The sequence below is a fragment of the Petromyzon marinus genome, chromosome 66 (genome assembly GCF_048934315.1).
Source record: "Petromyzon marinus isolate PM22_M1 ecotype Great Lakes invasive population chromosome 66, UKy_Petmar_22M1.pri1.0, whole genome shotgun sequence".
Classification (NCBI taxonomy): domain Eukaryota; kingdom Metazoa; phylum Chordata; class Hyperoartia; order Petromyzontiformes; family Petromyzontidae; genus Petromyzon; species Petromyzon marinus.
The window spans coordinates 9,220,416-9,291,441 of NC_133732.1; the positions used below are offsets into that span (position 1 = coordinate 9,220,416).

A 71,026-nucleotide genomic window follows, 5' to 3' on the forward strand; every position below is an offset into this window, starting at 1 on the left:
CACACAACACACACACAACACACACACAACACAAACACACAACACACACACACACAACACAAACACACAACACACACGATCAAACAACAGCAGCTGTTGCCGTGGTGGTTGGTGGTGGGGTGGTGGTGGTTGTGGTGGTGGTGATTGGTGGTGGTTGGTTGTGGTTGGTGGTGGTGGTTGTGGTGGTGGTTGGTGGTGGGGTGGGTGGGTGGTGGTAGTGGTTGTGGTGGTGGTGGTGATTTTTCTGGGGCTTCCTGCCACGTCAATTGCAAGAGGCTCATTAGAGGCCTCTCAGGGCTCGGATATTTCCATCCGTCCCACCGGTTCCACTCCCTCCTCTGATTCTCAACTTGAATGTCTCTCCCTTCCCACACCCTTTCGGGGCCGTCCTGTTCCGATGGCGCGAACAAACAGTTTATAACACCCCCATCCACAAATATATAACACACCCATCCACAAATATATAACACACCCCCCTCCACACAAATATATAACACACCCATCCAGAAATATATAACACACCCATCCACAAATATATAACACACCCCCATCCACAAATATATAACACACCCTGTCCACACAAATATATAACACACCCATCCACAAATATATAACACACCCCCATCCACAAATATATAACACACCCCCATCCACAAATATATAACACACCCCCATCCACAAATATATAACACACCCCCATCCACAAATATATAACACACCCTGTCCACACAAATATATAACACACCAATCCACAAATATATAACACACCCCCATCCACAAATATATAACACACCCCCATCCACAAATATATAACACACCCTGTCCACACAAATATATAACACACCCATCCACAAATATATAACACACCCCCATCCACAAATATATAACACACCCCCATCCACAAATATATAACACACCCTGTCCACACAAATATATAACACACCCATCCACAAATATATAACACACCCCCATCCACAAATATATAACACACCCCCATCCACAAATATATAACACACCCTGTCCACACAAATATATAACACCCCCATCCAGAAATATATAACACCCCCATCCACAAATATATAACACACCCATCCACAAATATATAACACACCCCGTCCACACAAATATATAACCCATGTCACCACCTGGGTCTGTCCCGTGACTTCCTGCTGCACGTAGCCTGGCACAGCAGTACAACCCATGCCACCACCTGGGGTCTGTCCCGTGGCCTCCTGCCAGCGGACTTTCGACGCCTCACGTGGTGGCATCAACGTGCACCTAGCCTGGCACGACGAGGCGGAGTTCGGTTGGGGGGAGGGGGTTTGAGACGGAATCGTTCCGAGCGCGCTGGGCGCGTTCATGAATGTGGAACTTAGCGAACCACATCGACTGATCATCCAGCCCGGGTCCTGTGCGCCAAACTCGGCGGCGATTTTATCTGAGCCTTAGCCCTGCGTCTCCTCCCCTAGGTCGGCTCAGCCTCAAATGACGAGTAGCTCGGTGTGGTGCGTCAAAAACAACACATCGCCAGTCGGGGGAGACAAAGGCGGCCCGGGCGGGGTTGTTTGGCCATCCACCCCCCTCGTGTGCCGTGCCGGCCTTCATAGGCGCTGCTGCTACTCGCTCACATCACTTGCCCCGACAGTCTGTCACAGGCTACACGGGGGATCTTTGTCTTTGTGTGTTCACAGGCGCTGCTGCTACTCGCTCACAGCACTTGCCCCGACAGTCTGTCACAGGCTACATGGGGGACCTTTGTCTTTGTGTGTTCATAGCCGCTGCTGCTACTCGCTAACAGCACTTGCCCCAGCAGTTTGTCACAGGCTACACGGGGGATCTTTGTCTTTATCTCTATGTAAGCATTGCTGGGAGCGGTGGTGCAGTGGTTAGCGTTGCGCTGCGATTCCCGCTCACGACCAACATCAGTGACGATTCTCTGAACAGGTCCTGGGTCTCCTCCCCTAGGTCAACTCAGCTCCAAATGATTACCTGGTGCGGTGCGTAAACACATCGCCAGTGGGGGAGACAAAGGTGGCCCGGGCGTAGTGCTGGGACACCCACCCCCTCGTGTGCACGCTCCGGTCTCGCGACCAGCACTTGCCCTAAAAGTCAGGGAAGGCTGTACGGGGTATTTATATATTTGTCTAAATCCGTGTCTCTGTGTCTCTCTGTCTCTGTCTCTCCGTCTCTCAGTGTCTCTGTCTCTCCGTGTCTCTGTCTCTCTGTCTCTCTGTGTCTCTGTCTCTCTGTGTCTCTGTGTCTCTGTCGCTCTGTGTCTCTGTCTCTCTGTGTCTCTGTGTCTCTGTCTCTCTGTCTCTCCGTGTCTCTGTGTCTCTCTGTCTCTGTCTCTCTGTCTCTCTGTGTCTCTGTGTCTCTGTCTCTCCGTGTCTCTGTGTCTCTCTGTCTCTGTCTCTCTGTGTCTCTGTGTCTCTGTGTCTCTGTCTCTCTGTGTCTCTGTCTCTTCGTGTCTCTGTGTCTCTCTGTCTGTGTCTCTGTCTCTCTGTCTGTGTCTCTGTGTCTCCGTGTCTCTGTGTCTCTGTCTCTCTGTGTCTCGTGTCCCTGTCTCTCCGTGTCTCTGTGTCTCTGTCTCTCTGTGTCTCTGTCTCTCCGTGTCTCTGTCTCTGTCTCTCTGTGTCTCTGTCTCTCCGTGTCTCTGTGTCTCTGTCTCGCTGTGTCTCTGTCTCTCCGTGTCTCTGTGTCTCTGTCTCTCTGTGTCTCTCTGTCTCTCCGTGTCTCTGTCTCTCTGTCTCTCTGTGTCTCTGTCTCCGTGTCTCTCCGTGTCTCCGTGTCTCCGTATCTCTGTGTCTCTGTCCTTCTCGTCTTTCTCCACGTGCGTCTCTCCGCCACCACTCACCACCACCACTCACTACCAACACTCACCATCACTCACCACCACCACTCACCACCACAACCACTCACCATCACTCACCACCACTTACTACCAACACTCACCATCACTCACCACCACCACCACTCACCACCACTACTCACTACCAACACTCACCATCACTCACCACCACCACTCACCACCACAACCACTCACCATCACTCACCACCACTCACCACCACTAACCACCACAACCACTCACCACCACTCACCACCACCACTCACCACCAACACCACTCACCATCACTCACCACCACCACTCACCACTCACCACCACCACTCACTACCAACACTCACCATCATTCACCACTCACCACCACAACCACTCACCATCACTCACCACCACTCACTATCACTCACCACCACTCACTATCACTCACCACCACCACTCACTACCAACACTCACCACCACAAGCACTCACCACCATTCACCACCAACAATCACCATCACTCACCACCACCACTCACCACCACTCACCACCAACAATCACCATCACTCACCACCACCACCACTCACCACCACTCACCATTACTCACCACTACCACTCACCACCACCACTCACCACCAACACTCACCACCACCACTCACCACCACTCACCACCACCACTCACCACCACTCACCACCAACCATCACCCCACCATTCCTCACCAACACACGTCTCAATCACCCAGGCCCTTAACCATATAAAGCAACGGGCAATTGCCTGGTGGATAAGACGCATCACAGACGCACACACAACTATATATATAGACTCGGGCAGATAAGACTCAAACACAAGCACCTGCTGTAGGCGCGTAGCAAAAGGCATTCACCACGCTGCTTTGCAGATTTGTCGGAAGGTTCAATAACCCGCAGACAATGGCGGAGCCAAGATTTCCAGGTAGTGGGGGGGGGAGTTCTTGCTCTTTGATTCTTTAGATAAAGTGACGTAGGTATAAAAGTAAATAAATAAAAATCTAGCAAAAAAATAGATATTTTTATTTTATACAAAAAATAATATAGCAAAAAAAGTGTATTTATTTATTTTATATATAAAAAATAATATCGCAAAAATATATATTTTATTTTATATAAAACAAAAAAATAATATAGCAAAAAAATACGTAATTTTTATTTTATATGAAACAAAAATAACATAGCAAAAATATATATATTTTTTTATTTGATTAATAACAAAAAATAATCTAGCAAAAAATATACATGTTATTTTTTATTTTATATGGGTGGTGTGGGTGGGGTGCGTGTGGTGAGTCGGGTGGGTGGGGTGGGTTGGTGGGGTGGGTGGGGTGCGTGGGTGGTGTGGGTGGATGGGGTGGGGTGGGGTGCGTAGGGTGGGTGGGTGGGGTGGGTGGGGTGCGTGGGTGGTGTGGGTGGATGGGGTGTGTGGGGTGAGTGGGGTAGGTGGGGTGGAGTGCGTGGGTGGTGTGGGTGGATGAGGTGGGTGGGGTGCGTGGGTGGTGTGGGTGGATGGGGTGGGGTGGGTGGGGTGCGTGGGTGGTGTGGGTGGATGGGGTGGGTGGGGGGTGTGGGTGGATGGTTGGGGTGGGGTGGTGTGGGTGGATGGGGTGGGTGGGTGGTGTGGGTGGATGGGGTGGGTGGGTGGTGTGGGTGGATGGGGTGGGTGGGTGCTGTGGGTGGTGTGGGTGTGTGTGTGGGGTGGGTGGTGTGAGTGGATGGGGTGGGTGTGTGGTGTGGGTGAATGGGGTGGGTGGGTGGTGTGGGTGGATGGGGTGTGTGTGTGGTGTGGGTGGTGTGGGTGGATGGGGTTGGTGAGGTGGGTAGATGGGGTGTGTGTGTGGTGTGGGTGGTGTGGGTGGATGGGGTGTGTGGGGTGAGTGGGGTAGGTGGGGTGGAGTGCGTGGGTGGTGTGGGTGGATGGGGTGGGTGGGGTGCGTGGGTGGTGTGGGTGGATGGGGTGGGGTGGGTGGGGTGCGTGGGTGGTGTGGGTGGATGGGGTGGGTGGGTGGTGTGGGTGGATGGTTGGGGTGGGGTGGTGTGGGTGGATGGGGTGGGTGGGTGGTGTGGGTGGATGGGGTGGGTGGGTGGTGTGGGTGGATGGGGTGGGTGGGTGCTGTGGGTGGTGTGGGTGTGTGTGTGGGGTGGGTGGTGTGAGTGGATGGGGTGGGTGTGTGGTGTGGGTGAATGGGGTGGGTGGGTGGTGTGGGTGGATGGGGTGTGTGTGGTGTGGGTGGTGTGGGTGGATGGGGTTGGTGAGGTGGGTAGATGGGGTGTGTGTGTGGTGTGGGTGGTGTGGGTGGATGGGGTGGGTGGGTGGGGTGGGTGGTGTGTGGTGTGGGTGGTGTGGGGGATGGTGTGTGTGTGTGGTGTTGGTGGTGTGGGTGTGTGTGTGGTGTGGGTGCTGTGGGTGGATGGGGTGTGTGGGTGGTGTGGGTGAATGGTGTGTGTGGGTGCGTGTGTGGTGTGGGTGGTGTGGGTGGATGGTGTGTGTGTGTGTGTGCGTGCCGCATGGTAAATGACACCGTGTTGGTGCCCCCCAAAGCGAGGGGCCCGGAGCGATCCCCCCGATTAGCCGTGACCCCCTTAGTGAGGTCACAGGGCGCGTGCGGGAGCGTTGCGTGGAATGCCGTGGTAGACAACTCACAGCTCACGTTAAACAAAGGAATAAGTAATATTTTAAACAACTTTTTTTAAACACGCTTTAATGAAATGTACCGTACTAGTAATGGAAGAACTCCACGACTCCAGGAAGTGGCCCCGAAGCTTGCCACAACGTAAGGGACCGGTGGTGATTTACAGCCAACGTGGACAATTCGACCCAAGCCGAAACATAACATGTAAAAAAAAATAACGTTTAAAAATATATACTTGTATTTGTTTTGATAGAATATAGTTATTGTCATCAGTATGACGTAAGTATACCAAGTTAGCAGGCGGTACCACATTGGGAAGTGGGTAAAAAAGTTAAGTTACAAGATTTGAGGATACAACAACAGAGTGAGTTAAATAAAACGTGAAATAATAAAAACCACGAACACATTTGTTTTAGTTGACCAGGTGTAGGGCCCCACTGGGCCGCTGTGTAGTCCAAGGCCGTAATTATAATATATATTTAATATATTGCTATAAAATAGATTTCTATTTATATGATTGTGGTTATGGTTGTATTTTATCAATCCCTAATCTCTGCCGTTACATATGTAGTGTTTATAATGACGAATAAACTTCTTACGAGGCACACTCTGTTTATTGTAATACTTCTCTTACACAGTCCTTAACACACAGAGGGGGTGTACGGTCCCCTCACCCGATACCCTAAGGAGGTACAGCCTCCGGACTTAGCGGGACCTACACACAGCTCTCTTGATACCTAAGGAGGTACAGCATCCGGACTTAGCGTGACCTACACACAGCTCTCTTGATACCTAAGGAGCTACAGCCTCCGGACTTAGCGTGACCTACACACAGGTCTCTTGATACCTAAGGAGCTACAACCTCCAGACTTATCGTGACCTACACACAGGTCCCTTGCTAACCTAAGGAGGTACAGCCTCCTATCTTGGCGGGACTTACTCACACGTCTACCGCTATCCTAGAGTCCTCCGGCTGGGACCTAGGGGAGGCTATCTGACCCACCGCTGACCCGGCGGGTCTTGACCACTGGGTACACCGAGCCTTAGCCCTCAGAAGGGCTGGAAGGCTGGTCCAGGGTCCTGACTATCTTCAGCCCGGACTTCGGTCTTCGTGTAGGGAGAGAACTCCCCGTGCTCTGCGCAGTCACCCTTCTTATACCCGTTCGTGGCCAGGTGTAACCAATCACACATTTCCACGTGGAACTGTCTGATTGGTTCTTACCAAACTGTGGCTATGATCCACTTCACCTCGTCTGACCCCAACCGTTATGTACCCAGAGGTAACGCTGCACTGCCCCTTTGATACCTGGTGGCAATGCAGGTTACCGAACAGTGAGTAGTTAACACATCTAAACATCCAATGAAACAAAAAATGTTTTTAAAAGTTCAAACAGAGTAATGTAAATACAATAAAACTATTAGACATTATTGTAAAAAATAAATAAAAAGTCCATCCTATGTGTTAGTGATTTTTTTTATATTTTAGGCAGGAAATTAGTTTTCAAATTTATATTTTAGTTTCTGGGTTGGGACCCCCAGACACCCTGGAAGATTTGGTCCCCCCCCCACCCCCCCAATGTTGACTCCATGGCTACGGCCTTGGTGTAGTCGCTCTTTGTCAGAAGCAAACCCTGGCGATCGCCGATGATAGCCGCTCAACCAAGTGGATCGCCATCGTCATCAGCGTCGTCGTCGAGTGGAAATTCATAGCAGCGGCCAAATAACTCGATTCTAAATGTGGGAGGGAAAACCCGGAGGACCCGGAGAAAAAATTCACGCGACCACGGAGAGAGAGAGACGCAAACTCCAAATCTACAGCAGCAGCAGGCGTCGTCAGGGTCGGGATGGAACCCACGACCTCCTGCACACCAGGCGAGGTAGTTAACATCTCATAGCCACCGTGATGATGATGAGAGAGAGACGCAGACTCCAAATATACAGCAGCAGGCATCGTCAGGGTCGGGATGGAACCCACGACCTCCTGCACACCAGGCGAGGTAGTTAACATCTCATAGCCACCGTGATGATGATGATGAGAGAGAGAGACGCAGACTCTAAATCTACAGCAGCAGGCGTCGTCAGGGTCGGGATGGAACCCACGACCTCCTGCACACCAGGCGAGGTAGTTAACATCTCCTAGCCACCGTGATGATGATGAGAGAGAGAGAGACGCAGACTCCAAATCTACAGCAGCAGACATCGTCAGAGTCGGGATGGAACCCACGACCTCCTGCACACCAGGCGAGGTAGTTAACATCTCATAGCCACCGTGATGATGATGATGATGAGAGAGAGAGACGCAGACTCCAAATATACAGCAGCAGGCATTTTCAGGGTCGGGATGGAACCCACGACCTCCTGCACACCAGGCGAGGTAGTTAACATCTCCTAGCCACCGTGATGATGATGAGAGAGAGAGAGACGCAGACTCCAAATCTACAGCAGCAGGCATCGTCAGGGTCGGGATGGAACCCACGACCTCCTGCACACCAGGCGAGGTAGTTAACATCTCATAGTCACCGTGATGATGATCTATGCAGCAGCTCAGTAAGGGCCTTACCTGCTAACAATTAAAATAGTTCACAGTTTTGTTGAGTTACTCGCCACCAACGGCACTTGCCCCTCCAACAGGCTGCTGGAGGCTATGCGGGGCATCTTAGTCTTTGTGTGGGTGTGCCTGCCCGTGCGATAAAATTAGCAGTTCGTGATGAGATCTGTTATCGGCTCTGCAGCTGTGTAAGGCTATTAGAGATTGGTCGCCAGGGGTTAAACACACACTGAGCAGTGACACCAGGGTGAGCAGGCGTTGGCGTGTGGATGGAGCATGGGAGCATGGTGCATGAGTGTGTGTGAGTGTGTCCATGTGTGTGGGTGTGTGAGTGTGTGTGTGAGTGTGTCCATGTGTGTGTGTGTCCATGTGTGTGTGTGTGTCCATGTGTGTGTGTGAGTGTGTCCATGTGTGTGTGAGAGCGATAGTGTAGCGGTTAGCGCGCTGCGCTATGAACCTGGCGACCCGGGTTCGATTCCCGCTCACGGCCAACACCAGTGACGATTATCTGAACCGGTCCCGGGCCTCCCCTAGGTCGACTCAGCCTCTAATGAGTACCTGGTGCGGTGTGTAAACATTGCCACTAGGGAGACAAAGGCGGTCGGGCGTGGTGCTGGCCACCCACCCCCTCGTAAGGCTATATGGGGGATCTTTGTCTTTATCTTTTGTGTGAGTGTGTCTATGTGAGTGTGTCCATGTGTGTGTGAGTGTGTCTATGTGTGTGTGGGTGAGTGTGTCCGTGTGTGTGGGTGAGTGTGTCCGTGTGAGTGTGTCTATGTTTGTGTGAGTGTGTCTATGTGAGTGTGGGTGAGTGTGTCTATGTGTCTATGTGTGTGTGAATGTGTGTGAATGTGGGTGAGTGTGTCCGAGTGTCCGAGTGTGTGAGTGTGTGAGTGTGTGAGTGTGTGAGTGTGTGAGTGTGTCTATGTGTGTGTGAGTGTGTCTATGTGAGTGTGTGTGTGTCCATGTGTCCATGTGTGTGTGTGTCTATGTGAGTGTGGGTGAGTGTGTCCATGTGTGTGTGAGTGTGTCTATGTGAATGTGGGTGAGTCCGTGTGTGTGTGTCTATATAGTGGGGAGCGATAGTGTAGCGGTTAGCGCGCTGCGCTATGAACCTGGCCACCCGGGTTCGATTCCCGCTCACGGCCAACACCAGTGACGATTATCTGAACCGGTCCCGGGCCTCCCCTAGGTCGACTCAGCCTCTAATGAGTACCTGGTGCGGTGTGTAAACATTGCCACTAGGGAGACAAAGGCGGTCGGGCGTGGTGCTGGCCACCCACCCCCTCGTGTACCGTTCCGGCCTTCATAGGTGCTCGCTAACAGCACTTGCCCCTACAGTCTGTTACAGGCTATATGGGGGATCTTTGTGGGTGAGTGTGTCCATGCGTGTGTTCATGCATGTGTCCATGCGTGTGTGGGTGAGTGTGTCCATGCGTGTGTGGGTGAGTGTGTCCATGCGTGTGTCCATGCGTGTGTGGGTGAGTGTGTCCATGCGTGTGTGGGTGAGTGTGTCCATGCGTGTGTGGGTGAGTGTGTCCATGCGTGTGTGGGTGAGTGTGTCCATGCGTGTGTGGGTGAGTGTGTCCATGCGTGTGTGGGTGAGTGTGTCCATGCGTGTGTGGGTGAGTGTGTCCATGCGTGTGTGGGTGAGTGTGTCCATGCGTGTGTGGGTGAGTGTGTCCATGCGTGTGTGGGTGAGTGTGTCCATGCGTGTGTGGGTGAGTGTGTCCATGCGTGTGTGGGTGAGTGTGTCCATGCGTGTGTGGGTGAGTGTGTCCATGCGTGTGTGGGTGAGTGTGTCCATGCGTGTGTGGGTGAGTGTGTCCATGCGTGTGTGGGTGAGTGTGTCCATGCGTGTGTGGGTGAGTGTGTCCATGCGTGTGTGGGTGAGTGTGTCCATGCGTGTGTGGGTGAGTGTGTCCATGCGTGTGTGGGTGAGTGTGTCCATGCGTGTGTGGGTGAGTGTGTCCATGCGTGTGTGGGTGAGTGTGTCCATGCGTGTGTGGGTGAGTGTGTCCATGCGTGTGTGGGTGAGTGTGTCCATGCGTGTGTGGGTGAGTGTGTCCATGCGTGTGTGGGTGAGTGTGTCCATGCGTGTGTGGGTGTGTCCATGCGTGTGTGGGTGAGTGTGTCCATGCGTGTGTGGGTGTGTCCATGCGTGTGTGGGTGAGTGTGTCCATGCGTGTGTGGGTGAGTGTCTCCATGTGTGTGTCTATGTGTGTGTGTCCATATATGTGTGTGTGAGTGTGTCCATGTGTAGTGGCCTTATTGACGTCGGAGACTGTTCATTGGAGGCAACACGTATTTATTACAGACGCTTCACTTACAGTGGCGAATCTGATACTTGAAGAGGTAACGGGTCTCTTCGCCCGTACTCCACAGAGGGAAACGTTCCCCGAGCCTTAGCCCACGCTAGCTCCCCGGTCCCCTCTATCCTGGTCCTCTCTCAGGAGGCTAGGTCCCGATCACCAGCCACACGAGTCCGTGGCCCTCGGAAGGACATCGGGCCGAAGGAGTTCCGGGGTCTGGCTAGTCGATCTCCGTTCTTCACTGGCTCTTCATCTTCACTGAGTTCGAACTGCCTCTCAACTGTCCGGGTCCCACCTTTTATACTGTCCCTCACTGAGGGGCGGGGCTGGGAGGGATCACAGCCCTCCAGGGTGGTGGCCGTAGCGGACGTGGTTGTGGCCACCGTTATACAACCTCCTGTAACACCTCTACACGTAGTAGTAGTAATAATAATAATTATAGGGGTTTTCCCGTTGTTGTTTTTTTTCTGGCAACAAAACTGAAACCTTTTTTACGAGGATTCATGTCACTGCATTAACCACAATACCTGCAGTCAAAATGCAAACAAAAAAACACACTATGATAATATGATGATGCATTGTCCTTGAAACTGATTGGTCCACACCAAGGGTCGGCTTTCTTTTGAGCCTCGACTCAATTGGTGCACCCGTAGTGTAGTGTATAGTGTAATGTAGTAGTGTATAGTGTAGTGTATAGTGTAGTAGTGTATAGTGTAGTGTATAGTGTAGTGTATAGTGTGTGTATAGTAGTGTATAGTGTAGTGTATAGTGTGGTGTATAGTGTAGTGTAGAGTAGTGTATAGTGTAGTGTATAGTGTAGTGTATAGTGTTGTGTATAGTAGTGTATAGTGTAGTGTATAGTAGTGTATAGTGTAGTGTATAGTGTAGTGTATAGTGTAGTGTATAGTAGTGTATAGTTTAGTGTATAGTGTAGTGTATAGTAGTGTATAGTGTAGTGTATAGTGTAGTGTATAGTGTAGTGTATAGTGTAGTGTGTAGTGTATAGTAGTGTATAGTGTAGTGTATAGTACTGTATAGTGTAGTGTATAGTGTAGTGTATAGTGTAGTGTATAGTGTAGTGTATAGTGTAGTGTGTAGTATAGGGCATAGTGTGGTGTAGTATATAGTGTAGTGTATAGTGTAGTGTATAGTGTAGTGTAGTATATAGTGTAGTGTATAGTGTAGTGTATAGTGTAGTATATAGTGTAGTGTATAGTGTAGTGTATAGTGTAGTGTGTAGTATAGGGTATAGTGTAGTGTGTAGTGTAGTATATAGTGTAGTGTATAGTGTAGTGTATAGTGTAGTGTAGTATATAGTGTAGTGTATAGTATAGTATATAGTGTAGTGTATAGTGTAGTGTATAGTGTAGTATATAGTGTAGTGTAGTATATAGTGCAGTGTATAGTGTAGTATATAGTGTAGTATATAGTGTAGTGTATAGTGTAGTGTATAGTAGTGTAGTGTATAGTGTAGTGTATAGTGTAATGTATAGTAGTTTAGTATATAGTGTAGTGTATAGTGTAGTGTATAGTGTAGTGTATAGTGTAGTGTATAGTGTAGTGTATAGTGTGGTGTATAGTAGTGTAGTGTGTAGTATAGTGCATAGTGTAGTGTATAGTGTGTAGTGTATAGTGTAGTGTGTAGTGTATAGTGTAGTGTATAGTGTAGTGTATAGTGAAGTGTATAGTATATAGTGTAGTTTATAGTGTAGTGTAGAGTGTAGTCTATACAGCGGTGACCACCGCCTTTGTTCGATGGCCGAGCCAAAAACTGCCGCGCCACCACGTGTGTGTGAGCTGTCTCCTCGTGTGTGAGCTGTCTCCTCGTGTGTGAGCTGTCTCCTCGTGTGTGAGCTGTCTCCTCGTGTGTGAGCTGTCTCCTCGTGTGTCAGCTGTCTCCTCGTCTGTGAGCTGTCTCCACGTGTGTGAGCTGTCTCCTCGTGATTGTGTGAGCTGTCTCCTCGTGTGTCAGCTGTCTCCTCGTGTGTTTGTGAGCTGTCTCCTCGTGTGTCAGCTGTCTCCTCGTGTGTCAGCTGTCTCCTCGTGTGTCAGCTTTCTCCTCGTGTGTGAGCTGTCTCCTCGTGTGTCAGCTGTCTCCTCGTGTGTGAGCTGTCTCCTCGTGTGTGAGCTGTCTCCACGTGTGTGAGCTGTCCCCTCGTGTGTCAGCTGTCTCCTCGTGTGTCAGCTGTCTCCTCGTGTGTGAGCTGTCCCCTCGTATGTGTGTGAGCTGTCTCCTCGTGTGTGTGTGAGCTGTCTCCTCGTGTGTCAGCTGTCTCCTCGTGTGTGAGCTGTCTCCTCGTGTGTGAGCTGTCCCCTCGTGTGTCAGCTGTCTCCTCGTGTGTGTGAGCTGTCTCCTCGTGTGTGAGCTGTCTCCTCGTGTGTGAGCTGTCCCCTCGTGTGTCAGCTGTCTCCTCGTGTGTGTGTGAGCTGTCTCCTCGTGTGTGAGCTGTCTCCTCGTGTGTGAGCTGTCCCCTCGTGTGTCAGCTGTCTCCTCGTGTGTGTGTGAGCTGTCTCCTCGTGTGTGAGCTGTCTCCCCGTGTGTGAGCTGTCCCCTCGTGTGTCAGCTGTCTCCTCGTGTGTGAGCTGTCTCCTCGTGTGTGAGCTGTCTCCTCGTGTGTCAGCTGTCTCCTCGTGTGTGAGCTGTCTCCTCGTGTGTGAGCTGTCTCCTCGTGTGTGAGCTGTCTCCTCGTGTGTGAGCTGTCTCCTCGTGTGTCAGCTGTCTCCTCGTGTGTGAGCTGTCTCCTCGTGTGTGAGCTGTCTCCTCGTGTGTCAGCTGTCTCCTCGTGTGTGAGCTGTCCCATCGTGTGTGTGTGTGTGAGCTGTCTCCTCGTGTGTGAGCTGTCCCATCGTGTGTCAGCTGTCTCCTCGTGTGTGTGTCAGCTGTCTCCTCGTGTGTGTGTGTGAGCTGTCTCCTCGTGTGTGTGCTGTCTCCTCATGTGTGTGTGAGCTGTCTCCTCGTGTGTGAGCTGCCCTTTGCTTTCCTACCCCACAGAAAGGCAAAGACACCTCAGCGTTGTGAAACCACGAATTGATCAACCATCCCCTTGCAAGCACGGCGTCCCTGACACCTAAAACCATTAAACTATAAACACATTTACTTTGTTAACGTTGCTGGGTCAGGCACCCACTGATCAGCTATGTAGCTATTTTACTTTTTTTCAAAAGCGACCTGGCTATCACTGAATGATAGCGCTACGAGGTGGATTAATTGCCATCGTCATCGTGTGGAAATTGCGAGCGGCAACCAAACACCTCTGAACACGTAGAGACGTTGATTCTGAACGTGGAGCGGTGGACAATCCGGAGGACCCGGAGCGAAATCCACGCAACCACGGAGAGAGAGAGAGAGAGACGCAGACTCCAAATCTACAGCAGCAGCAGCAGGCATCGTCAGGGTCGGGATGGAGCCCACGACCTCCTGTAGGCGGGGCGAGGTAGTTAACATCTCATAGCCACCGTGATGATGATGAGAGAGACGCAGACTCCAAATCTACAGCAGCAGGCATCGTCAGGGTCGGGATGGAACCCACGACCTCCTGCACACCGGGCGAGGTAATTAACATCTCATAGCCACCGTGATGATGAGAGAGAGACGCAGACTCCAAATCTACAGCAGCAGGCATCGTCAGGGTCGGGATGGAACCCACGACCTCCTGTAGATCCGACGAGGTAGTTAACATCTCATAGCCACCGTGATGATGATGAGAGAGACACACAAACTCCAAATCTACAGCAGCAGGCATCGTCAGGGTCGGGATAGAACTCACGACCTCCTGCATACCAGGCGAGGTAGTTAACATCTCATAGCCACCGTGATGATGATGATGAGAGAGACACGCAGACTCCAAATCTACAGCAGCAGCAGGCGTCAGGATCGGGATGGAACCCACGACCTCCTGTAGACCCAGCGAGGTAGCTAACATCTCATAGCCACAGTGACACCCCATGACAGGGAATGAATTCATGACAGCTGTCATAATTTTTATTTTAATGTCGCATTCATTCACCGCTGGGTGAGGAAAATAAACTTTGCCGAGTCTCAAGACTCGGGAGCTGCGGTGGCTATGAGATGTTAACTACCTCGCCGGGTATACAGGAGGTCGTGGGTTCCATCCCGACCCTGACGCCTGCTGCTGCTGTAGATTTGCAGTCTGCGTCTCTCTCTCTCATCATCATCATCACGGTGGCTATGAGATGTTGACTACCTCGCCTGGTGTGCAGGAGGTCGTGGGTTCCATCCCGACCCTGACGATGCCTGCTGCTGTAGATTTGGAGTCTGCGTCTCTCTCTCTCATCATCATCACGGTGGCTATGAGATGTTAACTACCTCGCCTGGTGTGCAGGAGGTCGTGGGTTCCATCCCGGCCCTGACGATGCCTGCTGCTGTAGATTTGGAGTCTGCGTCTCTCTCTCTCATCATCATCACGGTGGCTATGAGATGTTAACTACCTCGCCTGGTGTGCAGGAGGTCGTGGGTTCCATCCCGGCCCTGACGATGCCTGCTGCTGTAGATTTGGAGTCTGCGTCTCTCTCTCTCATCATCATCATCACGGTGGCTATGAGATGTTAACTACCTCGCCTGGTGTGCAGGAGGTCGTGGGTTCCATCCCGACCCTGACGATGCCTGCTGCTGTAGATTTGGAGTCTGCGTCTCTCTCTCATCATCATCATCATCACGGTGGCTATGAGATGTTAACTACCTCGCCTGGTGTGCATGAGGTCGTGGGTTCCATCCTGACCCTGACGACGCCTGCTGTTGCTGTAGATTTGGAGTCTGCGTCTCTCTCTCTCATCATCATCATCATCACGGTGGCTATGAGATGTTGACTACCTCGCCTGGTGTGCAGGAGGTCGTGGGTTCCATCCCGACCCTGGCGATGCCTGCTGCTGTAGATTTGGAGTCTGCGCCTCTCTCTCATCATCATCATCACGGTGGCTATGAGATGTTAACTACCTCGCCTGGTGTGCAGGAGGTCGTGGGTTCCATCCCGACCCTGACGATGCCTGCTGCTGCAGATTTGGAGTCTGCGTCTCTCTCTCTCATCATCATCATCACGGTGGCTATGAGATGTTAACTACCTCGCCTGGTGTGCAGGAGGTCGTGGGTTCCATCCTGACCCTGACGATGCCTGCTGCTGTAGATTTGGAGTCTGCGTCTCTCTCTCATCATCATCATCATCACGGTGGCTATGAGATGTTAACTACCTCGCCTGGTGTGCAGGAGGTCGTGGGTTCCATCCTGACCCTGACGACGCCTGCTGTTGCTGTAGATTTGGAGTCTGCGTCTCTCTCTCATCATCATCATCATCACGGTGGCTATGAGATGTTAACTACCTCGCCTGGTGTGCAGGAGGTCGTGGGTTCCATCCTGACCCTGACGACGCCTGCTGCTGCTGCTGCTGTAGATTTGGAGTTTGTGTGTGGCTCTCTCTCTCTCTCTCACCCCGTGGTCATCTCTCCGGTTGTTTTCCCCTCCCACATTTAGAAATTCGTCCTTCTGGAGAATCCGCCCGCCGCTCCACACATTGCCACACATCACGCGCGATGATATCGCTCACTCCGTGGAGCTGCCATAATTTGTGATGGCCCAGGGTGGCTTCTGACCAACGAGCTGGACCACTTCGCGAGTTCAATTTGGGGGTGGGGGGCGAGGCGGCGGGGGGGGGGGAGGTGGGGGGCTGCCTTACACACCTGGTGAAATATAAATCAATCAATCAATCGAATTTGTTGTTTTAGTTTCGTATTCCTACCCCCCCCCCCCAAAAAAAAATCATGCACGATCATCGATTTCGATTCCGCCTTTCGTCCTCTCACTCCTGCAAGTTGCCCAACAGCGATGTTGAAATGTTGACTGCCCTCCCACCCACCCTTGTTGTTTTGACACCGAGGGAGCGAACCACACAACCAGCGGGTCACCCGCACGCGATACGCACAGAGCCCACGGTGGTTTGGGGGGGGGGGGCCCACATCGAGAGAGACAGAGACGACCGAGGGACCGCGTGAGTAACCCAGCGATGTTCATCGTCAACGCGGCGGACGGCTCTTTGTTTGTTGTTCTTTCATTGTTCTCGTGTCATTGTCGTTGTTGTTGTTGACGATTGGGGCTGTGTAGCAAAACAGAGATTACCTCCCAACCCATACCCCCCCATCCCCACCTCGTATGGACTTCGACGGAGCGTTGGGGGGGTCAAGGTGATGTCAGCGAGCTCCTTCTGAAGGGCGGCACTGGCACGAACGTTCATCTCAAAACACACACACAGAGACACACACACACAGAGAGACACACACAAAGAGACACACAGAGACAGACACACACACAGAGACACACACACACAAAGACACACACACAGAGACACACACACAGACACACACTCAGCACACACACACAGAGACACACACACAGAGACACACACACACAGAGACACACACACAGACACACACTCAGCACACACACACAGAGACACACACACAGAGACACACACACACAGAGACACACACACAGAGACACACACACAGAGAGACACACACAGAGAGACACACACAGAGACACACACACAGAGACACACACACAGAGACACACACAGACACACACACAGAGAGACACACACACAGAGACACACACAGACACACACACAGCACACACACACAGAGACACACACACAGAGAGACACATACAGAGACACACACAGACACACACACAGAGAGACACACACACAGAGACACACACACACACAGAGACACACACACACAGACACACACACAGAGACACACACACAGAGACACACACACACAGACACATACACACAGAGACACACACACAGAGACACACAGAGACACACACACACAGAGACACAGAGAGACACACACAGAGACACACACACAGACACATACACACAGAGACACACAAAGAGACACACACACAGAGAGGCACACACACAGAGACACACACAGACACACACAGAGACACACACAGAGACACACACACACAGAGAGACACACACAAGGACACACACACACAGACACACACACAGAGACACACAGACACACACACAGACACACACACAAACACACACAGAGACACACACACACACAGAGACACACACACAGAGAGACACACACACAGAGACACACACAGACACACACACACAGAGAGACACACACACAGAGACACACACACACAGAGACACACACACACAGAGACACACACACAGACACACACACACAGCACACACACACAGACAAAACAACAACAACCGCCATTCGCCACTAAGTGGCGGTGACGTCACCACGACGCTTGTGCCAGGCTATGTGCACCCTGAGGCCACGTGAAGTGTCGAACGCCCGCTGGCAGGAGGTCACGGGGCAGACCCAGGTGCCACGGGTCGACTGACTGAGATGACTGGCTGATGCACCACCTGTGCCCCCTACTGTGCCAACCTGCTGTGCTTTAGCCACCCGGCGCTCCGCTCGTTGTTGTGAGTGTCGCTCCTCCGCCCTCCGTTGTTGTTGGAGGGCGACTGCCTCCAACTGCCCAGTAGCAGCGTCCTTCACGAGCCTCCTCCACAGAGGCCAATCTTGACACCGCTGGTACCAGTCATCGGCAAGTCCACTCAGCTCCACGTCCTCCTGTACCACATCACTCCATCTCTTCTCTAGCCCGTGCCGCGCCCGCTTAGCTGTTTCGGCATGCGGTGGCTGGGCATGCGGGCTACATGACCCAACCATCGCAGCCTTCCCCGCCGTAGGAGCTCACCGATGGGACGTTGCCCAGATCTTTCAAGGATTTTTGAGCTCCTAACACAATCCAATCTGGTTAAACCCAGGATGGATCGTAGGCAGGCCAGCCTAAATGTTTCTAACCGGCGAAGATGTTCCATTAGGGGGGTCAACGTTTCGCAAGCGTAGAGAAGGGAGGGAATGACCGTGGCCGAGAAGACCTGAAGCTTAGTGCGGAGCGACAGACCAGGTAGCTTCCACACAGCGTTACGCAACCGATGAAAAGATATTGCCGCTCGACTGATTCGGAGTGAGACCTCTGCTGTTAAACTGGAGCCAGTCATAAGCACACTGCCCAGGTATGGGAAACTCTCCACTCTCTCCACAACTGCCCCATCACCGATTGGGAGTTGTGGGGGTGGAGTGTCCGATGGTACAAAATACCCAGGCAGGTGCTTAGTTTTGGTGGGGCTGATGGTAAGGCCCCACCTCTTAGTGGCATGCTCCAGTCTCAGCAGCAGCGTCTCCAACTCCTCCTCCGAATGTGCAGCTATTACCAAATCATCAGCATACATAACGTGGTTGAGCAATAGGGAGCCATCCCTTGACCGCACCCGGGCGTCGATCAGCCTCCCATTATATCTGTACCATATGGAGATTCCCCCGGTACAGCTATTGAAGACTTCACGAACTACGTGGTCAAAATAGATGTTAAATAATGTGGGAGCCAGAGGACATCCCTGTCGCACCCAAAGGTTAACAGGGAATGGCTCTGACTCCCGGCCGCGTAGTTTTACCCGGGCCCGCTCACTATTATGAAGGTCCTTAATGATCGTGAGCAGAGGGTCCGTTACTCCAAAAGCACGAAGAACAACCCATAGCCCAGGCCTACTGATGGTATCATAGGCCTTGACCAGGTCAATAAAGCAGAGATGTAGGTCTTGTTGGAATTCCCTACACCTCTGCTGTAGCAGACGGACAGAAAATATGGCATCCGTGCAGGACCGCCCTTTCCTGAAACCGCATTGGGGCTCCGCAAGCCTCTCCTCAGCGTGCCTGGCAAGGCGATGTTGAATAATCCTTGCCAGGACCTTTCCCGGCACACTGAGGAGTGAGATGCCCCTGTAGTTGTTACAGTCTGTGCGGTCCCCCATCTTAAAAAGGGGGACCACCAGGGCATCCTTCCAATCCTGCGGAACCCGTCCAGTGGTCCAGACTGTTGTTATGATGTCATATAGGGCAGTCTGTGCACAAACGCCGCCCTCCCTCAGCATTTCGCTTGGGAGATCATCTCTGCCCGCTGCCTTTCCTGGTCTCAGACTCCGGATCGCCCTCAGTACTTCCTCAACAGATGGCACCTCAGCCAGCCACTCACAGGGGGTGACTTCTTCCAATATTTGAGGCACCGCAGCCTCAGCAGGGTCATCCTCACTTTGTGCCACGATGTTTTCCTGGCTGAGGGATTTTCCCTCCCCCAGGACCTCACAGAAATGCTCGGAGATTGGATCACCGTTTTTTCCCCTAATGATGGTAATAGGTGTGGCGCTGCAGATTACTTTTTTGATGGAGTTAAATAGAGATTTGTGATCACGGGCCACTGAGGCAGACTCCATCTCCTCAGCAACCCGCGACCACTACCCATCCTTGCAGCGCCTCACGGCTCTCCGAACCTCCGAGCGAAGGCTGCGGTAAGCCTCCTCATTCTCTGACGTGGGATTCTGTAGCCGATGACAGTGGGCCTGTCGCTTTTTCTCAACCATCCTGAACACCTCCTCTGTCAGCCAGGGTCTCAGGGGAGGTCTGGACCGCGTACCCAAAGCAGCCATTTCAGCTGCATGAGTCACAGTCCTAAACCTCGCCCATTTACCCTCGACATCAGTAGGAGTCGGGCACGATGCCAAACCCAGCCGCAACCGATGATGAAATTCTCGCTTGCAACTTTCATCAGATAACTGAGACCAGGCCACTTTAGGTTGGAATGGGGTCCTGGGTGTACACCCACCACCGGAGTGGAAGAATGGCAGGCGCATCTTACAGATGACTAGTCGATGGTCAGAGGGCAGATCAGCTCCACGGTAGGTCCTGGTGTCAAGGACATGGGCTCGCATCCGCTGGTCTGTCACTATGTAGTCCAGCAGATGTTCTTGCTTGGACCTGGCATGCATCCATGATGTTGTGTGGATGTGCCGATGCCGGAAATGCGTGTTGGTAATTACAAGCCCATGGGCTGCACAAAAATCTAGCAGCCTCCTACCGTTGTTATTGAGCTGATCTGGCCCATGCCCTCCAATCACTCCAGACCAGGTGCCAGTATCATGACCAACTCGGGCATTGAAGTCACCCAACATGATGACTCTATCCCGAGGGGCCACTTTAGCCAGCACCTGTGACAGGAGGTCATAGAAGGCATCTGACTCATCGGCTTTGCCTGCATCCCTCCACGGATGTTCATCTTCGGTGGGGGCATAAGTAACCACGACCACCATTCCTCGCCTCCGGTTGATGGGAAGGCGAGCCTAAAGTAGCCTGGGACTTACAGCTTCCCACACCTCACCGCCACGCTCCAACGCCCCCTTCATTCTTTTGTTCAAAAGAAGAGCCACACCCTGTTGTTTGGCAGTCTGCTGCCCCGAGTAGAGGACTGTCCACCCCTCATGGTGGCAGGAGCCAGAGCCGGTCCACCGGACCTCCTGAATGCCACACAGATCCAGGCGGTACCGGTCCAGCTCCCGACAGAGGAGTGGCAGCCTCTCCTCCGCAGTGAGCGTTCGAACATTCCACGTGGCCACCCGGAGTGGCTTTTCGTTGTTTCTGGAGGAGCCCCGAGGGTAGATATTCAATCTCCTGGCTCCACCAATTGGGGTTTGGCCAGGAGACGTCATAGACGCCTGGCCCCCCGGGCCTCCGGCACAAGCTTATTAGTTACATATTTCAGTTTAACTCGTGGTTTAGTGGTAATTAACTGAAGGTGGAGGGGTTACCAGCCCCTCGCACCCGTCAACGTACACACACACAGATCCACAGACACCCAGACCCACAGAGACACCCACAGAGACCCACAGACATCCCCACAGAGACACCCACAGAGACACCTACAGAAACACCCACAGAGACACCCACAGAGACACTCACAGAGACACCCACAGAGACACCCACAGAGACACTCACAGAGAAACTCACAGAGACACCCACAGAGACACTCATAGAGACACTCACAGAGACACCCACAGAGACACCCACAGAGACACCCACAGAGACACTCACAGAGACACCCACAGAGACACTCACAGAGACACCCACAGAGACACTCACAGAGACACCGACAGAGACACCAACAGAGCCACTCACAGAGACACCCACAGAGACACTCACAGAGACACCCACAGAGACACCAACAGAGCCACTCACAGAGACACCCACAGAAACACTCACAGAGACACCAACAGAGCCACTCACAGAGACACCCACAGAGATACTCACAAACACCCAGACCATAGAGACACCCAGAAACACCCACAGAGACACCCACAGAGACCCGCAGACACCCAGACCCACAGAGACACCCACAGAGACCAACAGACACACAGACCGATAGAGGCACCCAGACCCACAGAGACACCCACAGAGACACCCATAGAGACCCACACACACCCAGACCCCTAGAGACACCCATAGAGACCCAAAGAAACCCACAGATTAGCACGATTGGCTACGTACGGTGCGAAAGAAGTTCAACGTACACACACACAGATCCACAGACACCCAGACCCACAGAGACAGCCACAGAGACCCACAGACATCCCCACAGAGACACCCACAGAGACCCACAGACACCCAGACCCACAGAGACCCACACCCATGGAGACACCCACAGAGATCAACAGATACTCAGACCCATAGAGACCAACAAAGACCCACAGATTAGCGCGGTTGGCTACTTACGGTGGGAAAGAAGTTCAACACACAAAGACAAAGATCCCCCATATAGCCTTAACAGACTGTTGGGGCAAGTGCTGTTAACGAACACCTATGAAGGTCGGCACGGCTCACGAGGGGGTGGGTGGCCAGCACCACGCCCGACCGCCTTTGTCTCTCCAGTGGCGATGTTTACACACCGCACCAGGGACCTAGGGGAGGCCCAGGACCGGTTCAGATAATCGTCACTGGTGTTGGCCGTGAGCGGGATTCGAACTCGGGTTGCTGGGTTCGTAGCACAGTGTAACGCTAACCACTACACTACCGCTCCCTACAACATACACACACAGAGATCCACAGACACCCAAGACCCATAGACACCCACAGAGACACCCCATAGAGACCCACAGAGACCCACAGATTAGCACGGATGGCTACGTACGGTGCTAAAGAAGTTCAACATACAGATAGACACACATACCCAGACGCATGGAAACCCACAGAGACCCATAGATTAGCGTGGTTAGCTACGTACGGTGCGAAAGAAGTTCAACATACATACACAGAGATCCACAGGCACCCAGACCCATAGTGACCCATAGAGACTCACTGAGACACCCATAGAGACCCACAGATTAGCACGGTTGGCTACGTACGGTTCAAAAGGAGTTAAACGTTTACAAATACACATAGGTCCACAGAAACACCCCATAGAGACCCACAGAGACCCACAGATTAGCGCGGTTGGCTACGTACGGTGCGAAATTAAGTTCAACACACATACACACATACGATACATACACGGGCTATATACGTGTATGTATGCCTCTGTTGTTGAGTCACGTTGTCGGCAGAGGGCAGTGTATTGACCCAGGGCCGTGTGTCTGATGTGAGGGGGCATTAAAAGTGTCCCCAGGCTTCGCCCACCGGCTCAATGCTGCCCCCTAGTCGCAGCGTGGTGTGGCTTGATGCACGACAACAATGGGAATTGTCGTTTCGAAATTGGTGGCGCAATTTCGGTCGCGTCCAGGGACATCTCCTCTATAGTAATAGGTTTTACTCTTTTAACTGGCACAAAAAAACTGACACCTTTATTCAAGGCATCATATCTGCAATAACCACAACACAAGCAGTCAAAATGCAAACAAAAGAGACAACTCTGATAATAATATGCACTGTCCTTAAATTTGATTGGTCCACACCCGAGACGGCTTTCTTTAGAGCCTAGTCTCCACTGGTGTTGGACCAGAAGACGCCAAAAGAAGACGCCAAAAGGTCCAACACCAGTGGAGACTAGGCTCTAAAGAAAGCCGTCTCGGGTGTGGACCAATCAAATTCAAGGACAGTGCATATGATTATCAGAGTTGTCGTTTTGTTTGCATTTTGACAGCTTGTGTTGTGGTTATTGCAGACATGATGCCTTGAATAAAGGTGTCAGTTTTTTGTGCCAGTTAAAAGGGTAAAACCTATTACTATATCTTGTTCCTGGCAAAGGAGGTCTCATAATGTAAACTTCTCCTCTGCTTACGAACAATCGACTTAGGAACTTTCAGAGATACGAACGAACCCTGTCCCGTATGTCCAGTTGCCGTCTTTGTCCGATGTCCAGCACAAAATCCGCTGTGGCTTCTGCTGCTGCAAGGATGAGCGGAGTTGATGTGATGATGGGGGCCGTCCATAAATGACGTCACGCGATTTTGGACGATTTTTGACCCCCCCCCCCACTCGTCACACGGCGTCACAAAAAGTCAGGCCCCTCCCCCTCAAATATGACGTCACAAAGCTCCGCCCCCCCCCTAAAATAAAGCATGCTTCAAATCGCTTTAAACTATTGCCATTGTAGTGCGTGTTTAATGTGGCGCTGGACTCATGTTGTCGGAGTGTTGATATAACAATTAGTGTTGTTATAACAATTCTATTTTATTTAAAGTTGCGCATTTTTATTTGACGTCCCATTTCCCAAACCCCCCCCCCCCATCGTCACACATCATCACAATAATCTGACCCCCCCTCCTCCCTAGGTGCGTGACGTCATTTATGGACGGCCCCATGGTTTATAGCTCCCTTGACGAGATCGGCAGCGAGGTGTCGTGGTGGTTCATTGGTGTCAAAGCATTTTGCGTGCGTGTGTGTGTGGTGTAACGAGTTTTTCCTGTTCGTGTTTTTGTTTTTTTTTGTTGTGGTTGCACCCGATTCGAGAGCCGAATGGCTCACAGGGCTCTACCAAATAAATAAACTGAAACTGGAAAAATAATGTATTCGTTCGGCAACGTGACGATTGTGTTGACTTTTGTGACGTTGCAGGGAAGGGCTCTTCCGATTGGGGAGCGCACTGCAAGGGGGCAGCTTCAGACATGCAGACAGGTAACGCTAATTTCTATCAAATTGACGTGCATTAATAGTACAGGGACCTCCTCTACTTACGAAGGAGTTAGGTTCCAGATGTTCTTTTCGTAAGTCGATTTGTTCACAAGTCCAACTTTACTCCCGTCCATTCCAAACACGTTGTAGGGCATGTACACTAAACACCGGGAATGTTTTTAAAAGTTGTAGAATCTCCTGTAAAAAAGACATGCAAACTCCAAACAGAAGGCGTCAGGTTCGGGTTCGCACCCACGACCTCCTGTATACCAGGCGAGGTAGTTAACATCTCCTAGCCACCGCTTGCACCCATAAGCTTGAGATTCAGTGAAGTTTTTTTTCTCCCCCCCCCCCTCCCGGGGTAAATGCGACATTAAAATAAAACAAATTATGACCCCTGTCATGAATTAATTCCCTGTCATGGGGTGCCACGGTGGCTAAGAGATGTTAACTACTTCTCCGAGTATGCAGGAGGTCGTGGGTTCGAACCCGCCCCTGACGATGCATGCAACTGTATATTTGGAGTCTGCGTCTCTCTCTCTCTCATCATCACCACGGTGGCTAGGAGATGTTAACTACCTCGCCTGTTATGCAGGAGGTCGTGGGTTCGATCACGACCCCCCGACGCCTGCCGTCACCCATGATAGCAGCTCACCGAAGTGCCTCATCATCGCCACCGTCATCGCCGCGTGGATCAATTTCCATCGAGAGCGTCGACCCACCGCTCTTTTTTTTTTGTGCATGCCAGCAGAATGGACCCCGCCGGCCGTGTCTCCCTCCCAGAAGTCTCCGCGGCGAACATTCTTCAGGAGGAGGCACCGGGAGGACACATGGCCCTCCGAGAGGGCCCAGCTCGGGCAGCCCGAAGCCGAACCCCCGGAGCCCCACCAGCGCCACCTCTTCGGATGCCCCATGGAGGACCTCTGGGAGGAAGGGCTCGCGCCCCGGGCAATCAGGGTACGGGGGCGGGGGGGGCATTGCGAAATACGAGATGTGTGTGTGTAGTACAAATGTGTCGTTAAACCCGCCACCACCCGACACAGCCAAATATGAAGGTTTGTCACGTAAACAGAACGTGGCCAATTCATTACAGCACTAACCGGTTCTGTGTTGGAGAGCAAATACACAAACATTTACAATCTGAGTACTGAGTACAATTACAATCAGTACGTTACTAGTACAGCACTAGCCGCTTGTGTGTTGGAGAGCAAAGCTATATACACTACACTATACACTACTATGAATTACACTATACACTGCACTATATACTACACACTACACTATACACTACACTTTTGGCTAGCTGTCGAACTAAGATGGTCACAGCATCGTAGGATGCTTTCAGATCCTATATACACTACACTATATAATATACACTACACTATACGCGATATACTACTATACCTTACACTCAATATACACTGCTATACACTACACTATACATTACACCATACACTACTATACACTACACTATACACTTTTGGCTGACCATCGAACAAAGACGGTGGTCACTGCATCGCGCGGAACTTTCAGAAGCCCTTCTGCGGCCGTCTGGAACGCTCTTCCTTCCGATATTAGGAAGCCACTGGACGCTCTGCACGTTTAAATAATCATCTCGAGTGACAAATTCATATCTTTAGAACTGCTTTTTGTTGTTGTGTTAAGTTTGTTATCCCCCCCACCCCACCGCACCTCCAATTGTAGAGACCCAGAAAGACACCCACGGAGACCCGCAGATTAGCACTGTTGGCTATGTACGGTGCAAAGAAATGTCACCGTACACATACACAGAGACCCACAGACACCCAGACCCATAGAGACACCCACAAATACCCACAGATTAGCGCGGGTTGGCTACGTACGGTGTGAAAGAAGTTCAACGCACACACACCCGCACCCTTTGACCTTATTGTGAGTCGAGTATGAGACCAGCAAATGTCCAACCTGAGACAAACGCAGAAAGCAACAAACATAAATCTCTTCATGGCCTTGCCCCACCGCACCTGGCTTCTCTCACACTATGTCACCTTCCGCCCGCTCCGCTCTCGACCTCTTTGACTCCTCCCATTCCCACCCCGTCCACTCTCCTTGTGCGCAATCCACCGCTTCCACTCCGTTTCCCTACACCTGCAACAAACTTCGCCTCCACGTGAAGCAAGAGGCGACCCTCTCTCCCTGTTAAGTTTCCACTTCTCCCTGGCTCAATCCTTCCCCTCCACCCCTAGGTACCCACCGCAATTCCTGCTCCCACTAAACCTCCCTCCCTATATCCCCCCCCCCCCCCATCCGTATTCACCGCATCACCTTTGGCTGCCCTCATTGTACCACTCATAAGCCTTGTGAAAGCGCCTTGGATAAAGGCGCCATGTCAATATAAGCCAGAGAGGCCTTAGCAACCAATATTATCCGTAAAGGTTTTTTGAGGTTTGATTGTATAAATGTGGCGGGCTTAACGACACACGTATGTTTGCGCGATCTAACCCCCAAACAAAAACCTGTACTATGGAAGAACACATATACGTATATACCATGAATTCAATCAAATAGATAGGGACTTCATGGACACACTGTATACACCGGGTGCTTCAAAGAAATGTTAACACTTAGCTGGGACTATCCTTTTTAATGGAAAAAGGACGGATAATACTACTACACTGTAACATGATTAACAAATGTATGTTAATATCTTCCGAAAGTCTCCACGTGTTCGCCATCGTTGTCAACGCGTGCCTGGAATCTTCTCCAGGTGATCTGCAGAGCCCCGAGGAGGAGGCACATTTCTTGCGGTGTTGTTTTTGCAAATTCTCGGAAGTGTTCACATTTTCTTTGGTTCTTTCGGTAAAGTCACGTAGAATGAGAATAAAATAATACAATAAAATAAGACAATAAAATTCTCACGACGTTTCGGCCACAACACAAGCAGCCTTCTTCAGGTGAAAGAACAGAACTGTCGGGACGACAGAACTTCAATTAACGCCGCTAAGATTCGCAGCATCTTTTAAGCTCGGTGCGAGGCGTGGCGAGTCTTGAAAAAAGGAGTTGACATATCACAGCAGGAGAATTTAGCATTGAAAAAAACTGAGGGATTAGCTTGTGACAGAAATAGCTGTGTTAAAGTCAAAGTTTACATATCCACAGAGGCATTAAGTATATGAACGCTAAAGGCCTCCAATTACCAACTATTATAAAGTAAACCATAGCGTATTTTAAGCTCGGTGAGAAGCATGAAGTGCCTTGACAAAGGAGTTTACATATCAGAGCAGGAGAATTTAGCATTGAAATAGCTGAGGGATTAGCTTGTGACAGAACCTGAAGAAGGCTACTTGTGTTGTGGCCGAAACGTCGTGAGAATTTTATTGTCTTATTTCATTTTGTTATTTTATTCTCATTCTACATGACTTTACCGAAAGAACCAAAGAAGATGAATCCTTGCAGTCACGAAAGCTTCAAATCGAGTGTTCACATTGTTGTGAAGCGCCCTGTGCATGCACGTGTGCATTCATTTGTGGACAGGAGCTCCTAGGACGGCTCTGGAGGCGAGCTCCCTGGGAGCCGGGGGTGTTCAGGCGAAGCCCGGGTTTCCGCACCTCGCGGGAAATCCGCAACAAGATCAACGCCAACTCCCCAGCCGGCCAATGGGAGCACGGCTCGCCCGTTGCCCTGGCAACCATCCTCAAGGTGCATTCTGGGAGCGCTGTGACGACACCACCCTGTCGTCACAATCGAATCATAAAACAACAACAAAAAACCGCCTTGAACGTCGTCGAAGTTTTCGCCTCTCGACGATTTTATTTTTCTCGTGAATGGCAATTGTGGGTCGAACATCCACCCGTGGCTGACACGACCAACTATCGTGCGAGATTCTCTTCGGCTAAGACTGCGCACGGTGATAACGCAGTCAATCTGGTGGGTCGAACATCCACTCGTGACTAACACGACCAACTATCGTGCGAGGTTCTCTTCGTCTAAGACTGCACACGGTGATAACGCAGTCAATCTGGTCATATTTACAAGATCACTTACGCCAGGTGGCTCAAATGTCAGAACACTTACCCAGAATGCAATGCTGAATTCCTAATCTTTGGTGTACGGTGCTATATCAGGAATATTTTGGGAATATTTTGATGTTTTTTTCCTGGATTTTCTGTTTGCACAGTCACACAAAGTCACTTTAAGATGTTTTCTTGTTCGTGTTTTTGTTTTTTTTGTTTGTTGCGGTTGCACCCGATTCAACAGCCGAATGGCTCACAGGGCTATGCCAAATAAATGAAACTATGAAACTATGAAAACTAATCTAGGCATCATTGTTGTTTTTTTTTCCTCAAAAACTAACTTTTCTGTAGCTATGTTGTTATTTGACCAGGTAAGACCCCCACTTGAGCTGCGTATATCTTGTTGATAAGTGACCTGGCCGCAAATGATCGCCCAACGAGGTGGAATATCATCGTAGTAGCAGAATACGCTACACGCAACAGAGATGTGTCTGTAACTGTGTGCGTGTGACTGTGTGCGCAAGTGATTCTGTGTGACTGTGTGCTGTGATTCTGTGACTGTGTGCGACTGTGAGTCTGTGTGACTGTTTGTGTGACTGTGAGTCTGTGTGACTGTGTGTGTGACTGTGAGTGTGACTGTGAGTCTGTGTGACTGTGTGTGTTACTGTGAGTCTGTGTGACTGTGAGTCTGTGTGACTGTGTGTGTGACTGTGAGTTTGCGTGACTGTGTGCGTGCGCGTGTTCACCGCTTGCTCCAGGAATTCCTTCGCTCCGTCCCTGGAGGGTTTTTCCCTCGCGACAGCTACGAGCAGTGGGTGGCTGCCGTGGGCTGTCCGGACGACCCCTGGGAACCAGAAGCCACCGTTCGGAGGATTGAGACGTAAGCCTCCCCCATAGCCTCCATCTCTCCCCCTACCCCACATTGATTAAGTTGCTGAGCTAGCTGGCGAGGATTGGGCAAAAAACCGATATGTTGGAGAGTAACTAATTGCCACATTTCAATAAGAACTAATTGCCACGTAGAATCAGTGTGCGTTTAGCGTATTTGGATGCTATACATTTCCACACGGTGGTGATGATGATGCTGATAAGCCACTTCGTTGAGCTGCCATCATTTGTGATGGCCAGGTTGCTTCTGAAAAAAAGATCTACATAGCTCAGTTGGGCCCTACCTTGTAAAATAAATATAGTTTACAGTTTGTTTATAGTTTACATATAGCACGTGGGCTTTCACGACCAATGTTATTCATAATGGAGTTTTTTTTTATTAGATCGCGTAAATATAAATGTGACGTGAAACCCGCCACCACCCAACATGGTCAATTAGTAAGGTTTGTCACTGAGGAATATTCTCTCTGTGGTCGCGTCCTCCGGTTTTTCTCTCCACATTTAGAATCAACATAACGCGTTTAGAGTATTTGGCTCCTGCTACTGGTAGGAGCCTCCTGGTTACACCAGCCCACAGGGGATTATTGTGTCCGTCCGTCCGTCGTGCATCCAAAAATGTGAGGGGTGGGACTGGGTGGAGAAGGGAGGGTGGGGAGGGGCTGGGTGGGGAGGGGTGGGGCTGGGTGGGGAGGGGCTGGTCACCCCGTGGTGTCCTTATAAAACTCAACGTTTAACCTACTCACGCTGGCTTGTGCCCGCCCTCACAGTCGGGCATATTTGCGGAATACACCACGTGCCGCCGTTGACCCTGGCCATTGACCGAGCAACCCAACGTTCCTATCAGCTCCCTCCGCAGTAATGTGTTAAATGTCCACATGATGATGATAAGCCACTTGGTTGAGCTATCATTTGTGATGGCCAGGGCGCTTATAAAAAATAGCTACAGTGAGGGAAAAAAGTATTTGATCCCCTGCTGATTTTGTACGTTTGCCCACTGACAAAGAAATTATCAGTCTATCATTTTAATGGTAGGTTTATTTGAACAGTGAGAGACAGAATAACAACAACAAAAATCCAGAAGAACGCATGTCAAAAATGTTATAAATTGATTTGCATTTTAATGAGGGAAATAAGTCTTTGACCCCCTCTCAATCAGAAAGATGTCTGGCTCCCAGGTGTCTTTTATATAGGTAACGAGCTGAGATTAGGAGCATACTCTTAAAGAGAGTGCTCCTAATCTTAGCTTGTTACCTGTATAAAAGACACCTGTCCACAGACGCAATCAATGAGATTCCAAACTCTCCACCATGGCCAAGACCAAAGAGCTCTCCAAGGATGTCAGGGACAAGATTGTAGACCTACACAAGGCTGGAATGGGCTACAAGACCATTGCCAAGCAGCTTGGTGAGAAGGTGACAACAGTTGGTGCGATTTTTCGCAAATGGAAGAAACACAAAGGAACTGTCAATCTCCCTCGGCCTGGGGCTCCATGCAAGATCTCACCTCGTGGAGTTGCAATCATGAGAAAGGTGAGGAATCAGCCCAGAACTACACGGGAGGATATTGTCAATGACCTCAAGGCAGCTGGGACCATAGTCACCAAGAAAACAATTGGTAACACACTACGCCGTGAAGGACTGAAATCCTGCAGCGCCCGCAAGGTCCCCCTGCTAAAGAAAGCGCATATACATGCCCGTCTGAAGTTTGCCAATGAACATCTGAATGATTCAGAGGACAACTGGGTGAAAGTGTTGTGGTCAGATGAGACCAAATTGGAGCTCTTTGGCATCAACTCAATTCGCCGTGTTTGGAGGAGAAGGAATGCTGCCTATGACCCCAAACACACCATCCCCACCGTTAAACATGGAGGTGGAAACATTATGCTTTGGGGGTGTTTTTCTGCTAAGAGGACAGGACAACTTCACCGCATCAAAGGGACGATGGACGGGGCCATATACCGTCAAATCTTGGGTGAGAACCTCCTTCCCTCAGCCAGGGCATTGAAAATGGGTCGTGGATGGGTATTCTAGCATGACAATTACCCAAAACACACGGCCACGGCAACAAAGGAGTGGCTCAAGAAGAAGCACATTAAGGTCCTGGAGTGGCCTAGCCAGTCTACATACCTTAATCCCATAGAAAATCTATAGAGTGACCTGAAGGCTCGAGTTGCCAAACGTCAGCCTCGAAACCTTAATGACTTGGAGAAGATCTGCAAAGAGGAGTGGGAAATCCCTCCTGAGATGTGTGCAAACCTGGTGGCTAACTACAAGAAACGTCTGACCTCTGTGATTGCCAACAAGGGTTTTGCCACCAAGTACTAAGTCATGTTTTGCAGAGGGGTCAAATACTTATTTCCATCATTAAAATGCAAATAAATCTATAACATTTTTGACATGCGTTCTTCTGGATTTTTGTTGTTGTTATTCTGTCTCTCACTGTTCAAATAAACCTACCATTAAAATTATAGACTGATCATTTCTTTGTCAGTGGGCAAATGTACAAGATCAGCAGAGGATCAAATACTTTTTCCCTCACTGTACATAGCAGCTTAAATACCTGGCAACAATAGAAAATAGTTTCAGAGTTTTTAGTTTCACATGGTTACAACGATTAATCCCACAGTTTTTCCCCACGTTTCCTGTGGCCACCTCCCAGAATGCTGTGCAGCGTGTCGCTCGAGCGTCGCGCTCTGATTGGCTCGGTGTTCCGCCTGCTGCGCCGCGTCGCCGACAACGCGCACTGGAGTCACATGACCTCGTTCAGCCTATCGGTGTGCACGGCTCCCAGCATGCTCTGGGCCCCCGGAGAGATCGACCGAAGGCAGGAGGGCGACGTCATCGACAAGGTCGCTTTAATAAAAATAATAATTAAATAATGACAATAATATATACTAAGAAGAATAGGTTTTTAACCCTTTCTAGCAATAACACGGGAGTTGTGTTAAGATGTTCAAACACCAAATAAAGCATCATCAAGTCTGCATTAACCACACAGTACGTGCGGCAAAACATGCAAACAAACATGCTCTGCTAATAATAATGTATGGCATTGTGTTTGAAACTGGTTGGCCTACTACACCAGAGACAGCAGCCATCTTTATGGCCTTGCCTCACCACCAGTGGCAAAATCTGTGGGTCTCTATGGGTCTGGGTGTCTGTGGGTCTCTACGTATGTATGTTAAACTTATTTCGCATTGTACGTAGCCACAACCGTGCTAATCTGTGAGCTTCTATGGGTCTTGGTGTCTGTGGGTATTCATTTATGTATGTGTAGTGACTAACTCGGAGACGATAAGACTTGGAGGCACTTCTTTATTAACGAGCACCATCGGGATTAACACACTCAATATTTAGTCCGTCTGTTATCGGCGACGGAACTCAGCCAGGACAGTTGGTAGGCTGTCTGACTAGCGGCGCCCCGAGATGGTAGAGACAGAGAGGACGATGAGAATAATGGTGAAGATGACGAGAAGAATGGCGACGATGAACTTCAACAGCACGACGGGGATCCCACTCCAACAACAGCCCCAGGGTCCCCCACAGGGGCCCCTCTTATAGAGTCAGCGTGGCCTCGCTCCACCCCGGCCACGCCCCCTTTCTGGAACCTGCTAGCGGGTTCCTGGTGGGCCCCTTCTGTGACCTTTCCCCTAGATCCCCCTCTCGTTTATATCCTGGCCTGTTGACGTCAGGACTGCCGTACGCCGCGGATCCCCATTTCCGCCAGCAGCCAGCGCTATGCTACTACACATGTATGTTGAACTTCTTTCGCACCATACGTAGCCACAACTGCGCTAATCTGTGGGTCTCTATGGGTGTGTGTGTCTGTGGGTTTCTGTGTATATATACACACGTTCTTTCGCACCGGACGTTGCCAACCAGCCTCGCCGAGTGACGTCCGCTGCTGTCACTGTCGCTCTGTGCCACCTCCAGATCGTCGCCTTCGTGCAGTTTCTGATCGACCACTGCCACGAGGTGTTTGGGGAGGTGGATGCTACGGATGACCCCAACTTCGACCTCCCAGACAATGGGGATCGCGGTGATGCTCAAACCAGCCACACGGCTCATCACCACCACCATCAGCTGCACGTCAACCTTCCACTCATAGCCGAATCTGACCTCCAACTCACTCCCGATCCAAGCACTGATATCCAATTGACTCCTAATACAAACGCTGACGTCAAACTCACCCCTGAATTAACCACTGATATTGAACTCTCTCTTGATCCAAACACTGAGTCCAAAATCACTCCCGATCTAACCGCTGAAATTCAACTCTCTCCCGATCCAAGCACTGACCTCAAACTGACTCCCGATCTAACCACTGATATTCAACTCACCCCCGACCCACACACCGACCTCAAACTCGCCCCTGATCAAAATGCCGACCTCCAATTAATTTCCCACCGAAGGACTCACCTCAAATTTCACCCCATCCAAAGCGTGAAGGTGATTGTCAGCGCCGATCCAACTGCTCACCTCCCGTTCAGATGCGATCCAAGTACCGGTGTCCACTTTGACCCCAATCCAACGTCCGACCTCCAACTTAATCGTGATCTGAAAACCGACGTAAAGTCCGACCATGGTCCAAGCACGAGCCTCAAGTCTGTGCACGACCAAAACGTCGAGGTCCAACTCCATTCTGATCCAGACGCTCACCTCGGACTGGACCTCGCGCCTGATTTTGAACGCGACAACGAGGCTGATGCCAAGGAACCAGACCCTGACCTGCACCTCGAGCTGTCACTCGACCTCGACGTGGATAAATCACCCCGGCTCGAAGCCGGAGGAAGCATCGACTGTCACCTCCACCCTGACTCAAACGTTGACCCCGCCGCTGACCTCGAGCCCGTGGCGGTGGCGATCGCCGCCCGACGTCGCCCGGCGGACATCGAGGAGAGAGCCGGAAATTCCCGCATCAGGGGCACCACGTTTAGCATCGGCTCCAAGTTGGGGACATCCCTCGTATTCCACTGGAGCCAAATCGCTCATGAACAAGAGCCCCCCGGAAACCGTGGGGCGGACGCATCACGGTCCGTATTGCAGGCGCGACGCTGCGGATCGGAGGCCCGGTTCTTCGGATCGGAGGAGGCGCGAGGCTCTGGATCGGAGGCGCGGTTCTTCAGGTCGGAGGAGACGCGACGCTCCAGATCGGAGGAGGCGCGGTGCTCCGGATCGGAGGCGCGGTTCTTCAGGTCGGAGGAGACGCGACGCTCCGGATTGGGGGCGCGGTTCTATGGGTCAGAGGAGGTGCGACACTCAGGCGACGGCAGGCGGCCGGAGCAGAGAGACTTCCACTGGGATTCGTGGAATCCGAGGCAGCAGACGCGGCCGGGGGTGATCCGGAAGCTCGTGAGGCGCGGCAGGAAGTCCGCCCCACAGGAAGTCGCCTTCACAGCGGCGGCTGTGAAGGCTTCGGCCTCGTCTATTCAGTCCCCATTGGGTGTCAGACGATCCACCAGTCCCGTTAACTTTTCTGTACCGGAAGCCCCAAATGCCATCCCGCGATCGCGGCCTGGGGCCATCAAAAGGGTCGTCCGCTACATTGAGCACCGCGTGCCCAAGGGTCAGGGCATCCCGCGGGACGAGCGGTTCTCTCCGCCGCTCGTGCACCATTCCCAACGGAGCAGTCGCCTCTCCAAGCACGAGTCCTGGCCCAGGACCAAGGGAAGGCCGTCGAAGTCCGAGCCTTTCCAATCGGACACAAGGTGTCTGACGCTGCCCTTTCAGTTCTCCAGCCCGGAGGTGCGGGCTCCCGCCCCTGCGTCCCGTCCCGGGGCCATCAGAAGGGTCACCCGTTACGTCATGCACTCCACTCCGAAAAAAATCCACGATGTCTCGTGGGAAGGTGACGAAGGTCTCCCGGAGGAGGTCGCAGGCACCCCACCGACGGGAGAGGCCCCTAGCTCGCGCCCGGGGGGCACCCCTCCGTTCGATCCGCGGGGAACCCCTCGACGGCCCCCGAGCTCCCTCGCCTCCTCCGACTCGGACGGCTCTGGCGGCCTCCGGGTAATGGTGAGGGTGGCGCGTACGGAGGGGCGCAGGCACCGGCCCGCTCCACTCGTGGCGCTGGGCCGCGGCGTGGTTCACGTGGCCAGGCCGTCGCCGCCGTCGGCGCGTGGCAGTCGCCGGCGATCGCTCGCTCGCCGGTCGTTCACGGACGCCCGCTGCGCTCGCCTGCCACGCAGGGTCTGGCTGTACCGGACCCTCTGAGCTGTAGGAGAGTGTGACGCCGCGCCCATTGAGGCTGTGAGGGATTTTGTTTTTTTTCATGAGTTCAAAGCTAGGCTGTAGGAGAGTGTTTAACATGCGTATGGACTTCCGCGACCACTAACATATAAGCCACTCATATTTCAACATTCGCCTTCGAGGTGTTGGCTGGTCGGACGGCTCAAATAATTAGAAGGGCACGTAATCTGAAAATAAATATACATCAGCTTGTTATCCAACAATCCCATAACATAGCTTACGAGGGCAACCCTACACCGCAGCCCCACACTGCTGCTGCTGATGATGATACCCCGTGGTGGCTAGGAGATGTTAACTACCTCACCTGGTATACAGGAGGTCGTGGGTTTGATCCCGACCCTGACGCCTGCTGTATATTTGGAGTTTGCATCTCTCTTTCCCCGGTGGTCGCGTCGATTTTTCTCCGGGTCCTTCGGTTTTTTCCCCTCCAAATGTATAGTCAATGATGAAAGGCCACTTCGTTGAGCTATCATTTGTGATGGCCATGTCGCTTCTGAAAACGAGCTGTATAGCTCAGTGGGCCTTACACCTGCTAAAATAGAAATATTATCTATAATAAATGGTTTTTTGGAGTTCTTTTTTTGGGTTAGATCACGTAAAATATAAATGTATCGTTAAATCCGCCACCACCACCACCACCACCAACCGACATGGCCAATGATTCAAAGTTTAGTCACGTAAACAAAACGTTGCCAATTCGTTACGAGTTCGGCACTAAGTGGTTATTGTGCATTGGAGAGCGTAAATCCACAGCGACATTGCCAATTCGAGTACACACAAAAATAAACATTTCTTATGAGCTAAACAGAGATAGGACGACACACGAAAAGGATCGCGGTGAATTATCAGTGGTGTGGAAGTTTCAACGAAACTATTTTATTTTACCGGGTATAGTGCATAATGAAGGTGTATGTTTTTTGTTGGGTTACATCACGTAAATTATAAATGTGTCATTAAACCCATCGCCACCACCACCCGACACAGCCAATTAGTAAAGGTTTAGTCACGTAAACAAAAGGTGGCCAATTAGTTAACAGTTCAGGACACTAACTGGATGTTGTGTTGGAGAGTAAACTCACTACAATATCTACAATTCGAGTAGCTGGTGACGTTTCGCTGGTGATTTCAACAACAGCAAGCATCATTATCAGGTTGACTTGCCAGAATTGTGAAGAAATCTTCCTTTGTCATCATTATCATCATGGATGCCATCCAGTGGCGTAGTAACTGCATTATCAGTGGTGTAGTAACTACATTATCAGTAGTGTAGTAACTACATTTTCAGTGGTGTAGTGACTACATTATCAGTAGCGTAGTAACTACATTATCAGTGGTGTAGTAACTACATTATCAGTGGCGTAGTAACTACATTATCAGTGGCGTAGTAACTACATTATCAGTGATGTAGTAACTACATTATCAATGATGTAGTAACTACATTATCAGTGTCGTAGTAACTACATTATCAGTGGCATAGTAAACTACATTATCAGTGGTGTAGTAACTACATTATCAGTGGTGTAGTGACTACATTATCAGTGGCATAGTAACTACATTATCAGTGGTGTAGTAACTACATTATCAGTCGTGTAGTAACTACATTATCCGTGGTATAGTGACTACATTATCAGTGGTGTAGTAACTACATTATCGGTGGCGTAGTAACTACATTATCAGTGATGTAGTGACTACATTATCAGTGGTGTAGTGACTACATTATCAGTGGCGTAGTGACTACATTATCAGTGGCGTAGTAACTACATTATCATTGGTGTAGTAACTACATTATCCGTGGTGTAGTGACTACATTATCAGTGATGTAGTAACTACATTATCCGTGGTGTAGTGACTACATTATCAGTGATGTAGTAACTACATTATCAGTGGCGTAGTAACTACATTATCAGTGGTGTAGTGACTACATTATCAGTGGTGTAGTAACTACATTATCAGTGGCGTAGTAACTACATTATCAGTGGCGTAGTAAACTACATTATCAGTGGTGTAGTAACTACATTATCAGTGGTGTAGTAACTACATTATCCGTGGTGTAGTGACTACATTATTAGTGGTGTAGTAACTACATTATCGGTGGCGTAGTAACTACATTATCAGTGGTGTAGTAACTACATTATCAGTGATGTAGTGACTACATTATCAGTGGTGTAGTGACTACATTATCAGTGGTGTAGTAACTACATTATCAGTGGCGTAGTAACTACATTATCAGTGGCGTAGTAAACTACATTATCAGTGGTGTAGTAACTACATTATCAGTGGTGTAGTAACTACATTATCAGTGGTGTAGTGACTACCTTATCAGTGGTGTAGTAACTACATTATCAGTGGCGTAGTAACTACATTATCAGTGATGTAGTGACTACATAATCAGTGGTGTAGTGACTACATTATCAGTGGCGTAGTAACTACATTATCAGTGGCGTAGTAACTACGTTATCAGTGGCGTAGTAACTACATTATCAGTGGCGTAGTAACTACATTATCTGTGGTGTAGTAACTACATTATCAGTGGTGTAGTAACCACATTATCAGTGGCGTAGTAACTACATTATCAGTGGCGTAGTAACTACATTATCAGTGGTGTAGTAACTGCATTATCAGTGGTGTAGTAACCACATTATCAGTGGCGTAGTAACTACATTATCAGTGGTGTAGTAACTGCATTATCAGTGGTGTAGTAACTACATTATCAGTGTAGTAACTACATTATCAGTGGTGTAGTAACTACATTATCAGTGGTGTAGTGACTACATTATCAGTGGCGTAGTGACTACATTATCAGTGGCGTAGTAAATACATTATCAGTGGCGTAGTAACTACATTATCAGTGGTGTAGTAACTACATTATCAGTGGTGTAGTAACTACATTATCAGTGGTGTAGTAACTACATTATCAGTGGTGTAGTGACTACATTATCAGTGGCGTAGTGACTACATTATCAGTGGCGTAGTAAATACATTATCAGTGGCGTAGTAACTACATTATCAGTGGTGTAGTAACTACATTATCAGTGGTGTAGTAACTACATTATCAGTGGCGTAGTAACTACATTATCAGTGGTGTAGTGACTACATTATCAGTGGTGTAGTAACTACATTATCAGTGGTGTAATGACTACATTATCAGTGGTGTAGTAACTACATTATCAGTGGCGTAGTAACTACATTATCAGTGGCGTAGTAACTACATTATCAGTGGTGTAGTGACTACATTATCAGTGGTGTAGTTACCACATTATCAGTGGTGTAGTAACTACATTATCAGTGGTGTAGTAACTACATTATCAGTGGTGTAGTAACCACATTATCAGTAGTGTAGTAACTACATTATCAGTGGTGTAGTAACTACATTATCAGTGGTGTAGTAACCACATTATCAGTGGCGTAGTAACTACATTATCAGTGGTGTAGTAACTACATTATCAGTGGTCTAGTCACTACATTATCAGTGGTATAGTAGCTACATTATCAGTGGCGTAGTAACTACATTATCAGTGGCGTAGTAACTATATTATCAGTGGTCTAGTCACTACATTATCAGTGGTATAGTAGCTACATTATCAGTGGTGTAGTAACTACATTATCAGTGGTGTAGTAACTACATTATCAGTGGCGTAGTAACCACATTATCAGTGGTGTAGTAACTACATTATCAGTGGTGTAGTAACCACATTATCATTGGCGTAGTAACTACATTATCAGTGGCGTAGTAACCACATTATCAGTGGTGTAGTAACTACATTATCAGTGGTGTAGTAACCACATTATCAGTGGCGTAGTAACCACATTATCAGTGGTGTAGTAACTACATTATCAGTGGTGTAGTAACTACATTATCAGTGGCGTAGTAACCGCATTATCAGTGGTGTAGTAACCACATTATCAGTGGTGTAGTAACTACATTATCAGTGGCGTAGTAACTACATTATCAGTGGTGTAGTAACCACATTATCAGTGGCGTAGTAACTACATTATCAGTGGTGTAGTAACTACATTATCAGTGGCGTAGTAACTACATTATCAGTGGCGTAGTGACTACATTATCAGTGGTGTAATAACTACATTATCAGTGGTGTAGTAACTACATTATCAGTGGTGTAGTAACTACATTATCAGTGGCGTAGCACCTACATTATCAGTGGTGTAGTAACTACATTATCAGTGGCGTAGTAACTACATTATCAGTGGCGTAGTGACTACATTATCAGTGGTGTAGTAACTACATTATCAGTGGTGTAGTAACTACATTATTAGTGGTGTAATAACTACATTATCAGTGGTGTAGTAACTACATTATCAGTGGTGTAGTAACCACATTATCAGTGGCGTAGTAACTACATTATCAGTGGCGTAGTGACTACATTATCAGTGGTGTAATAACTACATTATCAGTGGCGTAGTAACTACATTATCAGTGGCGTAGTAACTACATTATCAGTGGTGTAGTAACCACATTATCAGTGGTGTAGTAACCACATTATCAGTGGCGTAGTAACTACATTATCAGTGGCGTAGTAACTACGTTATCAGTGGCGTAGTAACTACATTATCAGTGGTGTAGTAACTACATTATGAGTGGTGTAGTGACTACATTATCAGTGGTGTAGTAACCACATTATCAGTGGTGTAGTAACCACATTATCAGTGGTGTAGTAACTACATTATGAGTGGTGTAGTGACTACATTATCAGTGGTGTAGTAACTACATTATGAGTGGTGTAGTGACTACATTATCAGTGGTGTAGTAACCACATTATCAGTGGTGTAGTAACTACATTATGAGTGGTGTAGTGACTACATTATCAGTGGTGTAGTAACTACATTATGAGTGGTGTAGTGACTACATTATCAGTGGTGTAGTAACCACATTATCAGTGGTGTAGTAACTACATTATGAGTGGTGTAGTGACTACATTATCAGTGGTGTAGTAACTACATTATCAGTGGTGTAGTAACCACATTATCAGTGGTGTAGTAACTACATTATCAGTGGCGTAGTAACTACATTATCAGTGGTGTAGTAACTGCATTATCAGTGGTGTAGTAACCACATTATCAGTGGCGTAGTAACTACATTATCAGTGGTGTAGTAACTGCATTATCAGTGGTGTAGTAACTACATTATCAGTGTAGTAACTACATTATCAGTGGTGTAGTAACTACATTATCAGTGGTGTAGTGACTACATTATCAGTGGCGTAGTGACTACATTATCAGTGGCGTAGTAAATACATTATCAGTGGCGTAGTAACTACATTATCAGTGGTGTAGTAACTACATTATCAGTGGTGTAGTAACTACATTATCAGTGGTGTAGTAACTACATTATCAGTGGTGTAGTGACTACATTATCAGTGGTGTAGTGACTACATTATCAGTGGCGTAGTAAATACATTATCAGTGGCGTAGTAACTACATTATCAGTGGTGTAGTAACTACATTATCAGTGGTGTAGTAACTACATTATCAGTGGCGTAGTAACTACATTATCAGTGGTGTAGTGACTACATTATCAGTGGTGTAGTAACTACATTATCAGTGGTGTAATGACTACATTATCAGTGGTGTAGTAACTACATTATCAGTGGCGTAGTAACTACATTATCAGTGGCGTAGTAACTACATTATCAGTGGTGTAGTGACTACATTATCAGTGGTGTAGTAACCACATTATCAGTGGTGTAGTAACTACATTATCAGTGGTGTAGTAACTACATTATCAGTGGTGTAGTAACCACATTATCAGTAGTGTAGTAACTACATTATCAGTGGTGTAGTAACTACATTATCAGTGGTGTAGTAACCACATTATCAGTGGCGTAGTAACTACATTATCAGTGGTGTAGTAACTACATTATCAGTGGTCTAGTCACTACATTATCAGTGGTATAGTAGCTACATTATCAGTGGCGTAGTAACTACATTATCAGTGGCGTAGTAACTATATTATCAGTGGTCTAGTCACTACATTATCAGTGGTATAGTAGCTACATTATCAGTGGTGTAGTAACTACATTATCAGTGGTGTAGTAACTACATTATCAGTGGCGTAGTAACCACATTAGCAGTGGTGTAGTAACTACATTATCAGTGGTGTAGTAACCACATTATCATTGGCGTAGTAACTACATTATCAGTGGCGTAGTAACCACATTATCAGTGGTGTAGTAACTACATTATCAGTGGTGTAGTAACCACATTATCAGTGGCGTAGTAACCACATTATCAGTGGTGTAGTAACTACATTATCAGTGGTGTAGTAACTACATTATCAGTGGCGTAGTAACCGCATTATCAGTGGTGTAGTAACCACATTATCAGTGGTGTAGTAACTACATTATCAGTGGCGTAGTAACTACATTATCAGTGGTGTAGTAACCACATTATCAGTGGCGTAGTAACTACATTATCAGTGGTGTAGTAACTACATTATCAGTGGCGTAGTAACTACATTATCAGTGGCGTAGTGACTACATTATCAGTGGTGTAATAACTACATTATCAGTGGTGTAGTAACTACATTATCAGTGGTGTAGTAACTACATTATCAGTGGCGTAGCACCTACATTATCAGTGGTGTAGTAACTACATTATCAGTGGCGTAGTAACTACATTATCAGTGGCGTAGTGACTACATTATCAGTGGTGTAGTAACTACATTATCAGTGGTGTAGTAACTACATTATTAGTGGTGTAATAACTACATTATCAGTGGTGTAGTAACTACATTATCAGTGGTGTAGTAACCACATTATCAGTGGCGTAGTAACTACATTATCAGTGGCGTAGTGACTACATTATCAGTGGTGTAATAACTACATTATCAGTGGCGTAGTAACTACATTATCAGTGGCGTAGTAACTACATTATCAGTGGTGTAGTAACCACATTATCAGTGGTGTAGTAACCACATTATCAGTGGCGTAGTAACTACATTATCAGTGGCGTAGTAACTACGTTATCAGTGGCGTAGTAACTACATTATCAGTGGTGTAGTAACTACATTATGAGTGGTGTAGTGACTACATTATCAGTGGTGTAGTAACCACATTATCAGTGGTGTAGTAACCACATTATCAGTGGTGTAGTAACTACATTATGAGTGGTGTAGTGACTACATTATCAGTGGTGTAGTAACTACATTATGAGTGGTGTAGTGACTACATTATCAGTGGTGTAGTAACCACATTATCAGTGGTGTAGTAACTACATTATGAGTGGTGTAGTGACTACATTATCAGTGGTGTAGTAACTACATTATCAGTGGTGTAGTGACTACATTATCAGTGGTGTAGTAACCACATTATCAGTGGTGTAGTAACTACATTATGAGTGGTGTAGTGACTACATTATCAGTGGTGTAGTAACTACATTATCAGTGGTGTAGTAACCGCGTTATTATCAGCTCAGGGGGTGGTGCGGTAATTCGTCAGGTGGGGTCACCCGAGTGTTGTGATTTGTCTCTTCGCACGCTCGCACCGAGAGGCTATTATGATGAGTAGTAGATATCGCAGCCTCCTCCTCTTGCCCTAATTCACATCATCGCCGTGAACAGCTCACGGTCTCGAACATTTAACGCTGTAGACGGGGAGGGTGGGGTGGGGCACTGTCCCGGTCTTCGCAAAAACGCAGCCACCCACAGTTTGCGCTTTGCAATATAATGTTACGGCTTCGATGAAATGCAAATTAAACGTGGAACGTAAATGAAAGCGTTTTCGTCAAATAAATAAATTGTAACCGCGTTTTAAGTGTTCGCTTCTTGTTGTTCTGTTGACACCCAACTTTACTTCCATGCTGCCTCGCACGACTCAACACGTTCCACGCCTCATACGACACAAAGAGCTGGGTGACATCAAACCATCTGAAGCTTAACTCGATGGCTGCGATATCCCAGTGTCGGATAAGGGGCCGTCCATAAATGACGTAACGCGATTTTGGACGATTTTTGACCCCCCCCCCCCCCAGTCATAATAATGAAACACGCTTCAAATCGCTTTAAGCTATTGTCATTGTAATGCGTATTCAATGTGGCGCTGCACTCTGATGTTGTAGGAGAAGACATTTATTAAAAAGTCTATTTAATTAAGTAGAACGTGTTGTCTGTATTTATTTAAAAAGTTGCGCATGTGACGTCACATTTCCCAAACCGCCCCCCACCCTCGTCACACAACGTCACAAATGTCTGACCCCCCCCCCCCCAGGTGAACGGCCCCTAAGGCAACCACGTGCCTTGGTGTCCTTGTCGACGATAGCCTGTGCCGGGTTAAGCTCAGTGCGGGGACTGCAGCAAATGTTGTTATTAAGGGGCCCTAAATTTTGTATAAAAACACGTCAATATTCAAACACAAATTTGTAGCTTGCATAGTAAAGTAATTGTATTTTTTCATTTGCTATACAGCCAGATAATACGACAAGTCGCTAACCTTACACACCAGTCGTTCGTAAAAGCTGAAGGCGGTATAGTACTATAGGAATGGAGCAAGTGCAGAATCACTGAACTGGGGCTGTGCATCCTGGGGTGAGTGTGGGGCGTGGCTTTCCTGGGGTTAATGTGGGGCGTGGCTTCCTGGGGTTAATGTGGGGCGTGGCTTCCTGGGGTTAATGCTGGGCGCGGCTTCCTGGTGTTAATGTGGGGCGTGGCTTTCCTGGGGTTAATGTGGGGCGTGGCTTTCCTGGGGTTAATGTTGGGCGTGGCTTCCTGGGGTTAATGTGGGGCGTGGCTTCCTGGGGTTAATGTGGGGCGTGGCTTCCTGGGGTTATTGTAGGGCGTGGCTTCCTGGGGTTAATGTGGGGCGTGGCTTCCTGGGGTTAATGTGGGGCGTGGCTTCCTGAGGTTAATGTTGGGCGTGGCTTCCTGGGGTTAATGTAGGGCGTGGCTTCCTGGGGTTAATGTGAGGCGTGGCTTCCTGGGGTGAGTGTGGGGCGTGGATTCCTGGGGTGAGTGTGGGGCGTGGCTTCCTGGGGTTAATGTGGGGCGTAGCTTTCCTGGGGTTAATGTGGGGCGTGGCTTTCCTGGGGTTAACGTGGGGCGTGGCTTCCTGGGGTTAATGTGAGGCGTGGCTTCCTGGGGTGAGTGTGGGGCGTGGATTCCTGGGGTTAATGTGGGGCGTGGCTTCCTGCGGTTAATGTGGGGCGTGGCTTCCTGGGTTAATGTGGGGCGTGGCTTCCTGGGGTTAATGTGGGGCGTGGCTTCCTGGGGTGAGTGTGGGGCGTGGATTCCTGGGGTTAATATGGGGCGTGGCTTCCTGGGGTTAATGTGGGGCGTGGCTTCCTGGGGTTAATGTGGGGCGTGGCTTTCCTGGGGTTAATGTTGGGCGTGGCTTCCTGGGGTTAATGTGGGGCGTGGCTTCCTGGGGTTAATGTGGGGCGTGGCTTCCTGGGGTTAATGTGGGGCGTGGCTTCCTGGGGTGAGTGTGGGGCGGGGATTCCTGGGGTTAATGTGGGGCGTGGCTTTCCTGGGGTTAATGTGGAGCGTGGCTTCCTGGGGTTAATGTGGGGCGTGGCTTCCTGGGGTTAATGTGGGGCGTGGCTTCCTGGGATTAATGTGGGGCGTGGCTTTCCTGGGGTTAATGTGGGGCGTGGCTTCCTCGGGTAGGTGTGGGCGTGGCTTCCCACGTGAAACCGACGGTTCCGTTTATTTTGGTATAGCCCCTGTGAGCCATTCGGCTGCCACAGCAAGCAGCGGCAGCAGCCAGCAAGCCCGTCCAGCGCCCACCGACTAAGCCCCAATATCATTCTCAAGCGGCGACGAGGACTGCCCCATCTGCTTCGAGCTGTTCACCGACCCCGTGAGTCCAACGTGCGGCCACACGTGCTGCAAGTCGTGCCTCGAAGCCCACTGTGACGCCTCCGCCACGTGCTCGAGCGGCCACGTGCCCAGGCTTCCGCAGGGCCTACCACCCCAGGCCCGAGGTGAACAGGAACGTGGCCGTGGGCAACTTGGCGGGGAGGCAGCGCGCGGTGGTGAGTGGGGGTGGTGGGGATGGGGGGGGTGGTGGTGGGGATGGTGGTGATGGTGGGGGGGGGGTGGTGGTGGTGAGGGGGTGTAGGTGGGGGGGGTGTAGGTGGGGGGGGTGGTGGTGGTGGTGGTGGGGGTGGTGGTGGGGGGTGGTGGTGAGGGGGGTGGTGGGGGGGGTGGTGGTGGTGAGGGGGTGTAGGTGGGGGGGGTGTAGGTGGGGGGGTGTAGGTGGGGGGGGTGGTGATGGTGGGGGGGGGTGGTGGTGGTGGGGGGGGTGGTGGTGGTGGGGGGGGTGGTGGTGAGGGGGGTGGTGGGGGGGGTGGTGGTGGTGAGGGGGGTGGGGGGGGAGGGTGGTGGTGGTGGGGGGGGTGGTGGTGGGGGGGGTGCTGGTGGGGGGGGTGGTGGTGGGGGGGGGTGGTGGGGGGGTGGTGGTGGGGGGGTGGTTGGGGGGGTGGTGGTGGGGGGGTGGTGGTGGTGGGAGTGTAGGTGGGGGGAGGGGTGGTGATGGGGGGGGGTGGTGGTGGTGGGGTGGTGGTGGGGGGGGTGGTGGTGGTGGGGGGGGTGGTGGTGAGGGGGGTGGGGGGGGAGGGTGGTGGTGGTGGGGGGGGGGGTGGGGGGGGGTGGTGTAGGTGGGGGGGGGGGGTGGTGGTGAGGGGGGTGGGGGGGGAGGGTGGTGGGGGGGGTGGTGGTGGGGGGGGTGGTGGTGGGGGGGGGGTGGTGGGGGGGGTGGTGGGGGGGGTGGTTGGGGGGGTGGTGGTGGGGGGGTGGTGGTGGTGGGAGTGTAGGTGGGGGGAGGGGTGGTGGTGGGGGGGGTGGTGGTGGTGGGGATGGTGGTGGGGGGGTGGTGGTGGGGGGGGGGTGGTGGTGGTGGGGGGGGGGGGTGGGGGGGGGTGGTGGTGTAGGTGGGGGGGGTGGTGTAGGTGGGGGGGGTGGTGTAGGTGGGGCGTGGTGGTGGGGGGTGGTGGTGGTGGGGGGGGGGGTGGTGGTGGTGGTGGGGGGTGGTGGTGGGGGTGGTGGTGGTGGTGGGGAGGGGGTGGGTGGGGGGGGTGGTGGTGGTGGGGGTTGTGGTGGTGGGGGGGGGTGGTGGTGGTGGGGGTGGTGGTGGGGGGGGGTGGGGAGGTGGTGGGGGGGTGTAGGTGGGGGGGTGGTGATGGTGGGGGGGTGTAGGTGGGGGGGTGGTGGTGGGGGGGGGGGTGGTGGTGGGGGGAGTGTAGGTGGGGGGAGGGGGTGGTGGTGGTGGTGCAGGGGGGGTGGGGGGTGGTGGTGGGGGGGTGTAGGTGGGGGGGGTGGTGGTGGGGGGGGTGGTGGTGGTGGGGGGGTGTTGGTGGTGGGTGGGTGGTGGTGGTGAGGGAGTGTAGGTGGGGGGGATGGGGTGGTGGTGGGGGGTGGTGGTGGGGGGGGGGGTGGTGGTGGTGGGGGGAGTGTGGTGGGGGGAGGGGGTGGTGGTGGTGGGGTGGTGGTGGGGTGGTGGGGGCGGGGTGGTGGTGGGGGGGGTGGTGGTGGGGGGTGGTGGTGGTGGGGGGGGCGGTGGTGGTGGTGGGGGGTGGTGGTGGTGGTGGGGCGTGGTGGTGGTGGGGGGGTGGTGGTGGTGGGGGGGTGTTGGTGGTGGTGGGGTGGTGGTGGTGGGGGGAGTGTAGGTGGGGGGGGGGTGGTGGTGGTGGGGGGGGGGTGTAGGTGGGGGGAGGGGTGGTGGTGGTGGTGGGGGTGGTGGTTGGGGTGGGGTTCATAGTTTATTAAACGTGTTGCCTCCAACTTGGAGTGTGTGCGCCTCCGTGTATGTTACACACTACACTGGTGCCAGAAGGGATTATTAGTTTGGTGTAGCTAGGGGGCGATTAGAAATGTTAACGAGACTTAAGGATCTCACCCAGTCGCCTTCAGGTGAAGAAAACAGATGACGGTTGTGATCCCGCAGACGGCCCCGGGTGCTGGAGCCCCGGTGATGGAGCGCGGGGAGATCCTGTCGCCGGCGCAGCAGCGGGACCCTGAGCTGGCTTCACCGCCTTCACCGGGGAGGGAGCGCCGCTCCAAGAAAGACTGCCTTGGCGACCTCCTCTCCACCGTCGCGGGTCTGGCTGCTGTACTACCACCGCAGGAGGACGCCGACGAAACGTCCGTCGCCGTTTCCTGCGCGCGGGAAACGGTGGAGGCGCACGCCACGCGGGAGCCCGCCAAAATTCAAAATGCCCGGGACTCGTCTCCCGCCAAAACCGACCTCCCGCCGACAGCGCTGCAGGCGGACCGCGGTTTTCCCTCCGTTCGGGGGTTCGCCGCTGCGGGCGGCGACTGGGAGTTTTTCTGCCTTCGCTTCTCCGCCGCCTCAGAACTGGCGGGGTGGACGGAGGAGGAGGCGCTGCGGGCGCTCCCTCTGGTGCTCGACGACGACGCGCTGGCGGCGTTTGACGTTATCCCCGACGACGACAAGGCGACGCTCGCCCAAGCGCTCGCGCAGATGGGGGCGATTTTCGCCTCTCCGTCAATGAAACGCCACAAGTTTGCTATGCGTAGGCGAGGGGAGGCTGAGACGCCCCTCGCCTATCGCATGGCACTCCTGTTTTTGGCGAAATCAGCGTATCCCGAGATGGGCCAGGTGGGGTGGGATGTTCTCATCCTGGAGAAAATGCTGCCGCTGGCCCGAGATCTCCAGGTCGCCTTGCCAGCCATGGTGGACGACGACCTGACGTCTCTTCAATTTGCGCGGTGCCTCCAAGCCCATTTTCATTACGCGCAGGAGCCCGCCAAAATTCAAAATGCCCGGGACTCGTCTCCCGCCAAAACCGACCTCCCGCCAACAGCGCTGCAAGCGGACCGCGGTTTTCCCTTCGTTCGGAAGTTCGCCGCTGCGGGCGGCGATTGGGAGGCTTTCTGCCGTCGCTTCTCCGCCGCCTTCAAGCTGATGGGGTGGACGGAGGAGGAGGCGCTGCGGACGCTCCCTCTGGTGCTCGACGACGACGCGCTGGCGGAGTTTAACAGGATTCCCGGCGACCACAAGGCGATGCTCACCCAAGCGCTGGCCCAGATGGGGGCGATATTCGCCCCTCCGTCAATGAAACGCCACAAGTTTGCTATGCGTAGGCGAGGGGAAGCCGAGACACCCCTCGCCTATCGCATGGCACTCCTGTCGTTGGCGAAATCAGCATATCCCCAGATGGGCCAGGTGGGGTGGGATGTTCTCATCCTGGAGAAAATGCTGCCGCTGGCCCGAGATCTCCAGGTCGTCTTGCCAGCCATGGTGGACGACGACCTGACGTCTCTTCAAGTTGCGCGGTGCCTCGAAGCCCATTTTTTCATCCGTCGGCGTGCCGGCATGGTCGCGAGCACGGGACCGGCCACAGGAACGCAGCTTCTACAATCCGCTGTTTCCCGTCCCGTGGCACAGTGGAAGGGGTCGGAGGAGTACCACCAGGGCGTACGAGACCGGCCGAGGGGGGCCTTCCCTCACCCGGTTGACGGCCCGATCGTGTGCTTCAAGTGCGGGCTGCCAGGACATGTGTCTAAGGGGTGCCGCGCTCGACAGGGAGGACTCTACAAGTCGACGCCGTCTGCGGATCGTCGCCCCTTCTCTCCTCAGGCGAGTCGCGGCGCACCTCACACACAGCTTTTGTCTCACCTCAGGCATCTGTTTAGAAATAGGGGTTGCGGATTTGTGTCGGCAGGCGTCGGAGGCCGATCGGGGTTCTGCGGGCGAGGGTACGTAGTTTTGTCAGGTTCGACGTTTTGTCCCCGGGTTCGCCACGATCGCAAAACCACTCCATGTCTTCACGGACAAGGCACAGAAATGTTGGTGGGGGGAGGAGGAGGAGGCCACATTTGCCGTGCTGCGTGACGGCCTGGTCAACGCGCCTCCCCTTCGTTACCCCGATTTTTCTTTGCCCTTCATCCTTGATACAGACGCTAGCAACTCGGATATCGGCACCGTTTTGTCACAGGTTGTGGATGGAGGAGAGCGTGTGATTGAGTACGGGAGTAGGGGGCTGTCTCCGGCAGAGCAACGCTACTGCGTTACACGTCGAGAGTTGCTGGCGATAGTTTATTTCGTCCAGTAGTACCGGCATACCTCTATGGACGCAAGTTCGAGGTGCGTTCGGATCACGCGGCTCTGCAGTACACGCTGCGTGTTTAGCAGCCATCCGGCCAGCTGTCCCATTGGCTTGAGGTCCTTCAGGACTATGCGTTCGTAGTTTCTTATAGAAAGGGCGTCCTCCACACGAATGCTGACGCATTGTCACGTTTACCACCCGGTGACAAGTGCGCATGCATTTCGGGCGCGGGACGGTGCAGGCTCTCCGATTCAGGTCCGCCCCGTAAGGTTGTCGCTGCAGCTGATGTCGCGCACACGGACGCAGCCGACATGCGTTACCACACGCTCGGGCTCACCAACACCGAGTGGGGGCGATTCCAGGCGGAGGACGCCACCTTGCTCACCATTAGGCGCCGTGTTTGTGACTCCGCGGAGGGCGAGAGTCGACGGGTGTTATCCACGGTGATCCTGCGAGGGGGCCTCCTGATGCGATGGGACGCAGAATTGCAAAAATACAATGTGGTCGTTCCCACCATCCTGTGGGCAAAGTTGATTGGCCCGGCATGGCTGCTTTTTGTTCAGAACATGCTGCGAGGGTACACTGCATGTGCCCGCCGAAAACCCCCACCAAAATTGGCGTGCCCCCCTCTCCAATCGATTTGCGTATCCCGTGTGAAAGAGCTCGTCGCGCTCGATATACTCGGTCCCTTCCCCACCACCCCGCGGGGAAACAAGTATTTGCTGGTGGATGTTGACTACCTTTCTCGGTGGCCAATGGCCGGGCCGGTGCCAGACCAGTCGGCTGTGACGATCACGGACGCCTTTCTCCACGGGTACGTTTTGAATAAGGGAGTCCCTGAATGCCTTCTCACGGATCAGGACAGGAATTTTTCATCTAAGCTGCCCAAGGAGGTGTGTGACCTGTTGGGCACCAAAAAGATCCGCACCTCGCCCTATCACCCGCAGACTGACGGCATGGTGGAGCGCCTACATAGGACGCTGACATCCATGCTATGTCAGCAGGTCAATGAGGAACAAACCGACTGGGAACTGCATGTCCCAGGGGTTCTTGCCGCTTATTGATTGGCCCCTCATACGTCCACCGGCTACTCACCATTTTTGCTCATGTACGGGAAAGAGCAAGATCCGCCTATTGATGTCCAGCTTAATCCGGATCTGGCTCGTAAGAAAATGCCCGACCCTGTACGCTTTACCCTCCAGTGCTTGTCGGAGGCTAGGGAGGCCTCCCAAGGTAATTCGGCTTTAAACATGCTGCTAACGAGTGGGGACCCGGGAAACTGGGACCAAATGGGCAGTTGGGGCTGGGCGAGGCTTCACTGCACGCCAGGTCTCCGTGGGGATGTCCCCTAAGCTATATAAACCTTGGTGGAGCCCCGTGGAAATCGTTGAGGTAAAGAGCCCGCAAAGTGTCCGCATCCAATTCGGTCGCAGGCGCTGGTTCGTGCATACGTCGCGTCATAAACCATTTTGTCCGCCTGACGGCGCTCCTTCATCTCCAATCCCTGGAGGCTCTGTATCAGATGCGCCCGACGCGCTGCGGCGCACGTCCGTGGATACAATGCCTCAAGGGTGCTCTGCCTCTTTCCCCACAGGGACCCAAAAACTGAGGTCTGCGGAGCAGCGGGCTAAATCGGCTCAAATTTGGGAAGGACACCCATTGTCCGGTCCTTCCTCTCCTGTCTGACAGCCGTCTCCTCCACCTCAGGAGGTGCCATGCCCCTCGGGCCAGCTTTGTCCCACTGCGGGACCCCCTGCGGAGGCCTCCCCCATCCCATCTGGGGGCCCGATGATGAGGACGCTCTCAAAAACCGGCCGGTTCCGATGATTCTTGCCTGCACGCCAAGATTTCCGCACACCATCTCACTCGCGAGCTGAAGGCGCTGTTGGTTGAACCAGGCCCGTCCTGTGCCATGGGGGGAGGCACGCGGATTTTATGTTATGATGTTGGGGGTGGTTTCGTTGTTCATTGTTCTTGTTAACGGTTAATCGTTCTAGTTTTACATTGGGGGCCACGCCTTGCAATTTGTGATTTAACGTTCGGCCGGATTGGCCATGGGAAAATTTGAGAAGTTTTTTTTGGTCGTTTCTCTCCTCTCCCCTACTTGAGTTTTGTTGACTTTTTTTTCTCCTCTCCCCTTCAAATTTTGGGGGTTTCCCAGCCGAGTCGACTGAATGTTAAAGGCTCCCCAAAGCGTTCAGTGTTAAGGCTCCCCATAGTGTTAAGGCTCCCCATAGCGTTCAGTGTTAAGGCTCCCCATAGCGTTCAGTGTTAAGGCTCCCCATAGCGTTCAGTGTTAAGGCTGCCCATAGCGTTCAGTGTTAAGGCTCCCCATAGCGTTCAGTGTTAAGGCTCCCCATAGCGTTCAGTGTTAAGGCTCCCCATAGCGTTCAGTGTTAAGGCTCCCCATAGCGTTCAGTGTTAAGGCTCCCCATCGCCTTCAATGTTAAAGGCTCCCCATCGCGTTCAATGTTAAAGGCTCGCCATAGCGTTCAGTGTTAAAGGCTCCCCATAGCGTTCAGTGTAAAGGCTCCCCATAGCGTTCAGTGTTAAAGGCTCGCCATAGCGTTCAATGTTAAAGGGTCCCCATAGCGTTCAATGTTAAAGGGTCCCCATAGCGTTCAATGTTAAAGGCTCCCCATAGCGTTCAGTGTTAAAGGCTCCCCATAGCGTTCAGTGTTAAAGGCTCCCCATAGCGTTCAGTGTTAAAGGCTCCCCATAGCGTTCAGTGTTAAAGGCTCCCCATCGCGTTCAATGTTAAAGGCTCCCCATCGCGTTCAATGTTAAAGGCTCCCCATCGCGTTCAATGTTAAAGGCTCCCCATCGCGTTCAATGTTAAAGGCTCCCCATCGCGTTCAATGTTAAAGGCTCCCCATCGCGTTCAATGTTAAAGGCTCCCCATCGCGTTCAATGTTAAAGGCTCCCCATCGCGTTCAATGTTAAAGGCTCCCCATCGCGTTCAATGTTAAAGGCTCCCCATCGCGTTCAATGTTAAAGGCTCCCCATAGCGTTCAATGTTAAAGGCTCCCCATAGCGTTCAATGTTAAAGGATCCCCATCGCGTTCAATGTTAAAGGCTCCCCATCGCGTTCAATGTTAAAGGCTCCCCATCGCGTTCAATGTTAAAGGCTCCCCATCGCGTTCAATGTTAAAGGCTCCCCATCGCGTTCAATGTTAAAGGCTCCCCATCGCGTTCAATGTTAAAGGCTCCCCATCGCGTTCAATGTTAAAGGCTCCCCATCGCGTTCAATGTTAAAGGCTCCCCATCGCGTTCAATGTTAAAGGCTCCCCATCGCGTTCAATGTTAAAGGCTCCCCATCGCGTTCAGTGTTAAAGGCTCCCCATAGCGTTCAGTGTTAAGGCTACCCATAGCGTTCAGTGTTAAGGCTACCCATAGCGTTCAGTGTTAAGGCTCCCCATAGCGTTCAGTGTTAAGGCTCCCCATAGCGTTCAGTGTTAAGGCTCCCCATAGCGTTCAGTGTTAAGGCTCCCCATAGCGTTCAGTGTTAAGGCTCCCCATAGCGTTCAGTGTTAAGGCTCCCCATAGCGTTCAGTGTTAAGGCTCCCCATAGCGTTCAGTGTTAAGGCTCCCCATAGCGTTCAGTGTTAAGGCTCCCCATAGCGTTCAGTGTTAAGGCTCCCCATAGCGTTCAGTGTTAAGGCTCCCCATAGCGTTCAGTGTTAAGGCTCCCCATAGCGTTCAGTGTTAAGGCTCCCCATAGCGTTCAGTGTTAAGGCTCCCCATAGCGTTCAGTGTTAAGGCTCCCCATCGCCTTCAATGTTAAAGGCTCCCCATCGCGTTCAATGTTAAAGGCTCGCCATAGCGTTCAGTGTTAAAGGCTCCCCATAGCGTTCAGTGTAAAGGCTCCCCATAGCGTTCAGTGTTAAAGGCTCGCCATAGCGTTCAATGTTAAAGGGTCCCCATAGCGTTCAATGTTAAAGGGTCCCCATAGCGTTCAGTGTTAAAGGGTCCCCATAGCGTTCAGTGTTAAAGGCTCCCCATAGCGTTCAGTGTTAAAGGCTCCCCATCGCGTTCAATGTTAAAGGCTCCCCATCGCGTTCAATGTTAAAGGCTCCCCATCGCGTTCAATGTTAAAGGCTCCCCATCGCGTTCAATGTTAAAGGCTCCCCATCGCGTTCAATGTTAAAGGCTCCCCATCGCGTTCAATGTTAAAGGCTCCCCATCGCGTTCAATGTTAAAGGCTCCCCATCGCGTTCAATGTTAAAGGCTCCCCATCGCGTTCAATGTTAAAGGCTCCCCATCGCGTTCAATGTTAAAGGCTCCCCATCGCGTTCAATGTTAAAGGCTCCCCATCGCGTTCAATGTTAAAGGCTCCCCATCGCGTTCAATGTTAAAGGCTCCCCATCGCGTTCAATGTTAAAGGCTCCCCATAGCGTTCAATGTTAAAGGCTCCCCATAGCGTTCAATGTTAAAGGCTCCCCATAGCGTTCAATGTTAAAGGATCCCCATCGCGTTCAATGTTAAAGGCTCCCCATCGCGTTCAATGTTAAAGGCTCCCCATCGCGTTCAATGTTAAAGGCTCCCCATCGCGTTCAATGTTAAAGGCTCCCCATAGCGTTCAATGTTAAAGGCTCCCCATAGCGTTCAATGTTAAAGGCTCCCCATAGCGTTCAATGTTAAAGGCTCCCCATAGCGTTCAATGTTAAAGGCTCCCCATAGCGTTCAGTGTTAAAGGCTCCCCATAGCGTTCAGTGTTAAAGGCTCCCCATAGCGTTCAATGTTAAAGGCTCCCCATAGCGTTCAATGTTAAAGGCTCCCCATAGCGTTCAATGTTAAAGGCTCCCCATAGCGTTCAATGTTAAAGGCTCCCCATAGCGTTCAATGTTAAAGGCTCCCCATAGCGTTCAATGTTAAAGGCTCCCCATAGCGTTCAATGTTAAAGGCTCCCCATAGCGTTCAATGTTAAAGGCTCCCCATAGCGTTCAATGTTAAAGGCTCCCCATAGCGTTCAATGTTAAAGGCTCCCCATAGCGTTCAATGTTAAAGGCTCCCCATAGCGTTCAATGTTAAAGGCTCCCCATAGCGTTCAATGTTAAAGGCTCCCCATAGCGTTCAATGTTAAAGGCTCCCCATAGCGTTCAATGTTAAAGGCTCCCCATCGCGTTCAATGTTAAAGGCTCCCCATCGCGTTCAATGTTAAAGGCTCCCCATCGCGTTCAATGTTAAAGGCTCCCCATCGCGTTCAATGTTAAAGGCTCCCCATCGCGTTCAATGTTAAAGGCTCCCCATCGCGTTCAATGTTAAAGGCTCCCCATAGCGTTCAATGTTAAAGGCTCCCCATAGCGTTCAATGTTAAAGGCTCCCCATAGCGTTCAATGTTAAAGGATCCCCATCGCGTTCAATGTTAAAGGCTCCCCATCGCGTTCAATGTTAAAGGCTCCCCATCGCGTTCAATGTTAAAGGCTCCCCATCGCGTTCAATGTTAAAGGCTCCCCATAGCGTTCAATGTTAAAGGCTCCCCATAGCGTTCAATGTTAAAGGCTCCCCATAGCGTTCAATGTTAAAGGCTCCCCATAGCGTTCAATGTTAAAGGCTCCCCATAGCGTTCAGTGTTAAAGGCTCCCCATAGCGTTCAGTGTTAAAGGCTCCCCATAGCGTTCAATGTTAAAGGCTCCCCATAGCGTTCAATGTTAAAGGCTCCCCATAGCGTTCAATGTTAAAGGCTCCCCATAGCGTTCAATGTTAAAGGCTCCCCATAGCGTTCAATGTTAAAGGCTCCCCATAGCGTTCAATGTTAAAGGCTCCCCATAGCGTTCAATGTTAAAGGCTCCCCATAGCGTTCAATGTTAAAGGCTCCCCATAGCGTTCAATGTTAAAGGCTCCCCATAGCGTTCAATGTTAAAGGCTCCCCATAGCGTTCAATGTTAAAGGCTCCCCATAGCGTTCAATGTTAAAGGCTCCCCATAGCGTTCAATGTTAAAGGCTCCCCATAGCGTTCAATGTTAAAGGCTCCCCATAGCGTTCAATGTTAAAGGCTCCCCATCGCGTTCAATGTTAAAGGCTCCCCATCGCGTTCAATGTTAAAGGCTCCCCATCGCGTTCAATGTTAAAGGCTCCCCATCGCGTTCAATGTTAAAGGCTCCCCATCGCGTTCAATGTTAAAGGCTCCCCATCGCGTTCAATGTTAAAGGCTCCCCATAGCGTTCAATGTTAAAGGCTCCCCATAGCGTTCAATGTTAAAGGCTCCCCATAGCGTTCAATGTTAAAGGTTCCCCATAGCGTTCAATGTTCAAGGTTCCCCATAGCGTTCAATGTTAAAGGTTCCCCATAGCGTTCAATGTTAAAGGCTCCCCATAGCGTTCAATGTTAAAGGCTCCCCATCGCGTTCAATGTTAAAGGCTCCCCATCGCGTTCAATGTTAAAGGCTCCCCATCGTGTTCAATGTTAAAGGCTCCCCATCGCGTTCAATGTTAAAGGCTCCCCATCGCGTTCAATGTTAAAGGCTCCCCATCGCGTTCAATGTTAAAGGCTCCCCATCGCGTTCAATGTTAAAGGCTCCCCATCGCGTTCAATGTTAAAGGCTCCCCATCGCGTTCAATGTTAAAGGCTCCCCATCGCGTTCAATGTTAAAGGCTCCCCATCGCGTTCAATGTTAAAGGCTCCCCATAGCGTTCAATGTTAAAGGCTCCCCATAGCGTTCAATGTTAAAGGCTCCCCATAGCGTTCAATGTTAAAGGCTCCCCATAGCGTTCAATGTTAAAGGCTCCCCATAGCGTTCAATGTTAAAGGCTCCCCATAGCGTTCAATGTTCAAGGCTCCCCATAGCGTTCAATGTTCAAGGCTCCCCATAGCGTTCAATGTTAAAGGCTCCCCATAGCGTTCAATGTTAAAGGCTCCCCATAGCGTTCAATATTAAAGGCTCCCCATAGCGTTCAGTGTTAAAGGCTCCCCATAGCGTTCAGTGTTAAAGGCTCCCCATAGCGTTCAGTGTTAAAGGCTCCCCATAGCGTTCAGTGTTAAAGGCTCCCCATAGCGTTCAGTGTTAAAGGCTCCCCATAGCGTTCAGTGTTAAAGGCTCCCCATAGCGTTCAGTGTTAAAGGCTCCCCATAGCGTTCAGTGTTAAAGGCTCCTCATAGCGTTCAGTGTTAAAGGCTCCTCATAGCGTTCAATGTTAAAGGCTCCCCATAGCGTTCAATGTTAAAGGCTCCCCATAGCGTTCAATGTTAAAGGCTCCCCATCGCGTTCAATGTTAAAGGCTCCCCATCGCGTTCAATGTTAAAGGCTCCCCATCGCGTTCAATGTTAAAGGCTCCCCATAGCGTTCAATGTTAAAGGCTCCCCATAGCGTTCAGTGTTAAAGGCTCCCCATAGCGTTCAGTGTTAAAGGCTCCCCATAGCGTTCAGTGTTAAAGGCTCCCCATAGCGTTCAGTGTTAAAGGCTCCCCATAGCGTTCAGTGTTAAAGGCTCCCCATAGCGTTCAGTGTTAAAGGCTCCCCATAGCGTTCAGTGTTAAAGGCTCCCCATAGCGTTCAATGTTAAAGGCTCCCCATAGCGTTCAATGTTCAAGGCTCCCCATAGCGTTCAATGTTCAAGGCTCCCCATAGCGTTCAATGTTAAAGGCTCCCCATAGCGTTCAATGTTAAAGGCTCCCCATAGCGTTCAGTGTTCAAGGCTCCCCATAGCGTTCAATGTTAAAGGCTCCCCATAGCGTTCAATGTTAAAGGCTCCCCATAGCGTTCAATATTAAAGGCTCCCCATAGCGTTCAGTGTTAAAGGCTCCCCATAGCGTTCAGTGTTAAAGGCTCCCCATAGCGTTCAGTGTTAAAGGCTCCCCATAGCGTTCAGTGTTAAAGGCTCCCCATAGCGTTCAGTGTTAAAGGCTCCCCATAGCGTTCAGTGTTAAAGGCTCCCCATAGCGTTCAGTGTTAAAGGCTCCCCATAGCGTTCAGTGTTAAAGGCTCCCCATAGCGTTCAGTGTTAAAGGCTCCCCATAGCGTTCAGTGTTAAAGGCTCCTCATAGCGTTCAATGTTAAAGGCTCCCCATAGCGTTCAATGTTAAAGGCTCCCCATAGCGTTCAATGTTAAAGGCTCCCCATCGCGTTCAATGTTAAAGGCTCCCCATCGCGTTCAATGTTAAAGACTCCCCATAGCGTTCAATGTTAAAGGCTCCCCATAGCGTTCAGTGTTAAAGGCTCCCCATAGCGTTCAGTGTTAAAGGCTCCCCATAGCGTTCAGTGTTAAAGGCTCCCCATAGCGTTCAGTGTTAAAGGCTCCCCATAGCGTTCAGTGTTAAAGGCTCCCCATAGCGTTCAGTGTTAAAGGCTCCCCATAGCGTTCAGTGTTAAAGGCTCCCCATAGCGTTCAGTGTTAAAGGCTCCCCATAGCGTTCAGTGTTAAAGGCTCCCCATAGCGTTCAATGTTAAAGGCTCCCCATAGCGTTCAATGTTAAAGGCTCCCCATAGCGTTCAGTGTTAAAGGCTCCCCATAGCGATCAGTGTTAAAATCTCCCCATAGCGTTCAGTGTTAAAGGCTCCCCATAGCGTTCAGTGTTAAAGTCTCCCCATAGCGTTCAATGTTAAAGGCTCCCCATAGCGTTCAATGTTAAAGGCTCCCCATAGCGTTCAATGTTAAAGGCTCCCCATAGCGTTCAATGTTAAAGGCTCCCCATAGCGTTCAATGTTAAAGGCTCCCCATAGCGTTCAATGTTAAAGGCTCCCCATAGCGTTCAATGTTAAAGGCTCCCCATAGCGTTCAATGTTAAAGGCTCCCCATAGCGTTCAATGTTAAAGGCTCCCCATAGCGTTCAATGTTAAAGGCTCCCCATAGCGTTCAATGTTAAAGGCTCCCCATAGCGTTCAATGTTAAAGGCTCCCCATAGCGTTCAATGTTAAAGGCTCCCCATAGCGTTCAATGTTAAAGGCTCCCCATAGCGTTCAATGTTAAAGGCTCCCCATAGCGTTCAATGTTAAAGGCTCCCCATAGCGTTCAATGTTAAAGGCTCCCCATAGCGTTCAATGTTAAAGGCTCCCCATAGCGTTCAATGTTAAAGGCTCCCCATCGCGTTCAATGTTAAAGGCTCCCCATCGCGTTCAATGTTAAAGGCTCCCCATCGCGTTCAATGTTAAAGGCTCCCCATCGCGTTCAATGTTAAAGGCTCCCCATCGCGTTCAATGTTAAAGGCTCCCCATCGCGTTCAATGTTAAAGGCTCCCCATCGCGTTCAATGTTAAAGGCTCCCCATCGCGTTCAATGTTAAAGGCTCCCCATCGCGTTCAATGTTAAAGGCTCCCCATAGCGTTCAATGTTAAAGGCTCCCCATAGCGTTCAATGTTAAAGGCTCCCCATAGCGTTCAATGTTAAAGGCTCCCCATAGCGTTCAATGTTAAAGGCTCCCCATAGCGTTCAATGTTAAAGGCTCCCCATAGCGTTCAATGTTAAAGGCTCCCCATAGCGTTCAATGTTCAAGGCTCCCCATAGCGTTCAATGTTAAAGGCTCCCCATAGCGTTCAATGTTAAAGGCTCCCCATAGCGTTCAATATTAAAGGCTCCCCATAGCGTTCAGTGTTAAAGGCTCCCCATAGCGTTCAGTGTTAAAGGCTCCCCATAGCGTTCAGTGTTAAAGGCTCCCCATAGCGTTCAGTGTTAAAGGCTCCCCATAGCGTTCAATGTTAAAGGCTCCCCATAGCGTTCAATGTTAAAGGCTCCCCATAGCGTTCAATGTTAAAGGCTCCCCATAGCGTTCAATGTTAAAGGCTCCCCATCGCGTTCAATGTTAAAGGCTCCCCATCGCGTTCAATGTTAAAGGCTCCCCATCGCGTTCAATGTTAAAGGCTCCCCATCGCGTTCAATGTTAAAGGCTCCCCATCGCGTTCAATGTTAAAGGCTCCCCATCGCGTTCAATGTTAAAGGCTCCCCATCGCGTTCAATGTTAAAGGCTCCCCATAGCGTTCAATGTTAAAGGCTCCCCATAGCGTTCAATGTTAAAGGCTCCCCATAGCGTTCAATGTTAAAGGCTCCCCATAGCGTTCAATGTTAAAGGCTCCCCATAGCGTTCAATGTTAAAGGCTCCCCATAGCGTTCAATGTTAAAGGCTCCCCATAGCGTTCAATGTTCAAGGCTCCCCATAGCGTTCAATGTTCAAGGCTCCCCATAGCGTTCAATGTTCAAGGCTCCCCATAGCGTTCAATGTTAAAGGCTCCCCATAGCGTTCAATGTTAAAGGCTCCCCATAGCGTTCAATATTAAAGGCTCCCCATAGCGTTCAGTGTTAAAGGCTCCCCATAGCGTTCAGTGTTAAAGGCTCCCCATAGCGTTCAGTGTTAAAGGCTCCCCATAGCGTTCAGTGTTAAAGGCTCCCCATAGCGTTCAGTGTTAAAGGCTCCCCATAGCGTTCAGTGTTAAAGGCTCCCCATAGCGTTCAGTGTTAAAGGCTCCTCATAGCGTTCAGTGTTAAAGGCTCCTCATAGCGTTCAATGTTAACGGCTCCCCATAGCGTTCAATGTTAAAGGCTCCCCATAGCGTTCAATGTTAAAGGCTCCCCATCGCGTTCAATGTTAAAGGCTCCCCATCGCGTTCAATGTTAAAGGCTCCCCATAGCGTTCAATGTTAAAGGCTCCCCATAGCGTTCAGTGTTAAAGGCTCCCCATAGCGTTCAGTGTTAAAGGCTCCCCATAGCGTTCAGTGTTAAAGGCTCCCCATAGCGTTCAGTGTTAAAGGCTCCCCATAGCGTTCAGTGTTAAAGGCTCCCCATAGCGTTCAGTGTTAAAGGCTCCCCATAGCGTTCAGTGTTAAAGGCTCCCCATAGCGTTCAGTGTTAAAGGCTCCCCATAGCGTTCAGTGTTAAAGGCTCCCCATAGCGTTCAGTGTTAAAGGCTCCCCATAGCGTTCAGTGTTAAAGGCTCCCCATAGCGTTCAATGTTAAAGGCTCCCCATAGCGTTCAATGTTAAAGGCTCCCCATAGCGTTCAGTGTTAAAGGCTCCCCATAGCGATCAGTGTTAAAATCTCCCCATAGCGTTCAGTGTTAAAGGCTCCCCATAGCGTTCAGTGTTAAAGTCTCCCCATAGCGTTCAATGTTAAAGGCTCCCCATAGCGTTCAATGTTAAAGGCTCCCCATAGCGTTCAATGTTAAAGGCTCCCCATAGCGATCAGTGTTAAAATCTCCCCATAGCGTTCAGTGTTAAAGGCTCCCCATAGCGTTCAGTGTTAAAGTCTCCCCATAGCGTTCAATGTTAAAGGCTCCCCATAGCGTTCAATGTTAAAGGCTCCCCATAGCGTTCAATGTTAAAGGCTCCCCATAGCGTTCAGTGTTAAAGGCTCCCCATAGCGTTCAGTGTTAAAGGCTCCCCATAGCGTTCAGTGTTAAAGGCTCCCCATAGCGTTCAGTGTTAAAGGCTCCCCATAGCGTTCAGTGTTAAAGGCTCCCCATAGCGTTCAGTGTTAAAGGCTCCCCATAGCGTTCAGTGTTAAAGGCTCCCCATAGCGTTCAGTGTTAAAGGCTCCCCATAGCGTTCAGTGTTAAAGGCTCCCCATAGCGTTCAGTGTTAAAGGCTCCCCATAGCGTTCAGTGTTAAAGGCTCCCCATAGCGTTCAATGTTAAAGGCTCCCCATAGCGTTCAATGTTAAAGGCTCCCCATAGCGTTCAGTGTTAAAGGCTCCCCATAGCGATCAGTGTTAAAATCTCCCCATAGCGTTCAGTGTTAAAGGCTCCCCATAGCGTTCAGTGTTAAAGTCTCCCCATAGCGTTCAATGTTAAAGGCTCCCCATAGCGTTCAATGTTAAAGGCTCCCCATAGCGTTCAATGTTAAAGGCTCCCCATCGCGTTCAATGTTAAAGGCTCCCCATCGCGTTCAATGTTAAAGGCTCCCCATCGCGTTCAATGTTAAAGGCTCCCCATAGCGTTCAATGTTAAAGGCTCCCCATAGCGTTCAATGTTAAAGGCTCCCCATAGCGTTCAATGTTAAAGGCTCCCCATAGCGTTCAATGTTAAAGGCTCCCCATAGCGTTCAATGTTAAAGGCTCCCCATAGCGTTCAATGTTCAAGGCTCCCCATAGCGTTCAATGTTCAAGGCTCCCCATAGCGTTCAATGTTCAAGGCTCCCCATAGCGTTCAATGTTAAAGGCTCCCCATAGCGTTCAATGTTAAAGGCTCCCCATAGCGTTCAATATTAAAGGCTCCCCATAGCGTTCAGTGTTAAAGGCTCCCCATAGCGTTCAGTGTTAAAGGCTCCCCATAGCGTTCAATGTTAAAGGCTCCCCATCGCGTTCAATGTTAAAGGCTCCCCATCGCGTTCAATGTTAAAGGCTCCCCATAGCGTTCAATGTTAAAGGCTCCCCATAGCGTTCAATGTTAAAGGCTCCCCATAGCGTTCAATGTTAAAGGCTCCCCATAGCGTTCAATGTTAAAGGCTCCCCATAGCGTTCAATGTTAAAGGCTCCCCATCGCGTTCAATGTTAAAGGCTCCCCATCGCGTTCAATGTTAAAGGCTCCCCATCGCGTTCAATGTTAAAGGCTCCCCATAGCGTTCAATGTTAAAGGCTCCCCATAGCGTTCAATGTTAAAGGCTCCCCATAGCGTTCAATGTTAAAGGCTCCCCATAGCGTTCAATGTTAAAGGCTCCCCATAGCGTTCAATGTTAAAGGCTCCCCATAGCGTTCAATGTTAAAGGCTCCCCATAGCGTTCAATGTTCAAGGCTCCCCATAGCGTTCAATGTTCAAGGCTCCCCATAGCGTTCAATGTTCAAGGCTCCCCATAGCGTTCAATGTTAAAGGCTCCCCATAGCGTTCAATATTAAAGGCTCCCCATAGCGTTCAATATTAAAGGCTCCCCATAGCGTTCAGTGTTAAAGGCTCCCCATAGCGTTCAGTGTTAAAGGCTCCCCATAGCGTTCAATGTTAAAGGCTCCCCATCGCGTTCAATGTTAAAGGCTCCCCATCGCGTTCAATGTTAAAGGCTCCCCATAGCGTTCAATGTTAAAGGCTCCCCATAGCGTTCAATATTAAAGGCTCCCCATAGCGTTCAGTGTTAAAGGCTCCCCATAGCGTTCAGTGTTAAAGGCTCCCCATAGCGTTCAGTGTTAAAGGCTCCCCATAGCGTTCAGTGTTAAAGGCTCCCCATAGCGTTCAGTGTTAAAGGCTCCCCATAGCGTTCAGTGTTAAAGGCTCCCCATAGCGTTCAGTGTTAAAGGCTCCCCATAGCGTTCAGTGTTAAAGGCTCCCCATAGCGTTCAGTGTTAAAGGCTCCTCATAGCGTTCAATGTTAAAGGCTCCTCATAGCGTTCAATGTTAAAGGCTCCCCATAGCGTTCAATGTTAAAGGCTCCCCATCGCGTTCAATGTTAAAGGCTCCCCATCGCGTTCAATGTTAAAGGCTCCCCATAGCGTTCAATGTTAAAGGCTCCCCATAGCGTTCAGTGTTAAAGGCTCCCCATAGCGTTCAGTGTTAAAGGCTCCCCATAGCGTTCAGTGTTAAAGGCTCCCCATAGCGTTCAGTGTTAAAGGCTCCCCATAGCGTTCAGTGTTAAAGGCTCCCCATAGCGTTCAGTGTTAAAGGCTCCTCATAGCGTTCAGTGTTAAAGGCTCCTCATAGCGTTCAATGTTAAAGGCTCCTCATAGCGTTCAATGTTAAAGGCTCCCCATAGCGTTCAATGTTAAAGGCTCCCCATCGCGTTCAATGTTAAAGGCTCCCCATCGCGTTCAATGTTAAAGGCTCCCCATAGCGTTCAGTGTTAAAGGCTCCCCATAGCGTTCAGTGTTAAAGGCTCCCCATAGCGTTCAGTGTTAAAGGCTCCCCATAGCGTTCAGTGTTAAAGGCTCCCCATAGCGTTCAGTGTTAAAGGCTCCCCATAGCGTTCAGTGTTAAAGGCTCCCCATAGCGTTCAGTGTTAAAGGCTCCCCATAGCGTTCAGTGTTAAAGGCTCCCCATAGCGTTCAGTGTTAAAGGCTCCCCATAGCGTTCAGTGTTAAAGGCTCCCCATAGCGTTCAATGTTAAAGGCTCCCCATAGCGTTCAATGTTAAAGGCTCCCCATAGCGTTCAGTGTTAAAGGCTCCCCATAGCGATCAGTGTTAAAATCGCCCCATAGCGTTCAGTGTTAAAGGCTCCCCATAGCGTTCAGTGTTAAAGTCTCCCCATAGCGTTCAATGTTAAAGGCTCCCCATAGCGTTCAATGTTAAAGGCTCCCCATAGCGTTCAATGTTAAAGGCTCCCCATAGCGTTCAATGTTAAAGGCTCCCCATAGCGTTCAATGTTAAAGGCTCCCCATAGCGTTCAATGTTAAAGGCTCCCCATAGCGTTCAATGTTAAAGGCTCCCCATAGCGTTCAATGTTAAAGGCTCCCCATAGCGTTCAATGTTAAAGGCTCCCCATAGCGTTCAATGTTAAAGGCTCCCCATAGCGTTCAATGTTAAAGGCTCCCCATAGCGTTCAATGTTAAAGGCTCCCCATAGCGTTCAATGTTAAAGGCTCCCCATAGCGTTCAATGTTAAAGGCTCCCCATAGCGTTCAATGTTAAAGGCTCCCCATAGCGTTCAATGTTAAAGGCTCCCCATAGCGTTCAATGTTAAAGGCTCCCCATAGCGTTCAATGTTAAAGGCTCCCCATAGCGTTCAATGTTAAAGGCTCCCCATCGCGTTCAATGTTAAAGGCTCCCCATCGCGTTCAATGTTAAAGGCTCCCCATCGCGTTCAATGTTAAAGGCTCCCCATCGCGTTCAATGTTAAAGGCTCCCCATCGCGTTCAATGTTAAAGGCTCCCCATCGCGTTCAATGTTAAAGGCTCCCCATCGCGTTCAATGTTAAAGGCTCCCCATCGCGTTCAATGTTAAAGGCTCCCCATCGCGTTCAATGTTAAAGGCTCCCCATCGCGTTCAATGTTAAAGGCTCCCCATAGCGTTCAATGTTAAAGGCTCCCCATAGCGTTCAATGTTAAAGGCTCCCCATAGCGTTCAATGTTAAAGGCTCCCCATAGCGTTCAATGTTAAAGGCTCCCCATAGCGTTCAATGTTAAAGGCTCCCCATAGCGTTCAATGTTAAAGGCTCCCCATAGCGTTCAATGTTCAAGGCTCCCCATAGCGTTCAATGTTAAAGGCTCCCCATAGCGTTCAATGTTAAAGGCTCCCCATAGCGTTCAATATTAAAGGCTCCCCATAGCGTTCAGTGTTAAAGGCTCCCCATAGCGTTCAGTGTTAAAGGCTCCCCATAGCGTTCAGTGTTAAAGGCTCCCCATAGCGTTCAGTGTTAAAGGCTCCCCATAGCGTTCAATGTTAAAGGCTCCCCATAGCGTTCAATGTTAAAGGCTCCCCATAGCGTTCAATGTTAAAGGCTCCCCATAGCGTTCAATGTTAAAGGCTCCCCATCGCGTTCAATGTTAAAGGCTCCCCATCGCGTTCAATGTTAAAGGCTCCCCATCGCGTTCAATGTTAAAGGCTCCCCATCGCGTTCAATGTTAAAGGCTCCCCATCGCGTTCAATGTTAAAGGCTCCCCATCGCGTTCAATGTTAAAGGCTCCCCATCGCGTTCAATGTTAAAGGCTCCCCATAGCGTTCAATGTTAAAGGCTCCCCATAGCGTTCAATGTTAAAGGCTCCCCATAGCGTTCAATGTTAAAGGCTCCCCATAGCGTTCAATGTTAAAGGCTCCCCATAGCGTTCAATGTTAAAGGCTCCCCATAGCGTTCAATGTTAAAGGCTCCCCATAGCGTTCAATGTTCAAGGCTCCCCATAGCGTTCAATGTTCAAGGCTCCCCATAGCGTTCAATGTTCAAGGCTCCCCATAGCGTTCAATGTTAAAGGCTCCCCATAGCGTTCAATGTTAAAGGCTCCCCATAGCGTTCAATATTAAAGGCTCCCCATAGCGTTCAGTGTTAAAGGCTCCCCATAGCGTTCAGTGTTAAAGGCTCCCCATAGCGTTCAGTGTTAAAGGCTCCCCATAGCGTTCAGTGTTAAAGGCTCCCCATAGCGTTCAGTGTTAAAGGCTCCCCATAGCGTTCAGTGTTAAAGGCTCCCCATAGCGTTCAGTGTTAAAGGCTCCCCATAGCGTTCAGTGTTAAAGGCTCCTCATAGCGTTCAGTGTTAAAGGCTCCTCATAGCGTTCAATGTTAACGGCTCCCCATAGCGTTCAATGTTAAAGGCTCCCCATAGCGTTCAATGTTAAAGGCTCCCCATCGCGTTCAATGTTAAAGGCTCCCCATCGCGTTCAATGTTAAAGGCTCCCCATAGCGTTCAATGTTAAAGGCTCCCCATAGCGTTCAGTGTTAAAGGCTCCCCATAGCGTTCAGTGTTAAAGGCTCCCCATAGCGTTCAGTGTTAAAGGCTCCCCATAGCGTTCAGTGTTAAAGGCTCCCCATAGCGTTCAGTGTTAAAGGCTCCCCATAGCGTTCAGTGTTAAAGGCTCCCCATAGCGTTCAGTGTTAAAGGCTCCCCATAGCGTTCAGTGTTAAAGGCTCCCCATAGCGTTCAGTGTTAAAGGCTCCCCATAGCGTTCAGTGTTAAAGGCTCCCCATAGCGTTCAATGTTAAAGGCTCCCCATAGCGTTCAATGTTAAAGGCTCCCCATAGCGTTCAGTGTTAAAGGCTCCCCATAGCGATCAGTGTTAAAATCTCCCCATAGCGTTCAGTGTTAAAGGCTCCCCATAGCGTTCAGTGTTAAAGTCTCCCCATAGCGTTCAATGTTAAAGGCTCCCCATAGCGTTCAATGTTAAAGGCTCCCCATAGCGTTCAATGTTAAAGGCTCCCCATAGCGTTCAATGTTAAAGGCTCCCCATAGCGTTCAATGTTAAAGGCTCCCCATAGCGTTCAATGTTAAAGGCTCCCCATAGCGTTCAATGTTAAAGGCTCCCCATAGCGTTCAATGTTAAAGGCTCCCCATAGCGTTCAATGTTAAAGGCTCCCCATAGCGTTCAATGTTCAAGGCTCCCCATAGCGTTCAATGTTCAAGGCTCCCCATAGCGTTCAATGTTCAAGGCTCCCCATAGCGTTCAATGTTAAAGGCTCCCCATAGCGTTCAATGTTAAAGGCTCCCCATAGCGTTCAATATTAAAGGCTCCCCATAGCGTTCAGTGTTAAAGGCTCCCCATAGCGTTCAGTGTTAAAGGCTCCCCATAGCGTTCAATGTTAAAGGCTCCCCATCGCGTTCAATGTTAAAGGCTCCCCATCGCGTTCAATGTTAAAGGCTCCCCATAGCGTTCAATGTTAAAGGCTCCCCATAGCGTTCAATGTTAAAGGCTCTCCATAGCGTTCAATGTTAAAGGCTCCCCATAGCGTTCAATGTTAAAGGCTCCCCATAGCGTTCAATGTTAAAGGCTCCCCATAGCGTTCAATGTTAAAGGCTCCCCATAGCGTTCAATGTTAAAGGCTCCCCATAGCGTTCAATGTTCAAGGCTCCCCATAGCGTTCAATGTTCAAGGCTCCCCATAGCGTTCAATGTTAAAGGCTCCCCATAGCGTTCAATATTAAAGGCTCCCCATAGCGTTCAGTGTTAAAGGCTCCCCATAGCGTTCAGTGTTAAAGGCTCCCCATAGCGTTCAGTGTTAAAGGCTCCCCATAGCGTTCAGTGTTAAAGGCTCCCCATAGCGTTCAGTGTTAAAGGCTCCCCATAGCGTTCAGTGTTAAAGGCTCCCCATAGCGTTCAGTGTTAAAGGCTCCCCATAGCGTTCAGTGTTAAAGGCTCCCCATAGCGTTCAGTGTTAAAGGCTCCCCATAGCGTTCAGTGTTAAAGGCTCCTCATAGCGTTCAGTGTTAAAGGCTCCTCATAGCGTTCAATGTTAACGGCTCCCCATAGCGTTCAATGTTAAAGGCTCCCCATAGCGTTCAATGTTAAAGGCTCCCCATCGCGTTCAATGTTAAAGGCTCCCCATAGCGTTCAATGTTAAAGGCTCCCCATAGCGTTCAGTGTTAAAGGCTCCCCATAGCGTTCAGTGTTAAAGGCTCCCCATAGCGTTCAGTGTTAAAGGCTCCCGATAGCGTTCAGTGTTAAAGGCTCCCGATAGCGTTCAGTGTTAAAGGCTCCCGATAGCGTTCAGTGTTAAAGGCTCCCCATAGCGTTCAGTGTTAAAGGCTCCCCATAGCGTTCAATGTGTAGCGCCGGGTACTGGAGGGACACGTGACCGGGGCCCAAGAGCCCTGCCTTCGTACAGTAGGGGGCGTGTCGAAGTCACCGTCAGCAGCATAAAGGGGCAGCCCCCAGAGTGTTCTCGGCTCGTTCTGTGGGGGTCAACTGGAAGCTCTTCGCTCCCCGTTTGTTGCGCAGTCTGGACTGGGATTCGTGGGTCAAGAAGCGTGTGTGCTGCTGACCCGCTCGTTTAGTTTAACTGACACGCACATAGGGATAGATAGCCACACCTAGCTAGCGGACTCAGAGTGTTCGTAGTTTGTTTATTAAACTTGTTGCCTGCAAACTTATAGTGTGTGCGCCTCCACTTCCGTGTATGTTACACACTACAAATGTTAAAGGCTTCCAATAGTGTTCCGTGTTAAAGGCTCCCCATAGCGTTCAATGTTAAAGGCTCCCCATAGCGTTCAATGTTAAAGGCTCCCCATAGCGTTCAATGTTAAAGGCTCCCCATAGCGTTCAATGTTAAAGGCTCCCCATAGCGTTCAATGTTAAAGGCTCCCCATAGCGTTCAATGTTAAAGGCTCCCCATAGCGTTCAATGTTAAAGGCTCCCCATAGCGTTCAATGTTAAAGGCTCCCCATAGCGTTCAATGTTAAAGGCTCCCCATAGCGTTCAATGTTAAAGGCTCCCCATAGCGTTCAATGTTAAAGGCTCCCCATAGCGTTCAATGTTAAAGGCTCCCCATAGCGTTCAATGTTAAAGGCTCCCCATAGCGTTCAATGTTAAAGGCTCCCCATAGCGTTCAATGTTAAAGGCTCCCCATAGCGTTCAATGTTAAAGGCTCCCCATCGTGTTCAATGTTAAAGGCTCCCCATCGCGTTCAATGTTAAAGGCTCCCCATCGCGTTCAATGTTAAAGGCTCCCCATAGCGTTCAATGTTAAAGGCTCCCCATCGTGTTCAATGTTAAAGGCTCCCCATCGTGTTCAATGTTAAAGGCTCCCCATCGCGTTCAATGTTAAAGGCTCCCCATCGCGTTCAATGTTAAAGGCTCCCCATCGCGTTCAATGTTAAAGGCTCCCCATCGCGTTCAATGTTAAAGGCTCCCCATCGCGTTCAATGTTAAAGGCTCCCCATCGCGTTCAATGTTAAAGGCTCCCCATCGCGTTCAATGTTAAAGGCTCCCCATCGCGTTCAATGTTAAAGGCTCCCCATCGCGTTCAATGTTAAAGGCTCCCCATCGCGTTCAATATTAAAGGCTCCCCATCGCGTTCAATGTTAAAGGCTCCCCATCGCGTTCAATGTTAAAGGCTCCCCATAGCGTTCAATGTTAAAGGCTCCCCATAGCGTTCAATGTTAAAGGTTCCCCATAGCGTTCAATGTTAAAGGCTCCCCATAGCGTTCAATGTTAAAGGCTCCCCATCGCGTTCAATGTTAAAGGCTCCCCATCGCGTTCAATGTTAAAGGCTCCCCATCGCGTTCAATGTTAAAGGCTCCCCATAGCGTTCGGTGTTAAAGGCTCCCCATAGCGTTCGGTGTTAAAGGCTCCCCATAGCGTTCGGTGTTAAAGGCTCCCCATAGCGTTCAGTGTTAAAGGCTCCCCATAGCGTTCAGTGTTAAAGGCTCCCCATAGCGTTCAGTGTTAAAGGCTCCCCATAGCGTTCAGTATTAAAGGCTCCTCATAGCGTTCAATGTTAAAGGCTCCCCATAGCGTTCAATGTTAAAGGCTCCCCATAGCGTTCAATGTTAAAGGCTCCCCATCGCGTTCAATGTTAAAGGCTCCCCATCGCGTTCAATGTTAAAGGCTCCCCATCGCGTTCAATGTTAAAGGCTCCCCATCGCGTTCAATGTTAAAGGCTCCCCATCGCGTTCAATGTTAAAGGCTCCCCATAGCGTTCAATGTTAAAGGCTCCCCATAGCGTTCAATGTTAAAGGCTCCCCATAGCGTTCAATGTTAAAGGCTCCCCATAGCGTTCAATGTTAAAGGCTCCCCATAGCGTTCAATGTTAAAGGCTCCCCATAGCGTTCAATGTTAAAGGCTCCCCATAGCGTTCAATGTTAAAGGCTCCCCATAGCGTTCAATGTTAAAGGCTCTCCATAGCGTTCAATGTTAAAGGCTCTCCATAGCGTTCAATGTTAAAGGCTCCCCATAGCGTTCAATGTTAAAGGCTCCCCATAGCGTTCAATGTTAAAGGCTCCCCATAGCGTTCAGTGTTAAAGGCTCCCCATAGCGTTCAGTGTTAAAGGCTCCCCATAGCGTTCAATGTGTAGCGCCGGGTACTGGAGGGACACGTGACCGGGGCCCAAGAGCCCTGCCTTCGTACAGTAGGGGGCGTGTCGAAGTCACCGTCAGCAGCATAAAGGGGCAGCCCCCAGAGTGTTCTCGGCTCGTTCTGTGGGGGTCAACTGGAAGCTCTTCGCTCCCCGTTTGTTGCGCAGTCTGGACTGGGATTCGTGGGTCAAGAAGCGTGTGTGCTGCTGACCCGCTCGTTTAGTTTAACTGACACGCACATAGGGATAGATAGCCACACCTAGCTAGCGGACTCAGAGTGTTCGTAGTTTGTTTATTAAACTTGTTGCCTGCAAACTTATAGTGTGTGCGCCTCCACTTCCGTGTATGTTACACACTACAAATGTTAAAGGCTTCCAATAGTGTTCCGTGTTAAAGGCTCCCCATAGCGTTCAATGTTAAAGGCTCCCCATAGCGTTCAATGTTAAAGGCTCCCCATAGCGTTCAATGTTAAAGGCTCCCCATAGCGTTCAATGTTAAAGGCTCCCCATAGCGTTCAATGTTAAAGGCTCCCCATAGCGTTCAATGTTAAAGGCTCCCCATAGCGTTCAATGTTAAAGGCTCCCCATAGCGTTCAATGTTAAAGGCTCCCCATAGCGTTCAATGTTAAAGGCTCCCCATAGCGTTCAATGTTAAAGGCTCCCCATAGCGTTCAATGTTAAAGGCTCCCCATAGCGTTCAATGTTAAAGGCTCCCCATAGCGTTCAATGTTAAAGGCTCCCCATAGCGTTCAATGTTAAAGGCTCCCCATCGTGTTCAATGTTAAAGGCTCCCCATCGCGTTCAATGTTAAAGGCTCCCCATCGCGTTCAATGTTAAAGGCTCCCCATAGCGTTCAATGTTAAAGGCTCCCCATCGTGTTCAATGTTAAAGGCTCCCCATCGTGTTCAATGTTAAAGGCTCCCCATCGCGTTCAATGTTAAAGGCTCCCCATCGCGTTCAATGTTAAAGGCTCCCCATCGCGTTCAATGTTAAAGGCTCCCCATCGCGTTCAATGTTAAAGGCTCCCCATCGCGTTCAATGTTAAAGGCTCCCCATCGCGTTCAATGTTAAAGGCTCCCCATCGCGTTCAATGTTAAAGGCTCCCCATCGCGTTCAATGTTAAAGGCTCCCCATCGCGTTCAATGTTAAAGGCTCCCCATCGCGTTCAATATTAAAGGCTCCCCATCGCGTTCAATGTTAAAGGCTCCCCATCGCGTTCAATGTTAAAGGCTCCCCATAGCGTTCAATGTTAAAGGCTCCCCATAGCGTTCAA

At 50.5% G+C, this 71,026-nt stretch overlaps 2 protein-coding genes across 3 annotated transcripts; both read left to right on the forward strand.

Annotated features, from left to right (window-relative positions):
* The first annotated feature begins 16,228 nt into the window (after positions 1–16,228).
* LOC116956661 (uncharacterized) lies at positions 16,229–43,567 on the forward strand. 2 transcript variants are annotated; one of them, XM_032978432.2, is made up of 7 exons: positions 16,229–16,339; positions 24,276–24,335; positions 25,081–25,289; positions 27,846–28,010; positions 29,083–29,204; positions 31,871–32,060; positions 33,145–43,567. In XM_032978432.2, exons 2-7 carry the CDS (start codon positions 24,326–24,328, stop codon positions 35,422–35,424), a joined length of 2,976 nt encoding a protein of 991 aa, XP_032834323.2. In that variant the 5' UTR covers positions 16,229–16,339; positions 24,276–24,325; the 3' UTR covers positions 35,425–43,567. The 2 variants fall into 2 exon arrangements, with proteins under 2 accessions (XP_032834323.2, XP_032834325.2); XM_032978434.2 differs by having other exon boundaries at positions 25,084–25,289.
* Positions 43,568–44,775: 1,208 nt separating this feature from the next.
* Positions 44,776–52,320, forward strand: LOC142906546 (uncharacterized). The gene is made up of 2 exons (XM_076054646.1): positions 44,776–45,444; positions 47,355–52,320. Exon 2 carries the CDS (start codon positions 47,382–47,384, stop codon positions 49,263–49,265), a length of 1,884 nt encoding a protein of 627 aa, XP_075910761.1. The 5' UTR covers positions 44,776–45,444; positions 47,355–47,381; the 3' UTR covers positions 49,266–52,320.
* The last annotated feature ends 18,706 nt before the right edge of the window (positions 52,321–71,026 follow it).

Bases quoted from the DNA above. Each gene is read 5' to 3' on its own strand.
- LOC116956661 (XM_032978432.2), top strand. The intron at 25,290-27,845 runs GTACGGGGGCGG...ATTTGTGGACAG, and splicing joins TCGCGCCCCGGGCAATCAGG to GAGCTCCTAGGACGGCTCTG. The intron at 28,011-29,082 runs GTGCATTCTGGG...CGCTTGCTCCAG, and splicing joins CCCTGGCAACCATCCTCAAG to GAATTCCTTCGCTCCGTCCC.
- LOC142906546 (XM_076054646.1), top strand. From the start codon at position 47,382: ATGGAGCGCGGGGAGATCCTGTCGCCGGCGCAGCAGCGGGACCCTGAG.